The sequence below is a fragment of the Esox lucius genome, chromosome 14, assembly GCF_011004845.1.
Source record: "Esox lucius isolate fEsoLuc1 chromosome 14, fEsoLuc1.pri, whole genome shotgun sequence".
Classification (NCBI taxonomy): domain Eukaryota; kingdom Metazoa; phylum Chordata; class Actinopteri; order Esociformes; family Esocidae; genus Esox; species Esox lucius.
This window is the reverse complement of record NC_047582.1, coordinates 30,207,241-30,270,814: the sequence shown is the minus strand read 5'-3', so window position 1 is coordinate 30,270,814 and position 63,574 is coordinate 30,207,241. Positions and strand designations below refer to the sequence as shown.

Below are 63,574 nucleotides of genomic sequence, written 5' to 3'. Positions count from 1 at the left end.
TTGTAGCCCATCCGCCTCAAGGTTGTGCGTTTTGTGGCTTCACAAATGCTTTGCTGCATACCTCGGTTGTAACAAGTGGTTATTTCAGTCAAAGTTGCTCTTCTATCAGCTTGAATCAGTCGGCCCATTCTCCTTTGACCTCTAGCATGACCTTTTCGCCCACAGGATTGCCGCATACTGGATGTTTTTCACTTTTCACACCATTCTTTGTAAACCCTAGAAATGGTTGTGCGTGAAAATCCCAGTAACTGAGCAGATTGTGAAATACTCAGACCGGCCCGTCTGGCACCAACAACCATGCCACACTTAAAATTGCTTAAATCACCTTTCTTTCCCATTCTGACATTCAGTTTGGAATTCAGGAGATTGTCTTGTCCAGAACCACACCCCTAAATACATTGAAGCAACTGCCATGTGATTGGTTGATTAGATAATTGCATTAATGAGAAATTGAACAGGTGTTCCTAATAATACTTTAGGTGAGTGTATAGTCTTCTGAGGTTTGTCTTGTGTATCATATACATACAATTATTGCAAATTTGAACTTGAAGTTGAAATCATAGATTATTTGAATTAAGTGTAAAACTGCATTTGTACCATGGTTTTAATGTGATTTGTCCTACAAATGCTACAAAGTAATGGTACACAACTACATTTTTACAGTTTTACAACCAATTTAAATTTACTCTTTTAGAGTGATTAGTGGCAAAACATGTTATCATCAGACCCAGGAACAATAGCATTGATGATAACATGACGTTCGCCAGCGACACCAACGAGGCCTTGGAGTCTCTGGAAGACGTCGCCGAAGAGGAGGGCCGGATGGAACCGGACGCCGAATCTGCCATCGGCACAGAGGACACGCCAGTAGTCTATAACGCTGCTGACCTGGAGGTCTTCTGATCCGAAGTGGTCGCCTGGCGTTTGGACTTGTGCGTGTCCCAGTGAGGATGTCATGTCTATACGCTTAGGGGTGTTGTTTTGTAATATGGGTGAACTATCCCTTTAATTGTGGTTATTGTTGGCTGTTTTCCAGACCAAATATACTAATTAGGCCGGTGGTCTATTGCTAAAAGCATACAGTATATGCCTAATCAAATAATTGACTGAGTTCGAACTTTAAAATGAAGATACGCACACTATGAATACCCAGAGGCAAATTAATCTGAGCCTATTTTCAAAGTTGTTAATTAATCCTTAATACATTGTAATGCAATTTGTTATTGTCAAAATCATACGTTTTTTGATGCACTATGATGGGGAAAAAATTTCAAATTATGATATGTTATTGTAGTATAACTCCGTTTTTACAGGGGCACTCTAAATTGGTACAATGATGACTATTACATTCGTAGCAGAGTGGCGCAGCGGAAGCGTGCTGGGCCCATAACCCAGAGGTCGATGGATCGAAACCATCCTCTGCTAGGCATTTTACGGTCTAAGGGTGAATTGTGGAAATTTAGTGAAATCTCAGAAATCAGATAAGAACAGCTGTGATCGTGTGTCTATTCTCTCCTGTATGCAAAAAGTGTTTGTAACATGGTCTTTTTCGAAGGATAAAAAATTGTGACGTAGATAAACCGCGTTGCCAACGCACGGTTACGTAATCACGTAACCAATTGGAGGTTTTTACTAGACCAACCAAGTTTCATATCTTCCAGAGACTATCTCTATTTACTTCTGGGTAACGTTGGAGAAATGGCGGGTGTTAGCAGAGATACAATGGATCATGATTTGGAAGATGGCGAGATTTCTGGATCAGACTCGGATTCGGAAATGGGAGCCACAGTTCATAATAAATCCCCGGTAAATAAATACAATATACACTAATAAAAATCTGAAATATGTATTTTGGCCACTGGTAGTAAGAAGGGAAGCTTGCTTAAGCTAGTTCGCTACTGTAGTGTCTGTAGCTAACTAGCTAGCAATGTTCATTATTCGTAGTCTATGATTCGGTAATGTAGCTAGCTAACTACCTACCGAAAGAAGATTTGAAAGATCTTGTTACACCTACAGTATGGGAGCACCTCGTCCTATGGAGACGTGATAACAGTTACTGTAGATGGTCAACATTAGTTTTCTAGCTTGCTTGCGTTGACACCAATACACACGGACAAGCAAATACATGGCTCATCTGCGTCATTTCGGCTAGTAATAGGAGCCTGCTACTTTGCTATGAAAGGCCATTTTGTGTAATTTGCATGTTTTTCACCCACTTTCTTTTACTTCCTTCGAGTTTAGTTGAAGATTCGAAAGTTATTCCTGACATTGACCTGACACTTTTCACCACCTAGATGACTGCAGCTCCTGCGTTCAGTGGCCAGTCGTTCCAGAGCAGGGCCCTTCCACAGACAGTCCTTTCAGCCACTAGTTACCGCAGCACAGTGAGAACGGCGGACTCAAGCGACAGCGAACCGGACTCGGACGAGGACGCGGCTATGTGGCGGCGGAAGCGGCAGAAGTGCACCAATGTTCCCCAACCTGCGCCAGTCCCCACTTCCCGCTTCGGAGCCCCCCAGGCTAACACTGCCGTGCCAGGCGGCCGCAAAGTCAACAACATCTGGGGCTCTGTGGTTCAAGAGCAGACCCAAGAAGCGGTGGAAGCCGAGCTGGATTTCCTTGGCGTGGATGGGGCCATTAGCATGGCCAGCAGGCAGGTAGAGACGTACAACTATGTCCTGGCCCGCAAGCTCATGGAGAAGGAGAAGGAGGAGCAGGAACCTGGCGAGGTAGCCATGTTGGACACTCAGCTGGACGAGTATATGAAGCACAGCGGCAGGGCCGATGAAGAAAACGGCGGGAACAATTTTAAGCGGAAGCGGCCAGTGAAGGACCGACTGGGCCCCCGGGCCGAGATGGACATCAAGGGCCGCTATGAGATCACGGAGGACGACCCGGATGACAGGGTGATTGAGGAGATAGCCCACAGGTGAGCGGGTTGGTCGGCGTGCCTCTGCTTATTCATATTAGTCCATATGACACGTGTGGGTTGCTGGACGCGGCTGAGTAAAATGTCACGTCTCTTTCTTTCCACAGGGTCGACGATATCACACAGTCATACAATAACCTCATGCTAACCTGCCGATCCCTTTTCTCCCCTCAAGGCTGCAAGAGCCCAAAAAGGAATTGATAGAGCGAGTTGTGAAAGTCATTGGGAAGAAAAAAGCAATAGAGTTGCTTCAAGAGACCGCCACACTTGAGGAGACTGGTGGTGTGTACACTATGGTATGTTGCCTGTCTCTTCCTGTTTCTGTTGATGGGAGATGGGGGGTGAAGTTAGTTCTGTCCACGCTTGTTCACATGAAGTCATGTCCCAGTTCTCATCCCAATGAATCATCGCATTTTCAGGACATTTCAGGCATTTGTGCCTTGGGATTTTTAGACCAGCGTAAGGCAGGTCAACGAACATGAATTGTGATGTAATGGTGTTCATGTGGGACGTTTACCTCGCATTGCAGGATGGTAGCAGGCGACGGACTCCTGGAGGGGTGTATCTCAATCTGCTGAAGAACACTCCCAGTATCACAAGTGCTCACCTTAAGGTATGGCACTTATTGAGCCATGTAAAATATTTTTCTGTCCAACATGCCATATGCACACACTTCATTCATAATATGACCATGTCATTCTGTAAATGCTTAGTTTTTTTATTTTTAAACAGGAAATATTCTACGATGAAACCCAGAAGGATTACAAGAGCAAGAAGTCGGCGCAGAAGAGGAGGCGGCATGTAGTGGCCAAGAAGATGAAGCAGGCCATCAACACGCTGAACCTGCAGGAGCACGACGACGTCTCCAGGGAGACGTTCGCCAGCGACACCAACGAGGCCTTGGAGTCTCTGGAAGACGTCGCCGAAGAGGAGGGCCGGATGGAACCGGACGCCGAATCTGCCATCGGCACCGAGGACACGCCAGTAGTCTATAACGCTGCTGACCTGGAGGTCTTCTGATCCGAAGTGGTCGCCTGGCGTTTGGACTTGTGCATGTCCCAGTGAGGATGTCATGCTAGGCTGTGACATCACTGTGACAGGCGGACACTAAGCATAAAGAGTGACGCGAGGTAGTGCTGCTATTCCCTTCATGTTAGTCTAACAGTGGATCTGTCCTCTTCATCTGTCAGTGTTAGACGAAGGTTTGCAACGGGACCTGCTAGCCGTAGCGACATGCTTTAGGAACAGCTAGTGATTTTACCAACCACTGGACCTGACTACTGCTATTTTCAACAACTACGAATCCATTTTACCATAAAAGAATACCAACCTCTATATTTGCGTCCTCGAAAGCATACAATTTTGGTTTGCTTTACTTCTTCTCTGCTTGTCCCCAATATAGATGTTAGGGGAGAATGACATGGTTGAAAATATGGTATTCAAGGCTAGAAATGTCAAACCAATCCAAAGGTGTAACATATTTAGTATGCCAGCAGAGGTATTTCAAATCGGTATGCCAGCTTCTTGCCATCTGCTGTATATGTTTTATAGGGTGTTCTGTTTGTGCACAAGTTGGATTGAACAGGATCTCTTGAGTGTTTATCAACCTCATATGAGCTTCCTTAGACTTAAGTAAGAATAAATAAACTTTAAATAGATTTTTCTTTAAAAACTTGTTCTCCTACCTTTTTTATTTATGTTTGATCACATGCCAATGAGGTTGTGAGATGCATGTGTTTTCTCAGAAATGTTGATTTGCGTTGTTACAAAGCACTAAATTGTTGTAGTTTAATTACCTTTTTCCTGTTTCTGACATTCAGGAAAAACATGCTTCTGTGTTTTGACACATTCCTTTGTGAGAATATGTGCAGTTGCACGATATTGAACTTTCATTGTCCACCTTTTACTGGAATACAGTATAATGATTTAAGCAGTTCAATTGGGGTTTGTTTAATTTACTTTCATTTCAAATGGCCAGCAGGCATGCACACATCAATCATGTATGAAATTAAAACAATTGAATCCTTGTGCAGGAAATAAAACCATTACCTTTATTATCCCATTAAATGGCTTTCACTGAAAATAGCAACACCGGAGTCTGTTCAAATAATTATAAAATAACTTGGAGGGTGCATCCTTAAAGGTAAGATTGGTTAAGACCATGCCGTTCTTATCCATGATGGATAACCAAGAGATGTCCGAATGGTGCTCAAACAAGTCAAAGACCCTCAGAGTTACGTTAATGAATTATCAGGCATCTCCCGCCTGAAGTCAAAGTGCGTGGGTCTACTCAAAACGAGACTGCACAAACATGGCTTACAAGAGTGGTCGGGAAGGATTTAGCTTCTCTCAAAAAATAATACAAATACACACCTACGGTTTGCCAGAAAAACTGGGTGAAGAACAGCTAATGGAACAATGTGCGCTGGACAGAAGTGTTAAAGGTGGAGTTAGCCAGCCACAGTTTTGTAGCCTAATAACAAAACCATGTCTTGGAACAGAAAAAGCCCACGCCGACCGTGAAGCCTGACAGCGGGGAATTATGAGTTAGGACTGACTCAGCGCCTGGCCAGCCTGGCCACAAATCCCACTTTAAACCGAAGAATGCCTCAGTAGAGCGTTAGGTAATCAGACAAAGACTTGAGTACGGAAAATGGTACTTGCAGGACAACACAAAACAAATTCTTAAATGAACGGTTTGAAAATTAGAAATGGTTAGCTGTGAAATGGTCAAAGCCCAGATATCAGTAGCGTCATTAGGCCTGGGCGTCTGCGGTTATAGTCCCGGATCTCAAATTGACCAAAAATAATTATAAAAAATAGCCCCTGATCTATTCATCTATAATTCCGATCATGCATTATGTAGACGTGTAGGCCGCTAGCGTGTACATCGAAAAGTTCCACGTGTACATTCAAAACCCTGTACTTTGTGTCCCAGGCGGGGCGGGCGGTGCCCCGATTGTATTGTGATCCTAGCGACGCCTCTGCCAGATATTAATACTAAAGCGCTGTGGGTTGTTTGTAACTGGTACATGCAAGACAATTGAAGCAGTAGAGAAGTTGTCAAAAACAAGAGAACGGTCAGCCTAAAGTTATTCTGCCAAAGGTGGCAAATTCAACTTTGTTTCACTACAAGGAAATTCCACATGTGGATTTTTGTTAGACTATCTCAGTGTTATGTTTTAAGGAAAAATCCAGATGGTCTATGTGTTAGGCTGATGTGTCATCTTCTGCTGCCACAGAAATGAGGCACAAACATGATGTGTGTAGTTTTCATACTAATGTGATTTTGTGGATGCAAAAAAAAGTTCAGTGCAATCACATAAATGCTCCTCACCCATTCAAGAGACTTCATCAAAGACTTTAATGGGACATGACACTGCTTCTGACTGAAATACAGCTTGTTCATACAGGCAATTGTCAAACCCCTTCATCTGCCTTTTGAATTAGAGAATAAGCCCTTTGCTGTAGTGCACAGAGTATATGCTACAGCAGGCTCTCCTTGTTGTCATGGCAACATAAGTATTAAGTCATTTTCTCTTTCAAATCAAAATACAAAATACTTTATTTTTAGGCTGCGTAAAGTAAAATAAACTTGGCTGCACAAAAAGCTTTTCTTCACTAGCGCATGATGCAATGTTGACTTGCACTCAAACAAAGCAGGTTAAGAATAGAAATAACTACATCTGAGTCATAGAATGAGGACAGATAGGAGGGTCAGATGTAGTCACGTTATGTGGGTTGATGTTGGGATTTTAGCCACAGGATTTAATGGTGCAATGGTATTCAGAAGATCTGTTATTTATAGAAATCATCTTCAATGTGTTTCTTACAGATTTTCCTGCACATGAATATGCAATAACAACAATACAAGAAATCCATAAATTCAATTAAAAAAATTAACACTCCCTGGAAAGTTGTTTTAGATATTTGAACACATATATGAGCTAAATTCAATTTCCTTGTGCTGAAAATATTAGTACACCCCTACTTTTGCCACCACATAAAATGGTTCAATGGTGCACAAAAACATGTGCAAATTATTAGAAAATCATTAGAGAGTAACTTTGGAGGGTCAATCCCAATATAAAGATTAGAAACTTGGTCTACTTTGAACTTAACCATATGGGTGTGTGGTAGCACATCATTCCAAGGTCAAAAGACACAAGCAAAGCTACAACAGAATGGCTCAGAAAGAGGAAATGAAGTGTTATGGAATGGCTGACTCAAAGCCCAGATCTCAATCCTCTTGATATGCTGCGGGGAAACTTGAAGCAGCCCATGCATGCAAGACAGCCCTCAAACCTGACACAGCTGAATTGGTACCGCAAAGAAGAGTGTGTAAAACGTCCTCCCAGTCAGTGCAATAGACTGATGTGCAGTTGTAAGAAACAGCTAAGAAATGTTAGCAAAAAAAGGAGGCAATACCAACTACTGAAGGTAGGAGTGTACTAACATTTTCCGCTCTATGAAATGTCTGTTGATTTTCGATGTATGAATCAATGAATGAAGATTGTGTAAACTTTCAGAGTAATTTGTTAAATTAGGTTACCTTTATACCTTTATAGTCTTGAAGTGTTTAAGATTACATATCCATTTGTCCAGATGTGTATTAGAATAAAGAAAACGTTCCAGGGGGTGTCTATTTATTTTTTCACATGACTGTAATTCCATAGATTACCTCACGATACATATAAAACACAAGTAAAACATGAAATGGATTGGTCTAAGGTCATATATTGAGTGTGTACTAAAGTCTCCTTCCTCTGAAGGAGCTGGGAAATCCTCGGGTCCCATCAGGTCCATAGGGGAACCGAATGACCCCAGGGGGCAGGGAATCCCCCGTCAGGACCCTCTTTATCCCTAGGCCACCCTGCCAACCACCGCTGCTGTCTTCCAGGAAGGAGGCTTGCACCGCTGGGAATTTACGCCTATGGACCCAGGGGCTTCTGGCATTGGACAAGTTCTCGCGGTTGCGCCGACTGACTTCCGGGCTGGTGTCAGGACTCCCGTCATTGGTCAGTAGCGGGAAGACCCGTGGCGGCGGGGGCAGCACCCGTAGGACCCTAGGACTTGAGCGAGGGCTGTCCCAGGGGCTCCTGCACACCTGGCCTGAGGAGAACCGAGGCATGTGCAGTGGAGAGGCCACCTCGGACTCACCGGATGAGCTCAACGCTGAAGAGTCGTCCGCTTGCATCTGGAGCTGGTCAATGAGGCGGCTGACGACGGACACGCCTCTCCCAGCACCCTTCACTCCACAGCCGCCCGCCGGCCCTGCTTTCGTCTTTGACGTCCTCCCAATCTGGACAACTCTCACAGAGTTTTCACACCGGGACAGTTGGTTTAATGCTCTGCCGGCGCCTTCCAAGTCCTCGTACTCCACCAGAACACTTTCCTGGGAGCTCAACTCAGGGTACCTGGAGGCGAACCACTGAACTTCGGACGGAAGCTCCTTCCCAGGACGGAACACCCTTACCGTGCAGATGCTTCCAAAGGGCTCCAGGAGGGTGATGGCCATTTCCATAGTGCTCCTTCGGGGTGTTGGGACGTCTTCCTCACCACCGTTGCCACTCGGGGCCAGCTCACCGAAAGCGTTCCACACTAGCAGCGTTCTGCTGGGCACCTGAACCAGAAGGGACTCTGGTACTGGGTCTTTCCGACGGACCTTGTTGCCCTCCTTGTTAACTTCTAGTTTGGTGGAGTGGCTTAGAGCGAAGGCTGTGACTCGCCAGTCTTTGGTCAGATGCTTCATCTAAACAGATCATGAATCCAAATGAGTTACTGTTTTTTTTTTTCTCAACACTGTTCAAAACTCTATGTAAATGTTTTAGCAAATACAACACACACAGTTCTTACTTGAAAGGAAGATTGGAATTGGCCTCTGTCAAGGCCTTGATATAAAACATGTAACACACATTTGATTTGCATTAAGACCTAAAGGGAGGGAGAGAAAATTACCATACCTTTTTAAAAGATGTCAGGAGCTTTATGTTCACATAGCCCATCTTGTTTCTTCTGACATGTTTCAAAAGGAAGGCATCTTTTGCTAAATTGTCGTCAGAAAGGTAATGTTCAATTTGGGAGACCATCTTCTGTGTAAGATCAGCGTCTGGGGGTGACCAATCATCCAACTCCAAGTCTTCATCATTTTCATTGTAAGAAGGTCGGCAGATAAATCTAAGAATCATTAAAAGATACATGTTCTAGTCAATCTATCAGACTGTACCTATGATACCAGCATTTAAAGTGATCTTTGGGTATGTAATAAAGCCACGAGTCTGTTTAATTTCTATACAAATGCTTAATAGATAACTAATCGAATCGAATACGATCGTTTGTCATATATTGTTCCTAGTCAGTTGGTAACCTAAACCTTATATCTTTAATTAAAATCCTAGACTTTTCCTATAATTTAAGTAATTAAGTGACCAGACATTCCATGTATTTTGTAAACTGTTAGGAAAATGAAAACATAAAGTCATTGAGAATATCTCTCACCTGTCTTCACTTACAGGGCTGTCCATTTCTAGTCCCTTGCCCTGGTGAAAATCATACGATCTTCTTGCTTTCGTAAAGCTTCTCTGACGAGTTACGTCGAATTTGCCCATCAGAAAGATTTACAAACACATCCAACCTCCTTGCAGACACAGGTGGGTTTGTCCTCTCTGCGACCAAAACTCGCGAATTTATATTGATCCGCACTTACAAACTGCAGACGGCAGGGCTCTCATCACGAAGCATCTCTTGAGTTTGTGTGGGCTTAAAATAGCCTGCACTTTTCATTTGTCTGACAAGAGCCATTCAAAATAACTCCGACAGGATATCACCAAAAAAGGACATTCCTCTCGTAATTGACATTATAGTAACAATTCAAACCTATTCAGAGGACGCGCTGGATAAAAACGAACGGTTCCCTGTAACAACAAAGCAGAGAAATATTACAGCGTGTATCTCAAGTGCATGATTATTTGGTTTTAAATGACAATAAAAGATAGTGACTAAATTAATGAAAGTGAATAATAATGCTACAGTGGATATAAAAAGTCTACACACCAGGTAAAATGCCAGGTTTTTGTGATGTAAAAGAATGAGACAAAGATAAATCATGTCAGAACTTTTCCACTTTTAATGTGACCTATAATGGGAACAATTCAATTGAAAAACAAGGGGAAAATGAAAAATAAAAACCTTACAATAACCTATTGTACATAGGTAGGGATTTTATTGTTTTTCATCCAGAATTTCTACTCATAAATAACTCAAAAATATGTCAATGAGACACTTTTTTATAAAATATGAAGAGCATTATTATAGCAAGAGTCACATCACTAAGCCAAAGCCATTATTATAATTAATTGTCTTTTTATAATCCTGTTTCTAAATAATATATTTTAATTTCCTACTTAAATCAATTTTCACTGTCTTAATTTAAATCAACCTGTCAGCTAGCTCTTTGAGGTCTTTGTATGTTTTCAAGCGGCTGAAAAATAACAGTACAGTCTAAGGTCCACAAGGGGGACTCTCTTCATCTTCCTTTACCCATCTCACTTCCTTTCTCTTTCGCTCTGTCTGTCACTCTTCTTTCTCTCTCTCTCTGTCTCTCTACCACTGTATATCTCTCACGTTGTCTCTATCTCCTGCTGTCCATGTGTATTTGAATTGAAAGAAGTTTATCGTGACTGCAGTATGCACAAGCTTTGGGATGTGACAAGAAAACCAATATACCACACTTTGAAAATAAACTGTCTGTGGGACTAATGCAGGTCAAATCAACTTATTTTTATCACATGCTACGCAAACGACAGGTCTAGATGGTAAAATATCTACTTTTCTAACAAAGGTAGACATCTAAGATAAACAGAATGAACAATAAAAATAAAAGATTGAAAAGTAATTTCTCAAGAAATACTCCACACAATGAAGAGCGCATAGCAGTGAGGAATGACAATAGCTTGGATATACAGAGAGTACCACTACAGCAGGGCTATCCATCTCTTATCCTACGAGGATCGGAGATGGCTAGTTTATTGTGCTACCTCATCAGTAATTGCACCCAGGTCTAAATAAGTCCTTGGTAAAAGGGTTGCAATTAAAAAATGGCGTGGAACTGGCTTCAAGGGCCACAATTGAATAGCCTTGCACTGCAGCACGCTGGAAGAGAGTGCTTTCCTCAGTGGAAACCCTATGCTGCCATCGCCCTCTGCAGGATCCACTAATCACTACAAGTCCCAACACATCCAAGAGAGTTCAAGATTGTGGCAAGCCTTCCTCCTAGACATCCGCACCAAGTCATTCTGCTCTACTGCACGTTGCTATTCCCCACCTATGTGGCTTGTTGAATATATTTTAGCCTGCTTAAGCCTACTGGCAGCTGCAGTTGTCATAGTGTTGTGTTTGTACCCAACAATGTGCAAAAATCAACCCAAAGGCTTTCAATTACAAAAATGTTGTCACAAATTTCAAAAAACTTGATTTTGCTTTATCATTAATGGTGCATTGTGTGTAGATTGATGGCATAAAAAATATATATAAATTAAGAATATTAGTTATTTTCTGGTGTTTTAACACGTATACTTAACAAATGTGTTTATAGATAAAGATGAGTTGAAAGCAGTTATTTTAAAGGGGGGAATACAATGTTTTTGCCCACCAGCAACAAAAGCCACATATTCAAATCAGTTTGAATTAATGTTTAAATCTGATTTGAATATGTGGCTTTTGTTGCTGGTGGGCAAAAACATTGTATTCCCCCCTTTAAAAGGAAGAAACAATTTGTACAGAACGTGTTCATGTAGGACACTATTAACATGGTAATATTAATTTTATCTTTGGGGAAAACGTAATGTTTCTTACAAAATGTCAGTTTCGGTGGCTGGGTTCTGTTTACGTCAAAGTGTACAAAGATGGAATGCAGCTGATCTGAACATTCTGTTCTATGGTATTGCACCTTATATAGGCAGAAGCCTGTTGTTTTCTGAAGAGGACAAGGACAAAGTAGATTTACAGGCTCGAGTGTCTATTTCCTAACAGTTAGTTCACAGTAAATTATAGTACAGGCAAGAGGACTATAATGGTGGAGTTAGTAGAGCACACTGGCTTATCTGTAGATCACCAACTCTACACTGCAGGCCGACGGAACAGAGGTCTATGTCCTGCAGCCAGCAAGGACTTTTTTTGTCTGACATGCTTAGTTGGCAAGTTGGGAGCTTTGATACTGTCAAAGCAATGGTCAGATTTTAGGAAGTTGCAAGGTTAATAGTGGTTTTCCAGTAGTTGCATATGTAACATGCACTTAAAAATGTTACCCAATAATCTTAGGTTTTTAGCTTACCAACATTTGCAGATACAAATAGCAAAAAATATATGAATATTTATATATATAAATATAGAAGTTTATATAGTTTGTGAGAAATAGTTTGAATTATGTCATTGAACATAGAATCTGTTTATGAGGAATGTTTTGGTGTACACCTAAACATGCTTCTGTTTCCAAAATAATTGAGGGAGTTGAGTTTTTTTATAACTGGTCTTGGTTGACAAAATGGTTCTTGGGTAATTGAGGGGGGAATTGTTCCGGACAACTTTAGCCTGGGGCAATATAAAACAACATGTCTTACTAAACTTTTCTTTGTGGGCATCAGATTTTCTTGACACAAATACTTGACAATTATTTGTTTTTCGAATGGTTTTGGGTTAGCTACTGATTCAAAATGTTTTTTTGAATCAGTAGCTAACCAAATCTCTTTCTAATCCTACCCTCAAGTGTCTGTAGATCATCCCATGTTTGATCATGTTATTGCTTCTTTTGGAAATATATCTATCTTTTACAGTGGTGTCTCACAAGGGACTTGAACCTCAACGTTGGCTGGATTTTCACCTGCAGAAACGTACTTTCACCAACTTTAGACCACTGGGCAAAGACTATGGCAAAGAAAAAGTATCACTGTGCACGCCTGTTTAGGGTACCCGATAAATGCAGCATGAACCCACAGGTGAGTAGCCATCTCCTTACCATTTTGCTTTTGCAGGTCCAATGGGGGCTTGTATTGACACATGAAGAGCACAAATGACAAGAGACCTTGTCATCATCGAGGATTTTTACAGGGATGGTCAATGAGATATTCTCCATTTTGAACAAAACTGGTCTCTCTGACGCCCTTCTGTTTTAAGCCTTAACAGAACATTGGTGATAAGGCAGATGACATTACAAATAATTCCTACAGCATTTTTAAATATGTAATTTAATCATCACAACGTTCTTGATATGTAGGACGCAAGCAATGCTTTAATCACTGCACATTCTCTGTTGAAACTTAAGGCCTAAAACACTCCACACTCATTTCACGAACTGAAGAAAACCCACTCTCTTCAGTGTTTTAATTAGGATAGATATTTAAATATATGAATCAACTAACAACTTACTGTTTCTTTCTACGTCTTAATAATTCTGATGATTTTTTTTCACCAATCAGATAAGCTTCTTAAAGCTCTGATGTAGACCCCTACGTAACTGATCAAAAGAACAGTAAGGTGGTCAAAGATGGTTGAGCAATCTGAGCTTCTGCCTATGGTGTACAACTCCGGTCCTCGAGTACCCCCAACAGTCCACATTTTCATTGTAGCCCCGGGAAAAGCACAGCTGATTCAACTTGTCAACTAATTATCAGGCTCTCATTGAGTTGAATTGGGTGCGCTTGTCCACAACAGAAATGTGTTCTGTTGGGGGTACTCAAGGACTGGAGTTGGGAACTACTGGTGTACACTTACTGCTGCAGCATGAGTTGATTCTGGCTGTAACGGTCCCAGCCGCATGGGACTGTTCCACTTCGTGTTTTCTGTGTGTTCTTGGTTAGTCATGTCCTTTTTTGGTCTTTCGTGTTCCCAGTGCAGTTTCCTTTCCCCTGTGTTTAGTACTCACCTGTTTCTGTTCTCCTTGTTAGTCTGTGTATTTAGTTCAGGCATTTTCTCCTTGTCGGTCATTATTGTTGTGTTCTCCCATCCTGTGGTTCAGTGTATAGCCTTTCGTATCTGTAGTGTTTTTTCTTTTGTCTTCATTAAAGCTCCTTCTTTGACCCTGCATTTGCTTCTGTCCCACTGCTCTTTCAGCCACAACTCTCTCATCTATCTTTTCCCACTGTCTTCATCAATAAAGGTGTAAATGACTGAAAATATAAAAAACAGAACAGTTGCTTGAAAAAATATCCGACATTGTCTACCTGTGTCACCTGTATGTCCAGGTACTGTATATCCATAAGAACACTCATTAAAACGTTTAACAGTGTTGGTTGTTAAAGATGATTTCCTAGTAAGTAAATAGTAAGCCCTAACTATTCATGAATAACAGATCAAATAAAGAAAGACAAGAATTGACATTTTGAATTGAGAAACAATCTAGTATTGACAAAGGCACATTACTGATCCTCAGTAAACTTCTGGTAAGAATTGTGTTTCAGCCAAATATACACTCACCAAAAGGATTATTAGTTGATGGAGATTTGTGGGATGCACATCCAGGGCACGAAGCTCCCGTTCCACCACATCCCAAAGATGATCTATTGGGTTGAGATCTGGTGACTGTGAACTCATTGTCATGTTCAAAAAACCAATATGAAATGATTCGAGCTTTGTGACATGGTGCATTATCCTGCTGGAAGTAGCCATCAGAGGATGGGTACATGGTGGTCATAAAGGGGTGGACATGGTCAGAAACAATGCTCAGGTAGGCTGTGGCATTTAAACGATTCCCAATTGGCACTAAGGGGCCTAAAGTGTGCCAAGAAAACATTCCCCACACCATTACACCCCCAGCCTACACAGTGGTAACAAGGCATGATGGATCCATGTTCTCATTCTGTTTACGCCAAATTCTGACTCTACCATCTGAATGTCTCAAAAGAAATCGAGACTCATCAGACCAGGCAACATTCTTCCAGTCTTCAACTGTCCAATTTTGAGCTTGTGCAAATTGTAGCCTCTTTTTCCTATTTGTATTGGAGATGAGTGGTACCCGGTGAGGTCTTCTGCTGTTGTAGCCCATCCGCCTCAAGGTTGTGCGTGTTGTAGCTTCACGAATGCTTTGCTGCATACCTCGGTTGTAACGAGTGGTTATTTCAGTCAAAGTTGCTCTTCTATCAGCTTGAATCAGTCGGCCCATTCTCCTCTGACCTCAACTGCCATGTGATTGGTTGATTAGATAATTGCATTAATGAGAAATTGAACAGGTGTTCCTAATAATCCTTTAGGTGAGTGTAGAATAACAAATGAACATCAAGGCTGTCTACAGATGTGCTGATTGAGAAAGGAAGACTTAGATCTGGTAAGAAGACTTGTACGATAAGAACACTAATGTCTAGACTCTAGTGCATGTTCTGATATTATTGATGGTGCCCTATTTCGGAGAAATTCAAATAACAACGGCTATAAGCACTCTGTAATATCATAGATTGAGAACAACATGTCTAATATAAAATTGAGGTTGTTTATGAATGGACACCTACCATACCATCTTCTTCCGCTTATCCGGGGCCGAGTCGCGGGGGCAGCAGTCTAAGCAGGGATGCCCAGACTTCCCTCTCCCCAGACAATTCCTCCAGCTCTTCCGGGGGGACACAGAGGCGTTCCCAGGCCAGCCGGGAGACATAGTCCCTCCAGCGTGTCCTAGGTCTTCCCCGGGGTCTCCTCCCGGTGGGACGGGACCGGAACACCTTCCCAGGAAGGCGTTCCGGAGGCATCCGAAACAGATGCCCAAGCCACCTCAGCTGACCCCTCTCGATGTGGAGGAGCAGCGGCTCTACTCTGAGCTCCTCCCGGGTGACCGAGCTTCTCACCCTATCTCTAAGGGATCGCCCAGCCACCCTGCGGAGAAAGCTCATTTCGGCCGCCTGTATCCGGGATCTTGTCCTTTCGGCCATGACCCAAAGCTGAATGGACACCTCTCTGACACAAACAGGGTAGCCATCTTGGACCTTCATTGTTTTCTGTTCCCACAGAAATTGACTATTGTCTGGGTCTCTTCTACGTGTCCACTAACACAAGTCCTGCAAGTCCCTGTTTTATCACACCTGGATTAATGCCCGACTATGAAGTCGCTGCTAAGACAAATACAGTATGCAGAGAAAATGCACTGAAACAGAGCAGCACACATGACCCTGATATTCTAAACCAAATGTTAGTGGCATAAACTGATTGAATGTTAATGTCATACATGGAGGGAATGTTAATGGCATATATATAGTTAATTTTAATTGCATGCATGTCAACTTCTTCTGACTAAGGATGTATCGAGAGCAAATTAATCACTTACTGTTTTGTTTTTGTAAGTAGTATTAGTAGAAGTATTGTGTTACAAAGGTACCAAACTGTCTGTTTTCTGTTTGTTAACACATACCTTGACCAGCCATCGATACCACCCAAGACCTTACAAGACACGCCCCCATACATCTCGCTGACACTTTGTGGAACTCTCTGCAATCCCAGGTATCTCACACAGGTAGCTTACCTAAAAACAGTACATAGTGACATGACAGGGAAAACACAAGTGTGTAGGGCCTGTAACCGAAAGGTATATAGTTTTCAACATTGATCCAACAAGTCAGTCTGTCAATGTGCCAATGAGCAATGAAGAGTAGATGCTTTCTTCTGGCAAGATGTCCAAACAGTTTGTTAGCATGGAGGTGACGTCTAATTGTATATTTGGAGAGTTGGTGACATTGAGGAGTAATGAACTTCTGCAATTCTTCAACTGTGATTAATGTTTGAAGCCAAGAAGAAAAGCTATTGCTTCAGTTGTGGCAAATGGGAATGTTAAATTACCAAGCGCTCTGTTTCCCTTGACATTAAGTTGCTTGATCCTGGATGGGTACATTACATTTACAAGTTTATTGATTTAACTTTAAGTTGTTCTTGCATTACACTTCATTCAGCATAGAGTTTAAATAATGAAATTGAATAAACTAACAGATAATTACAATAGTTTTGTTGTTAGAATTTTTGTTACATTTTACTCACTTAGCGGACACGTTTATTCCAGGTTTTTTTCATATCAGTAATAACATGTGTGGAATAACATTCAGCAAGTTTATGTGTAACCACAAATACTGTAACAACTGATTCAGCAAAAATCGCATTACCATAGCTACCAAGTAATGTAAACCAATGTAACTATGTTGCTACTACAGTTATCAATGAGTGAGTCAGCCTTCAAAGTAATGTGTTACCACACCATGTTATTTCTTTGAAAATGACCTTCTGGCAAGAGGCCCTGTAATAGCCTGGTAGCAGGTGTGATACTTTTATGTATGTCTTCACAGTTTAAAACAGTAAGCTTACCAAATATGTTAATTTACATTTTGGTGAATAATTGTTCCTAAGAGGCAAGCTGAAACTTATACATTTGCTGTTTGTTTCATGTCATGACTGTATTTTAACATTTTATTGAAAAAATATTTTAAAAGTATCCAATGAAACGTATAGTAAACAAGTGAAATTAAAATATGGACCCCTTTATTTTGTAAATATACCGAGATTGGTCGCACGTTTATTTTGGCGCAACCCGCACGACAGTCAGCATTCCATTTATTTTAAATTGTGTCTCGAATGCTAAAGTTGAAAGGACATGTTTCGTTGCGGTATCCAATTGGTTGGTTGTGGTCACGCTGCTTTTAGATATTCATGAGCAGCCATGTTAGTCAAACCCTCTTTCATTCGGTTGAGACAAAGTAAGATACTTGCATGAGCTTTGCGGCTTTCTTATACTTTTAACCCTATTCCACCTCCTACCTGATTTATTTTTGCCTAACGTGAGCTTTCTTTGGGTTTAGTTGCTTCTTTTGTAAATTAATGTTTTTTATAACTGGAAATTGTTTTCTTGGGTTAGCTGAAGCATTGTAGATAGCCTACCTGCATTTCCCTTCTTTGCCAAATTTAATCAGTCGTGGTTACTATAATTCCACATCATTATTACAGCATTTTTATAATAATTCAGTGGTTTTCAACGTAACTTTAATTTCCCTTCTCTCTATTTGAATCAGCATTTTTTGCTAATAATGGCAACCGCAACTTCAACCCCGGCCGGTCAAAGAATAAGCACCCGCGCTACCGCCAGTAGCACTCCATTAAGCCCCACGAGGATTTCGAGGTTGCAAGAAAAGGAAGATCTCTGCAATTTGAACGACCGTCTAGCCATTTACATCGACAAAGTCAGAAGCCTAGAATCAGAAAACAGCGTTCTTCACCTTCAAATATCCGAGAAGGAAGAAGTAAGGAGCCGGGAGATTACTGGTTTGAAATCACTGTATGAAACTGAGCTCGCGGACGCCAGGAGATCTCTCGATGACACCGCCAAGGAACGCGCGAGGCTACAGATTGAATTGGGAAAGATCAAATCCGACCATGAGCAATTGCTGCAAAAGTAAGTATATTATTTTATTTTTGAGAGAACTTGCCGAATTTAAATGTTTTTTCATTTTAAAGGGAAACACCGTAACCCGTTTTGACACTTACAACATTAATTGCAATTTTTTATATTGTAAAAACCAAACAATAGTAATTGTCGGCAAAGTTACAAATGTTGCAATGCTTTAAATTAATCAATTTATGACTACATTGTTACTCTCGGGTATACCATTAGTAAACAAGTAGCTTAGCTTAAACTGAAGCCCAATTTGATAACTGAGTCTAATAGACAACTAGTATTTGTCAAACTTTTGTCCGGATACGTAGACATTTATATAAACATCATGTATAGTATTTGGTACTTTTACGTTTTTACAGTATAGTGATGGCGCCATAGTAGAAAGTTCAAATTATTATGTTTATGTTCCAGAACGAAGACATGCATTGGCTAAAATGTACAAACGGTATATTTTTGTTTTCGCATTTGTTAACAACTCAAGTCATTTAGAAGTGGAAGCATGGGTGTTGCTCGGACCTTTCCAAGTGCCACACCTTATTGATAGGATGGGGGAGGGCGGGACATACCTTAGTCCCCAACCGTTGACTGCATTTTTTAACAGCGTCATTTCCTCAATGTGAGCAATTGTGACCACTCAAAACATAACTTGTTGGTTTTGAAAGTCATCAGATGTGTTTGTAATTTGTATTTCTGATGGCAGTGAACATCCAACTGAATGCATGTAGTGAGGCTTTTAATGGCTTACTAAAGGTAACGATAAGCCTGTAATCACGATTTTAACATGTATGTTATGCATTCTATGAGTTTTTGGCTTGGCAACCTACCCCTCTGTTCTATTCCCTCTCCCTACTTCCTGCTTATAAAGTTGTAAGCGGTTAAAAATGCCAGGAATTCCGTGGTAACTCCCAGAATTATGTTCTGGAGCAGTGTGAACCAGCGTGAGTATTCTGAAGTAGTCTTTTCTGCTGCAACATTTCTTAATCAGCAGTGGAATAAATAAGCCATTGACTATGATAACGTTTAGGAGTTCACTACAGGTTCTCCAACCACACTGTGGCTGGAGGACCACCCCCTTGACTTAGCATCTAAATTATGGAAGTTGGGAGTAGGAGAGGTAAAAGTCACATGAGAGGTTTTGTGAGGGAATGCTTTTCACTGCCTATAACTTGTTTTGGTATTGAGTTAAGGGCTAGCAAGCTAGATTGTGTGTACATGTGAGTTGCGTTTGTATTGGTTTAACCGTTTCCAGATGTTTGAAGTTTCTAAGGAACTTAGTAAACCAGTTTGACTATTATTAAAGTACAATATATCGATGAATAGGGACAACCACTATTATTTCCACTGAAGTACTGGTTCTCAGCCCAGTTCTTACTTTTCCATAAACCGATTCCTTACAAGTCCTTCCACTTTTCTTCACTCCACTATTCAAATTGAATTCTCTGTCCAGTTGTTATCTTATTTGCATACTCTACAGCCAGATTACACGCCAACTTCTTTTCTAGGCACCATCACGCTGGGGTCAATTTGAAAGAATCAGACCAGATGGATTATTTGAATATTCATATGTAGTCCACCTATACTTGTCACAATTGTCAGAGGGCTCATTTACGTTATTGTGACATTTCTGAGACATCTCGAAGTAAACACAAGATTATTATTTTGTGTAAATTAGCATACATCGATAGCTTGAAACGCCATCCCATTTTCGGTCGATACTTGACAAGATAAATGGAATGAATCTTTCAGGATGTTGATTGCTCAAGCTCATTGAAAAAAATATGACTGCTGTGTTCTCGCTCTTTCTTTTAAGAGAGCATTCAAGGGTCCCTAATGTGATTTATACTGTGGACCATGTTGTGGTTTAGATTACCCCTAAACTAACGTCTTGCATGCATCACAGCAGTGTCTCCCAACCTTTTTCAGTTCCTGTACCGCCTAAATGTTTTTGCACTGCTTTCAGTACCCCTGAAGTACCCCCTCATGTTAATTTCACTAGTAAGCCTATGGTGTAATGTGTTTTCAAGTACCCCCTGTGGAGAGGCCAAGTACCCCCAGGGGTCCTAGTACCCCTGGTTGGGAACCACTGCATCACGGCACACCCGGATTTATTTCCTGTAGTCTGTAGGAAAATGTTTTTGACGCGACTAGCTAATTTAAGGCAGGACTTATGTTTGACATCACCAAAACGTGGAATTATTTTGCCTACCACACAGTGTGTCCTAACACCCCATAGGCACATTATGGATCAGGCCGGGCCGTAGAGTTGGTCAAACGATGTTTGCGCAGACGTTCGTCAATTGCCGTATACCAGACTGTTCCATAACGATGCGTCCCTGAGGTCCTGCGTCATGGACGCTTGGTTACGTCTGTGAATGCTGAGCTTTGGTCCTAAACAGTGCCTGGTTGAGCTAAGTTTACATATTGTAGTGTTCCACCCCTCCTGCCTGCTTCTGCCGGGGGGGTTGAGGGGTCCCCCTGTGACTTTGGTAATACGAGAGTGACACGAAATATGAGTCGCTTCAGTATGTCGAGCTCTAGCATCTTTTGCGGAAAACAAACACTTGTGTTTGTTGGTGGAAACCTGCATGTTGAGGTGGAAGGGACTCCGTTTGGACTTTGGTTGTTGAACTGCTTTAATTCGTTGCTGTTATGGTGGCCATATCACTGGGTCGTAGTCTGGAGATGAATGTCAGGGCTTTCAGAAGGCCAAACGTACTCAGTGACAGAATCACTTCATGCACTGGTAAAAAAATGTGCTCATTCTGCTTTAAAGATGGAATGAACCAAACTCAACAAATGCATAAAGTCCTGTTTTATGTGTTTACTCAGAACATGTTTGATGGAAGGCTCCACTCGTGTGAAACTGAAATAAGATCATTGCACAGCTATTCACAATTGCAATCTACTTTCAAGATGTCCTCTTAAAGGGGTACTCCGCGTTAAACCGCACATTACTAAGATTTCATAACCCAAATATTTGAGACATTGTGTTGCGGTAATGTCTGCGTTTCTTCCTGACACGTTACCTAGCAACATGAGAAAAGTGCTCTGGAACTAGTTTTGAGAATCTGGTGTACCGCAAGACCGAAAATGCATTCCTCTCTCTGACCAGAGGCTTCTCTTGCAGTTTATTCATACCTTAGTGGCTAGGTAGTTAGAGGCATCATTTGTCACTATCAGCATGTGAACTAGTTTCCCGGTATACCTGTTTAACAAAACTGTCCCTTCTCTAACTTTCTTTGGTGTTGTTTTTTGTTTTTGTAAAGATGAGCTGCTAAGAGCCATATGCTTCTACAACCTAAGCTAATTGGTTTAGTACGTGTCTCCCTCTTGGCCGCAGACGGTGACATGGGTGCAGTCCCTTAATTGAAATGGGAAATGTTGGATGCCATTTTGATTGACTGAAGCAGCGAGCCCGGACGTTACACCTGTTGGAAGATTACATGGGGTAACAGACAAGGCCGCCTTCATTTGCCACCGTGTCTACTGAAGCATGTGTCCCAGTCATTCCTGACTGTGTCTAACCAACACGCCACGCTCACAGCACATGGGCAAAGTGTGTCAAGTTAATGTCTGAAAATGGTCAGGTGTAATCAATTGTATTTTTCCCCCCTCCTTTTCTTTTTTTATCTAACCCTGACCGTGGACTTGGCCCTTGACTCTTTCAGCCATCAAATAACACTTTGGGAAAATCTCTTCAAATGTATGAGTTACTCCTACACGGAATGGTGGGTTTGTAGACGTCTGTCCTGCGTATGTTAGTGTGGAATGGTACGGTGACAGGTTTATTCAGCCCTGTCAATACATGCACCAGTTCTGCAACCGGGAAATGGTGCCATGTGCGTAAACTTGTTTGGGTGCAGCGCGAGTCGTCTCTGTGAGATCAGAGCGACGACTGCCCAATATAATATATTCTATCCAAGAGTTTGGTGTAACTTCAACAGCGGCAGGCTTATTGCCGGGCCCATCTGGTGATTGGAGGGCAGGACCTCTTCAGATAGAAAATGGCTTCTCGTTCCACGGGGCAGCTGCATGTTGTCGCAGTTGTTTAGTCCCCCTTTACTCAGCCAGCTGTTCAGACCGTTTCCTAGAGAAAGTGGCCTTTTGTCTGGCCCCACCGATTTGCTTACATTTGAAATGGCTGCCTTTGCCGAACTTGGTGTTTTCCAACATGTTGTGTTTCTCTGGTCGTGTGAATGGAACTGTTTCAAGAATATCAGGATCTGACTTTAGGAGAACACCCTGTGATGGAATTGACAGCAACAGCCAAGGCTGTGAAACGTAACCCCGTAAAACTGGGACTGAAGACTGCTGTAGGGCCAATGTTTCATCTTCTATTCTCAGGCAGTTTTCCTTGCAACACTGTGAGAAATGCTCTGCATTCCCTCTGCATTCCAGACATCTTGTGCTCATACCTAGGAACTGTTTCCACCCTACCCATACCTCTTGCCCCCAAGCTAAGGGGCTGGAAGTAAGTGACCAGTATTCTACGTGAAGGAGTCTCAATTGTTTTTACTTGATGCTTTTTGCCTGCTGCCTGTTTGTGCTTTCCTAACCAATTAGGCGCCACTCTGCGTCTTAACAATGAGTCACTTATGTACTGCTTGCTCGTGCAGGAAGGTTTTGCACCGATCAAGTAGTGTGCGGACAGCCGCGTGAGGGCGAACAAGCTGAAGCTGAAGCTGAAGCTGAAGCTGAAGCTGAAGCTGAAGCTGAAGCTGAAGCTGAAGCTGAAGCTGAAGCTGAAGCTGAAGCTGAAGCTGAAGCTGAAGCTGAAGCTGAAGCTGAAGCTGAAGCTGAAGCTGAAGCTGACGCTAAAGACAGAATATCCACACTTAATGTGGATGTCACGATGTGCCTTTTGGTCCAAGGTCACACTGGCCCTAGCCCAGATCACCACAGTGAGTGAGTGAGTGTGCACACACACACAGGTTTAACGTTTTAAGCGTTTTCATGGATACATGCTGAGCCTTCCCTTTTAATCTTTAGCTTCCCAAAAACACCTCTTGCATCTGCAAAGCTCTTCGAGTGCGAGCACACACAGACTTGTTTATTTAAAGCATGGGACCACTAGTATTTCTAAAAAAAAAAAAAAACAACACTTCCCCTTCACTCTTGAACCCACCAGTCCAGAAGCGGTGTTATCCATTTCACAAACATTTCCTGAGTGTTTGAGTTATCATGTAATCCTAGTCATTACAGTGTGAACCACGTCATCTGTAGCCTTTATTATAAAGGGAGGCTAGCTGAGCCTCAACAAAAACCCCAATCGAAGACCATCATATCCTGTTTGTGCACACTTTGGACCCCGTCAAGCTGCTCTCAGGTTTTGAACCTGATCTCTCACGCGTTATACTTTACATGGGTTTGCGGGATGATGGCCGTCCTTAAACGAAAAGGGCGATGAACCGACTGGTCTTATCAATAAGGGCTTGATTGGCATGAGTAGATGGTTACCATTATTGCTAAAGACAAACATGCTAGCTGTAATTACAATCCTTATGTTATCTATGAAGCCATTTTAGGGGAGCTTCCAATATGTTCAAGCATTTCATTCACAAGTCTATGAAGTTCTGTGTTTTTTATTTTACCATTCAAAGTGTTCCCCAAAAGAAACGAGTCAACCAAAACAGGGAATACAAAATATTGTAAATAAATGACTGGAACTCTGTTTCTTTTGTAGACATTCACCAGGAGTCCCCTGAACAGACAAAATAATAGCCCGCAACAATACAGGATGGGGAGTGAAATCAAAGTTGGAATATAACCACACAGGAATAAAGTAGAAAGATCCTCTGAAGGTGCTGCTCTCCTGGTCCTCAGTCCTGGGGAGATGTGCATACTTTGCTGGAAGTACGATTGGGCCAGATGATGGACTACATGGCTAAATGGGCAACCAGCACAAAATACATTTCTTGCTAATTATTCTTTTCTTGTATTTGACCTTTGCCTCATGCTGTTATGACCTGTTCTCATTTAATGATTAGTTCACCCACTGACCAAATCAGTTCAGTTTGACTTGGTGTTTCATTACTAGTAAACCACCCAAATAAATGGGATTTGCCACTCCGTGCTATTCCAGTTGTTGACCGCATGCTTCAAACTCAGCCCCATGGAATTAATAATATGTCATTTCCTGACAAGATTCTTGTACGTGCTAGAACAGACTTTGAGGTATGTTTGGTGGGTGTGTTTTGAAGCCTGGAATGAGTATATTCAGATCCACTTACCTGGGGTGGGATATGGCCAGCCATGACAATGGCATTCACAGCCAGCCATGACAATGGCATTCACACCATTTCATTGGATACTGCAGTAAAAAAAAAATCCATTGGGGGCGGGGTTGTGACCATAGCTCAGCTCTGATAGCATTGGCGTCCTGGTGGGTTCATTGATTTAATCAGTAGTGACTTACACGCTACAGACACTCAATGGGCCACGCCTCCCTCCCACAGCTGTCATTCGATCAGCGCGCGGTCCTCCTTGTCTAACCCCCCTCACCCAGGAAGTGCTACATTACACAAGTTTTGCCATGTGTGTTGAGCCAATAAAGCCCCTTATGGCTCCCAACCACCACTCCGGTTGAAACACCACACAGGCGCGCACACACACACACACACACACACACACACACACACACACACACACACACACACCCCGTTATGGTGCTGTGGCTGGGTCATACTCAACGCTGCTCTGTCCCTTCCTCACCCGACTGTAGCTATGCCAGGAAGGAGTCGGAGGCTGCCGGCACCCACGCCCGCCTCCGGGACATGGAGACCCAGCTGAACTCCAAGGAGGCCTTGTTGGCCACCACGCTGACGGAGAAGAGGGCCCTGGAGGCCAGCCTGGCCGACCTGCAGGGAGCCATCCAGGAGGTACGCCAGCTGTTTCCATCAGGAAGTTGAGCCATTTTACGATGCTCCGCTGTGGTGGCGGCCGTATGGGTCAAGGAAGCCTGAGTTAATCTTTCAAACGTTGTCTTTTACCATGTCAGATGTGAGGTGAATTTGATAGAGATATCTACCTCTCTATCTATATATATATTTTTTTCTGACACTGTTGTTACCTAGCATATCAAATCGCCATATCTAAATGCAATGCGCTTTTATTTATTTTTGTATAAATACACTCGCTGTTGGTAATTAAATATGCTGCTTGGCTGAAATGTACTGTTTGCTAAGACATGACTGCTACACTGCTCTGCTTCACTGGGAAGTGGCTTCTAGGTGCAGACCATTTTAGCTTGACACAGATATGAAAATAACTTCCCCCAATTTTAACCTAGCGGGGTATATGGGATGTTGAAGCATTAAATGAATACATGAAGTTATGCTATGCAATAACACAAACAGAGACACATTGATGTAAACTGCAATTAACGTTTTTGTTTTTCTGAAGTAAATATTTATAAAATCACCAGAGAATCGCCACTTTTTATTTTATTTGACTTTTTACTTAATATGTGAAAAGCAATACCTTTCTAGTTGGAAATCTTTAGTCAATTTACTGCTTCAACTATTCCTTACTGTGCAAAACACTTCCAAAGCCATTAAAATCCTCCAGTAGATTTGGAGCCACTCACCTGTTAAGCCGCATGTTGTTCCCCTGTAGCTGGAGGCTGGCCTGAACTCTGCCAAGAAGCAGCTGGGGGAGGAGACCCTCCTCCGCGTTGACCTGGAGAACCGCTGCCAGAGTCTGTCTGAGGAGCTGGAGTTCCGCAAGAACATGTTTGAGGCGGTGAGGGAATATTCAATACATTTCTTATTTCTCCCTGTGTACAGGAGTCTTTTGGTGGGTTTGACTGTTTGATTGTTTCAGGCTTGAGCTGTGGGACAGTTCCTGATGATGATGACTGCTCAAGGTCACATGGTAGTGGGTGTAAAAATGTGGTTGTATTTCCCCATACAATGACGACATCAAGCTCACCACTACTTTAGTTGATTTGTCAGTTCTTAGGATTTCATGGAACAGGGCTTCTGAATGTATAAAAACTGCTTTCATTTGGGAATTATTAAAACCGTTACGTGTGAAGGACTGCCGGAGGATGAGCACAGCCGGTAGTTAGTAAGCTGCATTTCTTCAGTCATAAGGAAGGCACTGTGTGTTGGTGCCTTTACAACAGGCTGTTGGTAGATGGCAACAGGGGCAGGAAGCGATGGTGACTGACGTGTTGTGGTAAATCAAGCTACCACCTACGGTTCCATTTGTCTCGACAGGCCTGTGTGGTCCTGAGGGTGTTTATTGTACCCTCCCCTCAGGACACTTCTGTCGGGTGGGTGGCACTTCTGATTGGTCCTTTTGGCTGGCCAGTATACTCACTGACCTGAAACTTGTAATTGCAGTTTGCCCAATCCCCTCCCCCCCCCATCACAGTGGTCTGGCTGTGACATTGGATTAATGTGGTCTAGGGAAGTTGTGCACGCGCTACCGTTCACCCCTGGGCTGCGTCAGTAGCCAATGTTGATGTTTAATGCCTGCATCATGCATGGAGTTGACCCCTAACCCCCCCCAACTCTGCCCCACCTGTGTCGCAGGAGATCAAGGAAACCAGGCGGAGGCACGAGACACGGCTGGTGGAGGTGGATTCGGGCCGGGCCGTGGAGTACGAGTTCAAACTGGCCCAGGCGCTGTCCGAGATGCGAGCGCAGCACGACGAGCAGGTGCAACTGTACAAGGACGAGATGGAGAACACCTACAAGGCCAAGGTGAGGCGGACACTGTGGGCCAGCACCACCCTTCTTACACCATAATGCTTTGGTGACACCGACACCTAAAGATGACTCGACAATAAGATTAACCTCCACCCAGCGGGTCCCACCACAGCCGTGCTGGGCTGACCCACCTGAACATTACATAAACATCTGTGTTTCCGGAGATACTGGCTGTTCCCACACCAAGACACCGAATATCACTACGAAGATTTGTTTTTGGAAATGACCCGTCACTGGTGTTTTTTCTCAGGAAGCCGTGGTGTACATTCAGTTCCTCTTTGAGGCGCTACATTTCCGTGAATTTGAAGTGCAAGTTCTCTAACCCTAGAAACGCTTGTTTTGTCCGGCTGTGTCAACCCTGTGCAGTTCGAGAACGTGCGCATGTCGTCGGAGATGAACAGCTCGTCCGCCAGCATGGCCCGCGAAGAACTTCGGGAGTCCTCGCTGCGCATGGAGAGCCTAGCAGCCCAGCTGGCCAGCATGCAGAAAGAGGTGAGTTGTCATGTATACAATGCACTGTAGAGGCGGTAACATAACACAGGGCATGATGGTGACAATGCTATACTTACTGGATATACCTGGTATACTGTGTTCTGACCGTGGTCACCATGGTGGCTAGTTGATGACTGGAGTTTAGGTTTTGGTCTGGACATTCAGACTACAGCCGGAGAATTGAGCAAGACCGCTTGCAGAAAGAAGTGTGAGGGACGTGTTTGAGATACTAGGGTGACTCAAATGTTACACACGCCGTTCTGGTGATGGGGGGAGTTGAGTGGTGTCTTTAGGCATCGTCTGAGGTGAGAGAAGATGCCGATGCCTAGAAACCACTGCACCACACACGGAAGTCTGTTGGTGATTGTTGTGGATGAGGTCGGTTTATTGAAATCTGATGGTCAAGCTTTTAACCGGGTGAACTAGGGGCTGATTGGTCATGATGGACAGACTGCAGAAATGCTATGTGACCATATCTGCTTTTATTTAAAGGGTGGATTTTGCCTCATGCAACCTGGAAAACCAGGTGCTGAAATTAGTTTAACTAAAACGATCAATTACACCCTTTCTGAGTTTTTAAATTTTTTTACTTTACTAAATTCAACACCTGGACTGCCAGGTCAGTGAAGTCCGTGTCCGTCACGCCCTGGGTTCAGTGCTGCCTACCTTTGTACCAGAACACCCTTTTTAGCGTGAAACCTGGCTCGTGTTCAGTAGTGACAACCTTTTATGGACGTTCCGCCAGAATATCAGTGACTGTGAGTGTGCTCCTGAACACCATGTTGACCTGTGTGTGACCCCGCGTCCCTCCCCAACAGACCCGGGGATGGCAGGACCGCATCCAGGAGCTGGAGTCCGCCCTGGCCCAGGAGAGGGACAACAGCCGCAGGCTGCTGGGGGAGAAGGAGCGGGAGATCGCCGAGATCCGGGCCAAGATGCAGCTGCAGTTGGACGAGTACGAGCAGCTGCTGGACGTCAAGCTGGCCCTGGACATGGAGATCAACGCCTACCGCAAGCTGCTGGAGGGCGAGGAGCAGAGGTGAGGGGGTCACACCTAGATGTCCCATTCAGGAAGCGTCTGAAGGGGGTTTGTTATTAAACTTACAAAAAAAAAGAAAGAAACCAGTTCACAGTGAAGGAGAGTTCTGTGTGTGTTGGGACGGCAGCGCCTCACCAGGCAATGTGGCTGTGAGGTGTTGCTCTTCTGTCCATTAGGCTTTGATTGGTCCGGCTGTCCGCGTTTCCGACCTGTGATGGTGGTTGTTGAGTCTCTCCCCCCCCCCCCCTCTCTCTCTCACCCTCTTGTCAGACTGAAGCTGTCCCCCAGCCCGTCGTCCCGCGTCACCGTGTCCCGCGCCCAGTCCAGCTCCCGCAGCGTTCAGACCGCCCGGGGCAAGAGGAAGCGCGTGGACGTGGAGGAGCAGGAGGCCAGCAGCTCCGTGTCCATCGCCCACTCCGCCTCGGCCACCGGCTCCGTGTGCATCGACGAGCTGGACACCGACGGGAAGTTCGTCCGCCTGTTCAACGCGTCCCAGGAGGTGAGGGGGTGGCAGTGCGTTTGAACGCGCTTCTCGTGTCGCTCTTCAGAAGGGCGTGACTCGTATTAGAAGGTACAGCGTCCCTCATTATAGAGGCGGTGCCGTGGAAACCTTCGTTCGGGTGTGGTGGGGCCGTTTGACTGTCTTGAGGCTGTGTGTGGTAAGACATGGCGCGGCGCTCGCATCCTTTTGAGCCGCTGGGGCCACTTTTATATGCCTTAGCACAGACTCCGCCCAGATGGCCGTGGCATGCATCTTAACCCCAGCAAGTCGAGACCTCTGTCACTGAAGATTTTGCCAAAGTTGCCCCAATAACAAGAGTCTTTCAAAGTCACTGATCTCTCGTAGCATTGGTGGGCAAAAACCAATGGGACACACAGCGCCATGCTGTTCATTTCACATCATTTTTCTGTGTTACTTTTATTGGGCTGCCATCTGTAGTTAACCCTTGTTTCGCCTGTGTCCTCTCTTCCCCAGGACCAGGCCATGGTTGGCTATGAGCTCACCAGGACCATTGGAGACGTCTCTGCTACCTATAAGTTCACCCCCAAATACGTCTTGAAGGCAGGGCAGAAAGTCACGGTAAGAGCATCTCCGTTACTCACCCGAGCACCCCCCACCCGTTACTCACCCGAGCACCCCCCACCCGTTACTCACCCGAGCACCCCCCACCCGTTACTCACCCGAGCACCCCCCACCCGTTACTCACCCGAGCATTAGTTACACCTCGCCTTCTCACAAGCCCGCTGTCCTTGCTTTCTGTCTCTCTCAGGTGTGGGCATCCAATGCAGGTGTGGCCTCCAGCCCCCCGACCGACCTGGTGTGGAAGGGTCAGGCTTCCTGGGGTACCGGGGAGGATGTCCAGGTCCTGCTGTTCAACCCTCAGGGAGAGGTACTTCATTCATCCACCACATGTCGTGTGCTCGTGACAAATCTTATATAGGGATTAGCAACACGTATCATTAAGTATGTTACCGTCACAGGCTATCGCCGGTCGTCTCTTTGGTTTATTTTACCCAGCAGATGGCGACCTCTTCCACGTACCTTTGTGCCATGAACCGCATTACAGTGTGCTCCTCTGAGCCAGGCCTTGGCCTCTACCAGCTGAACCAAAAGCCTTGTATGGTTGTCATGGGGCGTAAAGCGCATGCGTTAAACTGGGCCGGACGGCAGCACATTTTGCGACGGGAACGTGTTTCTCATTAGACAGGGTTCAAATGTTTTAAGACTTCCATTTGCTGCCTAATGAATCAGGATGTTGGAACCTTTTGAACCTTTACTCACGGTTGATATGAATGTTTGGAAGTGGTCCCTAAATGTCAGGAGTGTTTCAAGTGCAGACTGTGGTGCTATAGCCTAACTAGTCGATTTTAACTTGTTATACAACCAGAGGCAGAGGTGAATTTCAGGCTTGTTTCTGAGAGAATGCTGCAAGACACCGATTACGATGTGCGTGGTTCTGCCCCCTGTCGCGGCATGCTCCCCCTCGCTGGCTCGCTTGTTCAATTGTGTGTTCGATATCTCGGTCTGTTGCGTGGAATATCCCAGTCTGCTCATGGACGAGAGGCCCTGCGTTAATGAAGCATCCGGTCACTGCCAGCCAGTACGTTGGGACGTGCCGCGTTTTCAGTGCGACGCACAGTTTTTGATAACCGATGCATGATGCTGACCCGGTCTGCCTGGTGGCTGATGCCCCTCCATTGCCCACCCCCCACTGCCTCGCTGGCTCGTGACGACTTGTCTGTTCTGGTCTAAGAAAAAAACCGGAAGACGGCAATGGAGTCCCTATATGGACGGGCAAGACTCTGGGAAAGGAGATTCTTGTGCTCTACTGCCGTTACTGGAGCACTGCTTCAACCTGTGGAAGGGACCTGGCAGGACATTAAAGCCTGTTAGCGCTTCTAAAGGCACTAGATGGAACCTAGCAGAATACATAGTGGTGATGGGACCATGCTACCATTGTACTTTATCTTTAAAAATGTATTTAAAGAAATGCAGGTAATACATTAGGAAAATATGTCTAATAAGGATCTTTTTTTATTTCTCCCCCTTCTCTGTAATGAATACCTCCTTGGTTTCTGTCGGTTTCCAGGAGGTTGCCAGAAGAAGCACCTCGTACAAGACAGACATGGGGGAGGAGGATGACGATGAGGGAGTGGAGGTTATTGAGGAAGATCTCTTCCACCAGCAGGTAAATGCCCTGGAAGTGACGTGACGCTGCGTGGACGACGTACCTCTTTCCATTAATGAAATATCCCGTTTGAATAGAATTGAGTGGCTGGAGGGATGGATGGTTTTAGACTTAAGTGTGATCGCGCCTTAACGGAATAATTGTGTTACTTTTCAGGGAGACCCACGTGTTGCCAAGAGGGGTTGCTCCATCATGTGATCACACTTAGCCCCCCTGCCACACACACCTTGACCCCTCTTAACCTCAACAAGTCTCAGCTGCCAACCGAACCACAACAGAACTATTTTTGTATCTTTTTAGTTTATTGTAAGAACTCTGTGAATTTCTTCTTTTTTATGCTCGTTTTAGCTTGGAACACTTCTCTCAAGATTCTCTCTTGACTTACTGTCACACTCTTAAAACGGACCATCACTACATGCGATTTTATTTTTCCTGAACAAATTTTTTTTTTTTTTTGTCTGGGTTGTGTTTTTGTAAAGTTACTTTGAACAGCTCTGTGCAGGAGGCAGCTTGCAGAATTAATCTGTACCTTGAGGTGCTGTGACTATTCTTCTTACATCAGATTTTCAATAAGCATAACATTTTATAAGCATCTTTTATAGAAAGTAATTTTAATTTTTTGTAGTGTTTCCTCTGTGACGTGTGTTAGTTAGACAGCCAGGTTGTCGAATCAATCAGAATGTAGTTGTGTATGTGAAATTCGAAAGAATAAAGCTTTGCAATTTGTAAGAAGCACACTTTTTTGGATGACCCCTTTTGGTCTTATATTGTAGTTTATTGGCAAAGGTTGTCTGAAAGTAGTACACTATGACCCAAAGCTTATTTAAAAGTTATACACTAGGACCCAAAGGTTGTCTGAAAGTGCAGAAATGAGCAGAATGTGCTGCCTTGCCACTAGTATTTTGTCCAGACTATTTCATCCAAGTCCCTTTACAAGATAAACTATTTTCTGGAGTCGAGTTCAGCATTTTCATACTACTTTATCCCCTCAGCTTTGATGCCGAAATGTGTAACTTGAACCTGCTTTACAGGTTTTAATGTCATACATTCATCCCAGAGTCCCTCTTTAGATAAACCACTACTTCATGGAAAATCTCCTGGTACAGGTGTAATGTTTAACAGTTCGGCATTCAGTTGTTTAGGATTATCTGATAAACACTCAGCCAGCAAGTAATTGGCAAAGGTAACTGGTGTTATTTATACATGAGTCTGATCATGACTGCTCTTAACAAAATGTCAATAATAACAGAAATAATTCAATTTATCATTGAACTTGAGCATCTCTGTAATACTCCTATGTTAACTTATGAAGCTGACTGCAAAGTTGCTTTGTTTTTATAATGTAGTAGACATACCTTTTTGGGAAAGAATTCCTTGCCAAATTTTTTGAAGTCATTTTGTGATCATTATTTAACGTGGTCATATGCATACGTTTTGTTTTATCTCGTGGTTGGATTTAATCATGGTGTCATATGCATGCGTTTTGACTTACTGTCACATTTTAATGATAAAATAAACTATTGATTTTGTTCTATTTCCAGTGTCATTTTGTTAACTCTTGTGTGCAGAGCTGTGGTAACTCCCAACTTCATGCACACATGTGGCTCCCTGCTGGAGACCAGGATTAAATTCTTGTTTCCAGCTTTCAGCTCTCTCCTCACCCATGACCCCTACTGTCAATACAAGCCTTGCAATACAAGGAATGAGGGGTATCGTCCACTATTTTATGTACATTGTAATCCTGATGCACCTATGAAGTTCTAATATCTAATAAATCCATATTTCCAAAGCAGCTCAGGATTGCTAATTGATGTTTGTTTTTTTACTCACAGTGATTCTGATCCCACTCTGAGATGTGTTGTGAATAAGAGGTTGGATTGTTATTCAGAGATGGTACAGAGGGAGAGACCTCATCCTTAGATACATTTTTTTTCCTGATTAGGGCAGAGCTAGTCTCGGCCTGCACCTCTTGCCCCAGTGTTTTGTCCTTCTATAATCATAAACCTGACAAATCATACAGTGTGAGGTTTAAATAATTAATTTGCATTTTATTGCATGAGAAGTATTTGATACATCAGAAAAGCAGAACTTAATATTTGGTACAGAACCCTTCGTTGCAATTACAGAGATCATACATTTCCGGTTGTTCTTGACCAGGTTTACACACACACTGCAGCAGGGATTTTGGCCGCCTCCTCCATACAGACCTTCTCCAGATACTTCAGGTTTCAGGGCTGTTGCTGGGCAATACTGACTTTTAGCTCCCTCTAAAGATTTTGTATTGGGTTCAGGTCTGGAGACTGGCTAGGCCACTCCAGGACCTTGAGATGCTTCTTACGGAGCCACTTCTTAGTTGCCCTGGCTGTGTGTTTCGGGTCGTTGTCATGCTGGAAGACCCAGCCACGACCCATCGTCAATGCTCTTACTGAGTGACGGAGGTTGTTGGCCAAGATCTCGCGATACATGGCCCCATCCATCCTCCCCTCAATACGGTGCAGTCGTTCCTGTCCCCTTTGCAGAAAGGCATCCCCAAAGAATTATGTTTCCACCTCCATGCTTCACAGGGATGGTGTTCTTGGGGTTGTACTCATCCTTCTTCCTCCAAACATGGCGAGTGGAGTTTAGACCCAAAAGCTCTATTTTTGTCTCATCAGACCACATGACCTTCTCCCATTCCTCCTCTGGATCATCCAGATGGTCATTGGTAAACTTCAGACGGGCCTGGACATGCGCTGGCTTGAGCAGTGGGACCGTGCGTGCGTTGCAGGATTTAATCCATGACGGCATAGTATGTTACTAATGGTTTTCTTTGAGACGGTGTTCCCAGTTCTCTTCAGGTCATTGACCAGGTCCTGCCGTGTAGTTCTGGGCTGATCCCTCACGAGGTGAGATCTTGCATGGAGCCCCAGACCGTCATCTTGAATTGACCGTCATCCATTTTCTAATAATTGTGCCAACAGTTACCTTCTCACCAAGCTGCTTGCTTATTGTCTTGTAGCCCATCCCAGCCTTATGCAGGTCTACAATTTTATCCCTGATGTCCTTACACAGCTCTCTAGTCTTGGCCATTGTGGAGCAGTTGGAGGCTGAGTGTGTGGACAGGTGTCTTTTATACAGGTAACGAGTTCAAACAGGTGCAGTTAATACAGGTAATGAGTGGCGAACAGGAGGGCTTCTTAAAGAAAAACTAACCGGTCTGTGAGAGACAGAATTCTTACTAGTTGGTAGGAGATCAAATACTTATGTCATTATTTAAAAAAATCATACAATGAGATTTTCTGGATTTTTGTTTTAGATCCCATCTCTCACAGGTGAAGTGTACCTATGATAGAAATGACAGACTTCTACATGCTTTGTAAGTAGGAAAACCTGCAAAATCGGCAGTGTATGAAATACTTGTTCTCCCCACTGTATTTCATTACACCAAGAAGCTCAACATGGTAAATCCAACCTATTAAATAAATATGCAGAGTTCAAGGTAGACTGCAAATTTTGAAAGGAGCGAGATGCAATACCTTGCTCCCAGACATTACATGGGGTTTTCGAGTGGTGAAATTGTTTGAGACTATACATGAAGTTTGGTAAAACCTTGACCAAAATGCTAGAACTGGCTCTGCTCAGGTAGCATATCAACAAGACACAAACCATGGGAAAATTGTTCTGTGATATTAAAACTATTGAAAACATCTGTGTCAAGTGACCAAAACAGCAGAAACGTTCTTCAACATCCTGTTGCTGATGTTGACTAATTGTGCAGTTTCCTTAATGCATCTATATCATATGTGAATTTGCCTACCTTCAATTGCTCAATGTACCATATATTCAGTCTGGTTATTAGGTAGGTTAATTGATGTCTGGAATAAGTTTTCAAGACAGAATATTTGTAAGTGGTTTTGAGCCTTTATAATCATAAACTTGAATAGTGTCGGATTGGGAGTACAACAAACATTTCCAGGAAATAACTTATCACGGCAGAACACAATGCAGTGATTATGAAGTCCTTTAAACGAAATGAAAAAGCACCATTGACACAATTCCAAATATTTCAGCTGGCAAGTACATTCACACAAATCAAAAAACTTGGAAAAACATGGCTGTGGAATTAGAATGGCACGGGATCTCTAGCGCAAACACAAGAGCACCAGAAGTGATGGACCAACACTGAAAATATATTTGCATAATCACCATCAACCATGGTCAACCAGTTCTCAAACAAAACCAGATTTTTCACAGAAAACAATGAAGAAAATATATATTGATTTAAAATGTCCCTTTTTTATGTGTTAAGGTCAATGGCAAAATGTATTTGAAGCCTTTATTTAATGCACTTGTTCCTTAAGGGGGACTGGCCTTGCAAAGAAACACTAAGCTTTAAGTTGATTGGTGTTCAGCAGGGCGCACAGTAGCAAAGTGTTTGAAAAAAGAAAAAAAATAGTGCTTGATACAATGAGATACTCTACACATACTATACACATACTATACACACAATGAGGTATGACTACATACTATACAATTTCTGTGTTTAAACATGTTTTAAGAACAGGACTGTTTTCAGCATGTCTCAGGAATCAGGAATTACAGCAAACAGTGACATTTGCAAACCTTTCCTTGTGACCAGCTATGCCGTCCATCCCATTCCTAATGCCATTGTCACCTGTCCGTTCCTGTGTACATTTTGTTGTCATTTTTTTTTTGCTGTGTCTAGAGTCCAAAATTAGCGCTTCTTCGCCCAAGTCTAAGAGAAAGTTTTTGTGTAAGTCTCATTCCGGGTAAATGAGTGTTAAAACCATTGACAGGAGCTAGAAAGTGGCAAGGCTGAGCAAAAACAGTTTCAGTGGCTGGTCCATGCCCAAAAATGACATCATGTTTGGAGGCAATTCCACACTCTTCAAGTGTGGGCACTTGAGGACCCAATTTCAGTGCCTGTAGAACCATCACAATTTTTGTCAGTTTTTCCCCTGTATGGCTTTTGAAGAGGCGGCAGCTCAGACATTAGTCTCTTTAGATGGTCGTTTTTCTCGAGGCGGTCTTCTTAAAGAGGGCGGGGCCGATGGTTCACCATTTGACTTGGGAAGGAGAAGCACCACCCTCTGATTTGTCTGCCGCCATTCGTTGTACAATCGACAGTGATACCTGAGCGACACCTGAGAGAGATCAAATCAGGTTAAAGTACAACTATAAATGCAAACCTTGTTTTACATTTATATTACCAAGTAAGTATGACCATAAACATATTCTTAGTCATACTCTTATGTGACCAGGTACATATGACTAAAAACACATTCCCATTCACAGCAACACCCTGGGAGAAAGGAAGGTTTCCTGTTTTGATCAGGGACAGAACTTAAACTTACCTAATAACCTGAGGTTGCTGTTGCATTATGGGTTATGTTTAGACTTGGGGAGGGTAAACTGACCCTTAACCTGTGCCTGAGTGAAATGGAGATGGTGACATAGTACAGTAGCTATGCTCTCAGCTGCCTTTTCATTCCCTGATTGGAGGATTAACCATGACGACCAAGACACATTGGCAATCCCGCAACTATGTTCATACTTAGTCAACAGTTCACCGGCCAAATAGCTTTCATGGGTTCACTTATGAGATATTTGTGAACAAAGGCAACAATTTCCACTATTTGGGTTTCGAGTCACTTTTGAGTCACACACAAACATACACAATAGAACAAGAAAGGCCTAAATCTGTCTCTGTTCACTGCGTGACTAACCGGAAGCCCCACCCTAGACTCACCAGGGTCCAGAAGAGGTAGATAGTGAAGAGGGCCACAGTGAGGGCAATGAGACCCACAGCCTCCAGGCGGCTGGAGAAGTGCAGGTGATCCACTGCACCGCGCAGGCACAACCAGCCCGAGATGGTAGCCAGAGGCGTGATGAGCAGGAAGCACACCATGTCGCCGAAAAGGGTCCGCTTCTCCTGGCGCAGGCCAGGGTTACGAACCCACTACCAAGACAGGAGCAGAGGAGACGAGAGAAAACAGTCAGTATCTTTTTTTTTTTTTGCCTGACAACTTAACTGTCACAAATCTGTAAGGACAGGCTACCCGAGTAAAACAAGGAGATAAGATTGTTGGTCCCAGCTACGCCCTCGGAGCTGCACGTCCTCTGGCACAATGACATCACATATGTTCTTTCTAAAAGTAACTTGCATTTATTCACATTTTTTCTAGTTCCCACATTATACTCCCTAGGTATGTCCTAGGTGATAGATGACCAGTGCCTTGAATTAAAAATCTAGCTTTATTTATACATAGCACATTTTATACACAGATGCTATGCGCTTCACTTAAAGTGAATCAATAAACTCAAGTAATAAAAACTTTATTTGTGTTGCGCTTTTCTAGTACAATCACACATACTACTTTTCACACAATAAAAATTATATTATTAAAATAATAATTAAAAAGAAACCAGGCAAGCCTAGTTCAACAGGCCCACAACAGAAAATGTTGCAACCTTGAGATTTGAACCCGGGCCACCCACATGAGAGACTGTGTCATTAACCACTACACCACCAAACTATATGTGTGCTGAGTGTCAGTATAGCTTCTTTCTCTATCCTGAACAAATCCTCTTTTGCCACTGGTCATTTTAATAGTTAATTGGCCATTTGTGAATGACATTGATACAGTTAAACTGACTAAGGATTCTTACTAAGTTTATCTCCATCACAAATAGCGGCTATGTATTGGGTTTGCCACCGGCTGTTTTAAAAAGGTATTAGTCAGTAATAAGCTTTACCGGTATCTACTAACTTACTGGAATAGTCATAAGAATTGAGCAACTGCTAGAGAGTCTGCCAAAGCTATTTCATTTCATGGCATAATATATTTTGTTCTTTCATGGAAAAACGACATACATTTTCTTTCATTTGTGAATGACATTTATACAATAACTATCAATAAAGGCGACGATAACGAACCTTTTCATCAACCTTTTCAGAAATAATAAATGTCATTGCTCTCAATAGATTCAAACGTAGGTCTTCCACATGAGAGGCACGTTTTAATCACTACGCCACGGCATTACACGTTTTAGCAGTCGCTAGACTGGACCTCCGCTTATGTGGTCCGGCAAAATTTTTTTTAACATATATATTATTTAAGGAAGTGAACAAAATATAAAATCACAATGATAAAATATTAGTGAAAGCCATCTTATGAACATTTATTTTTAGTTAAGAATGCACTGATGTAGCACCTCTGACATTCCGTGGTAGGCTGTTCCAGAATCTAGGGGCCCGTATAGCAAAGGCTTGGCTCCCTTTTAGTTTTCAGTCTATAATCTGGGACAGCCAGAAGTCCTTTTTCAGCTGATCTGCGAGGGCTAACAGTGCCCTATGGTTTTAACAAGTCAGTAATGTTATCAGGTGTCAGACCATGTAGTGCCTTTAAAGTGATAAGTAGCATTCTAAAATGTACTCAGAAATTAACCAATGTAGAGTTTAGCAGTAACCAATGTAGAGCTGCCATCACTTGGGTTATATGTAAAAAAAACAATTTTTTCTGATTATTATGCATCAATTGGAAAGATTTGCTATCATTTCCAATTGCCTTGTTATAGATATTTAGTTGCTCTCTCAGAATATTATTATAGAGAAGATAGCAACTTTCACATGTTCTAGAGACACTTAACCAACAGGCCAACATTGCCTGCTAAATTTGCTCACTACTATATTGTTTTATGATCCAGCTAACAGGAACTAGAGCTGAAGATTGTTGTTATCATGCTAGCTGAAAATTGCTAACTGAGTTTAATAGCAATATGTTAGGAAAGCATAACTGGATTACAATGGAACACGATGCCAACCGGATCTGCAGGGACTGGGATAGCTGGGCTCAAGCCAAACAAATTACTGCTCGGGGCAGCTATGTTGCTTGCTTGATGGCTTTCTGAACTAGATAATTGATTCCTCATGATCTGCATATTGCCTCTACTACAAATACACATTAACATCGCATACAGAACTAGCTTGAACTGCTAACTAAACAACACAATAAATGCTTTCAGTATAGGCCTATAAAGCCTACTGTTTAAATGCAACAGGGCATTTTTTTGCGCTCATTTGAGCTACCCTGGCAAAGTGGAGCCAAAAACACTGGATCGAAACACCAAATCTCACCCACTCGCCACTCCAGGTGGACCTTAGACAATTTAATTCCCACTTTTTCCTGAACGTACCGAAAGTCCGGGCAAACAAACCGTCAGACGTGGCCTCACTGGTCAATAAGAACATTGTAATTGGCTGAGTCTACACACCAATTATCTCCCACAACATATTCCCTAACGTTCTGCTTGTGCATCCCAGTGCCAGTTTTTTTTTTGATAAGCTGATTTCAAATGATGACAAATATTTTACTTAGAGAAGTCCCCCACATGAAATGATAAAGATTACTCCCACTAAGGTCGACTTAGAACGGTTGCTGGTCCAGGCCGATATCAGGTGTGTGCAACAAACCTGGGGATGACGTTAGGGCTTCGGTGAAACTCAACTCCGAAAGACTTTCAACTGTAACACTGCTATTGTAACACACGGCCACCAGTGTTACATGGAAGACACTCCAGACAGCAACACCACAGTTACACTGAATATACTCCCCACAGCAACACCAGTGTAACAATGAAGACACACCTAACAGCAATACCAGAGTTACAGTAAAGATACTCCTCACAGCTACACTGGTGTCACACGGAACATTCACCCCAGAGCAACATGGAAGACTGGTTTACCAGTGGTGAGATTGCTGAGGTCGTAGGGCACATGACAGGAACTGTGGGAGGAAGTGAAGTGTGAGATGTGTCATGGAATGTTAACCAGAACCCTGAGCCCCCTCAGCCCCCATTAACCCCTTCCTTCCCATTCCATCTGTGCAAGTAAAAAACAGTTACACACACATAAAAACACACACACACACGCACGCTACACAAAACATGAGCATGCGCACACAAGCACACACAAGCACACACAAATATATACAAAAGGCAGCAGCTGCCCAACGAAATCCTTTGACACGCAGTTCCCGAACGAGGGCTGCCCCGACGTCCCAGTTTAGCGCTTGGCGCGTACAAACAGATGCGCCGCGGCAGGGGGGGACACTTTGCGCGTATAACGGCTGGCTCACATTCTTTAAGGTTTGACGTGGACACGCCCCAAAACGCAGTGGTCCACCAACCTTGGTATTCAGCTAGGCAAATACACTTGCCAATACGTGTGTGCGCGCGCATGTGTACACGCACGCGTGTGTTCGGAAGCGGTGTGGGTGTATCGATGTGTGCTTGTGTCAGCTTCTGTTTCCCTGGTCTGTACCTCCATCAGCGGCCGGGCCTTCCTCTGCACAGTGAACTGGTAGTGGCAGAGCTCACAGAAGCTGGTGCCGGAGGCCGAGAGCCAGTGCTCCAAGCAGCTCCGGTGGATGGTGCCCAGGGAACCGGCGCACTCGCACGGGGACAGAAGCTCCTCCTGACCGCCTCCGTCATGACATATCCGACACATGGGCCTCTCGTTCGGGGGGCTTGGGAAACGGAGAGAATGGCAGGGGTGAGATGAGGTGTTCTGTGTTTTTGAACGTCAAGGCACGCAGGGGGTTTCATTGGCTGGTGTGGTATTCTGTTTGCCTTTCGATCTTGGGGCCTTTTATGGGAACAGTGCCAGTTTAGGAAGGAGATTGCAATTCCCTCAGGGGATTTTCTAAAATATCATCCGTACGTTTCAGTGGCTGTCAGAACAACAAAACCTGGTAGCAGAGTTTAACGTTGTCAGCATAGTTGGTTTGTCATACATATTTAGAATACCCTCATCAAAACAGACCAACATATGTCCCTTTGATCCCTTACTGGATTTGAAGAACCTGTATTAGAACAACATTTGAAAATGTAATTTTATTACTTTTATTTCATACATGGACCATGATCTATGATTCCATGATACACCAATCTCCTTCATAGGGTCCAGTCCTCTAATCTGAATGAGGATTATGTCGGGTTGTGGATTGCCTTTATTTCACCAGTGAACTAAGCCGATGCCTTTAAAGGAATGAATAATCCCTTCACTCACTCCCCCTCAACATAAACACCACTAAATACAGCAACAGAATTAATCAGAATAGAATTAATCAGAGTTCGGCTTGAGCAAAACAATTTTGAGGTCATCGTTAGGTTAAAGTGCAACTGAAGCCATCATAATCCAAATTGTTTTCATATTAAAAAACAACATGATGACAATGTCACTGGTTACAAAAACAGACACTAAAGATATACAGCGATAATATGTTGGCTGATTAGTTTCCATAAGTCATTTATGAGATACAACCTGGTCCCAAATCTGTTTTTGTTGTCCTGTTAAAGTCTGGTTAATACTTACAATGCAACCTGTCTTTAGGGTTATGGTTATGTTAGGGTTAAGTACAGTGGATATAAAAAGTCTACACACCCCTGGTTCTTGTGATGTAAAAGAATGAGACAAAGATATATCAGGTCAGAACTTTTTCCACCTTTAATGTGACCCATAACGTGAACAATTCAATTGAAAAACAAACTGAAATCTTTGAAGGGGAAGAATACATTTTTTTAAACCTCACTGTATGTTCTTGACTGTCGAGTTGGAAAGACTGCACAAGCAGGTCTGGTACCAGACAAGACTACTCCCATTTCCTTCCTATTAGTATCCATTAAATATTATTGATGTTGTAACAACATGGTTAATTATTTCGTAATATGTATTCAATACTAGGTGATAAATTGAATCTCAATTTTACAATGTACTGTATGTACATGTACACTATGCTAGCTAGCACAAAATGACATTATTTGACTGTATGCCACTCAATGATAGCTAGCTCTGTGCCACTATGTTAGCTTGCTCTGTGCCGCTATGTTAGCTTGCTCTGTGGCCCTATGTAGGCTTGCTCTGTGCCTCACTATGCTAGCTGCCGTTATGCCACTCTATGCTAGCTAGCTCAATGCCTCTCCAAGCTAGCTAGCTCTATGCCACAGGACGATTTTAACACGGGCCTTGGTGTGGCTAACATTTGTGACCCAGTCTGCATGACTGCTGCTGTGGCAGCTGTTGCCGCTAAAACCCTCTTTTGTCCCCTGTAGGCTTTGTGTGTGTCAGTGTGTGCGTGTGTGTGTGTGTGTGAGAGAAAGTATGTTTGCATGCTAGGGATGATCAGCCCATGGACAAAGTCTTTTAACACACAACATTGATTGTCTGTGTGTGTGTGTTTGTGTGCGTTTGTGTTTGCTTATTAAAGTCCTATATTTAGCAGCGAACAGGAACAGCACATGTTATGTTACAAATGAGCAAATATTTGACCCAGATGGCCAGTTAATGTGATTGGCATGTAAGGTATGTAGCTGTCTGATTCTTTTACTATTCAGACATTCAACCGCCTTATTTGGTTGTATTTGACTATGAAACATATATAATAGCAACCTTCAAAAACACACATTCACCCATAACTCCATTCCATCCAGGCCCATACCTCTGTTTGGCATACTCTGCCACGATGGGTGACAGCAGCTGCCCATCCTTGGCAGAAACTTGCATGTAGTACTGTGTCTCCCCATTGGCTGGGCTGCTTTGATCCACCGTTGCTTTTCCTGGGAGGTCAGACTCCTTCGGGCGGTCCAGACTACCCATTGGATCAAAGTCACTGTCACTCAAGCAGCACTCCGTTTGGGAGGAGTCAGATGGAACCGGCAGCACCTTCAGAAATGGGGTACAGCGGCTGGTCGTCATGGCAGCAGACGGTAATCTCTCATTGGTGTCTGGTTTGGTTACTGAGCATTGTCTGTCTGGAGAAGAGACAGGGACAAGGACAGTGATGTTTACATAGGTTTCATACATAATGAAGTGCCTAGCTGAGCACAATGACATTACTTTTGGCGTACTGTAACTGTGATATCCTGAAGGTCAGGACTCAATACTTTGAATGGGTCTATTTGCTGATGTTAAATGCTCTAGGCTCCCTCCACACTCAGTTGTAGTGTGGCTGCAATGACAAAGATATGAACACAAACGGAATCGTTTCAGCGTAGCATCACACACGGCAGGAACGCACTCCTTCCACTTCTCATTTGTTTTCATTATATTAAAGGTCTCTTCTTTCGTCCTCCAACTTGATGAAGCTTTACTGACTTGAGATTTCTATCCTTCCCTGTGATGGCAATGCAGTCATACTATAATGCAACTATGTTGTAAATATGCTGCGTATATGTTGTTACCATGTTGTTACCATACTGTCAATCTACCGTTAAGATTCTGTTACTACACTGTTGCTATATAGTTACTATACAGTTAATATACTGTTAATATGCTGTTCCCTGCTATGCTTTGCCCGTTTTCTGCTGGTCTACCAACCTAACATTCTACACCCGCTGGGCTTTGTGTCCGTGGGGTTCGAGGGGTTCGATGGTGCCTTCCTTGCTCACTGCCTGAAGTTCATTCTAACGGTCACGACTGAGCATCGTTACAGCGCATATTATGCTGCCAAAGCCTCGTGATTTCTTGTAATGGTCTGGACAAATGGCAAGCTCTCTTGAACCTTAAGCAGTTTTTTGGCTGCCCCTGTGGGAGAACACTTTTGGTTTCCAGGTGGAAGCTTCGTCGATACCATTTACAATCAAAAAGGTTCTTTAAAAAAAAATTCTCCCACAGGGATGGTCTGAGAAACATTTTGGAAGCATAAATGTTTGAAAATGCATGCACTTAATGCTGCACATGGCTCTGGATAAGTGTCTGCTAAATGACTTACATTGAAGGGGAACCATTTTTTGAGAGTGCAGTCTGTACAACCGACTGTCACCCAAAGTGACACCAATACCTCAAATAACAAAAAACTAAACTAAAAGTCTGATGTCTGGTTTTGACAGAATTTAACAGTTTGAAGTGGCAACCAACAACCTCAGATAAAAACAATAGGAAGGAGAATACTGGTAGAGACTAAACCTTCATAGATTCCAGGCATCACACCATGCGTACCAGCTTCCAAGTTGTGAACTTGTGTTGATATTTGCTGATATTTACTGAAAAACTGAAGAAAACAGAGAGCGGTCACATTCCAACTGTCACAGACTAAACGCAGATGTCTAGTCGTGCTGGGATTATCTGTGTCACAGTTTAGCTATGCCAGACTTCTCTGAACGAATATTGGAAAAGAGAGAAGACAGAGGGTGCCTGTGACGACACAACTAAATAAAGCTGTCAACACCAAGCTAATACACAGCAACGCCTCGGAGGTCTTTCATGGGGTGTTTCGGGTAAACATTCTGTCAATGCAGCAGACACACACACAAACACACACACAAACACACACACACACACTCTCTCTCTCTGTCGCGCACACACACACAAACACACACACACACACACACACAGTTTCAGGGCAATGAGATTGTGGTTGGTTTAGCAATGATTAAATATACAACAGTAGATTAGCATATTTGCATACCAGCATACAATGTACCACAGTAAACATGTTAATATGAAAGAAAAGCAATATGTCAACATTTATAACAAATACTTTAATAGTAACCATTTGTAGGTAACTAAGAAATGCAGTGCAAGACAATGAAATGCGTCCATGTGACAGCATCACTGTCCACCACCATTAAAGGAGACATATAGGCCCACTGTATCACATAAGGGTTGCAACTGTTAACCAGCCACAAACTTCTAACAGTGGCTTCTTTGTGTCCTTATCAAGACAATACAGCCTTTCTGCTGGTTTTCTCTGAGAGAATCTCCTTATTAAGGTTTTTGGTGAAGACGTAATATTACCAGCCCCATTAACACATCCACAGAGGATGTCTTTTTCAAAGGATGATCTTTTGCCCTGAACAAACGCACAATAGCTCTGGCTCTCCCTGTCACAGTAGAAGCAGATGTGAATGAGACTAAGTAGGACAGTCCGAGCTGTCAGTACAGTATGTTCAGCCGTGCCAATAAACTCCTCCTAACTAGGCTGTGACACCCCAGGACAAGGACTGTCAGTGTTGCTTCCCAATGCCTCATGGATTACACAATTCACCCCCTTTGTAAGCGGGTGTAAAAATATCAACAACGGAGAAGCTTTTCAAATCCAGTCCTGGGTTCAAATTCTATTTAAAAATCTTAAAACATACTTTGAGCATGGGCCTTAACCTGCAACAAATCCCAGGTGGGCGGGACTTGTACTTCCCGAGACATTTCCATTGGCTCCACTGTGGCAGGCGAGCGCGATGAAAACATAGACGTCGTCGTTTAGATACTACAGGAACCCAGTCCGGCGCAGACAGAGGCAGTGAATGAGGAAGAGGAGGGTGAAGACCAGAGGCCTTTCACCCGATTTAGAGCAACATCGTAAATGGATACAGAGGAAGCAGCAGATTCTCCCTGGCACTCTGTGGGCGGAGTGCTGCGTATTTCTTCATCTGTTGAGAAAAATGTCAAACCACTTCCTGTAACTTCATTCATGTGCCATAGTGTTTGCAGACAACCCATGGAAACACGGGCCTCCTGCGGACCCCCATGCTATAACAGTGGAGACCGTGAGTGGGTGTGGGGAGATGCAGCGGTTGTGAGACGTACTGTAAATCCAACTACTGTAAGTTGCAAACACGCAGCTTGGGTTGCATATGCAGACAGAAAAGCATGTGTATACACACACACACACAATGAATGGTAACGTGACTCAAACCTCACAACACCCTTTTGGGTGGCCTTTTCCCAGGCCACTTTGGGGGTAGAGGGGCTTTGAAGAGTTGAGGGTTGGCGCTGGGAGACCTCACCTGTTTTTACTGGTCTGCATGAGAGAGGCCATCCATGCCAGGGCAGACTACAGCCGCTCTTTCTACTGCCATAAAACGAGTATGTTTCACCCCCGTGGCGCAGCAGCAGAATCTGTCTGTCTTGTGATAACCTATGATCTTCAGACACGTCACAAGGTTAACTAGTCGAGGAAAGTGGCATAGCTACGGCCACAGTGAGAAGTTGTAGTTTTCACCAGATATATATATATATATTGTTTTGTTTAAACCCACATCCTTATCTATAGGAAATTATTGGAATTCCTCAATATGGTTGTTGTTTAATCTTGTAAATCTACAGCGCCCTCCATAAGTAATGGGACAGTAAGGTTTTTTGCTGTACACTCATTTATAAGACGAATATGAGGCTTTTCTTCTGCAACACTTATGTTCAACCAGCTAAGAATAGCAGCACAGTCAGAGTTTTGTCCCCCCATTTACTGAAGGTGCCAATAATTCTGCTTTGTATCAGAGAATTCTACCGGAGAATGTCAGTCCATCCATCCATGAGCGTAAAGCTGCACTACTGTAGGTAGGATTTTATCAGTAAAAAAACATATGTTGTGTCCCCTAAAACATGTTATGTAAGTTAATGTTGATGAGTTGTTTATTAACACAGACAGCTCAGTGCCAGTGGAATGTCAATTTAACATTTTAGGAGCGTGCCCCAACGTTCCAGACATCCGTTCCAGCCAATTGCCTTGTGCAAGGTGGTCCTTCCTTCTTGGCTTATTTTGTGAAAGCGCATATTACCTGGAAGATATACACGCACCTAAAGGATTATTAGGAACACCATACTAATACTGGGTTTGACCCCCTTTCGCCTTCAGAACTGCCTTCAGAACTGCCTTCAGAACTGCCTTAATTCTACGTGGCATTGATTCAACAAGGTGCTGAAAGCATTCTTTAGAAATGTTGGCCCATATTGATAGGATAGCATCTTGCAGTTGATGGAGATTTGTGGGATGCTCCCGTTCCACCAAATCCCAAAGATGCTCTATTGCATTATGCATTATCCTGCTGGAAGTAGCCATCAGAGGATGGGTACATGGTGGTCATAAAGGGATGGACATGGTCAGAAACAATGCTCAGGTAGGCCGTGGCATTTAAACGATGCCCAATTTTCAATTAAGGGGCCTAAAGTGTGCCAAGAAAACATCCCCCACACCATTACACCACCACCACCAGCCTGCACAGTGGTAACAAGGCATGATGGATCCATGTTCTCATTCTGTTTACGCCAAATTCTGACTCTACCATCTGAATGTCTCAACAGAAATCGAGACTCATCAGACCAGGCAACATTCTTCCAGTCTTCAACTGTCCAATTTTGGTGAGCTTGTGCAAATTGTAGCCTCTTTTTCCTTTTTGTAGTGGAGATGAGTGGTACCCGGTGGGGTCTTCTGCTGTTGTAGCCCATCCGCCTCAAGGTTGTGCGTGTTGTGGCTTCACAAATGCTTTGCTGCATACCTCGGTTGTAACGAGTGGTTATTTCAGTCAAAGTTGCTCTTCTATCAGCTTGAATCAGTCGGCCCATTCTCCTCTGACCTCTAGCATCAACAAGGCATTTTCGCCCACAGGACTGCCGCATACTGGATGTTTTTCCTCTTTTCACACCATTCTTTGTAAACACTAGAAATGGTTGTGCGTGAAAATCCCAGTAACTGAGCAGAATGTGAAATACTCAGACCGGCCCCTCTGGCAACAACAACCATGCCACGCTCAAAATTGCTTAAATCACTTTTCTTTCCCATTCTGACATTCAGTTTGGAGTTCAGGAGATTGTTTTGACCAGGACCACACCCCTAAATGCATTGAAGCAACTGCCATGTGATTGGTTGATTAGTTAATTGCATTAATGAGAAATTGAACAGGTGTTCCTAATAATCCTTTAGGTGAGTGTATATAGCCATAGTACGCCATAGGGAGCAACGTTTGCTTACTGTAAGAAACTACAATGGCAGCTAGAGACCAGGATGACAAACTGCCAATTCCTCCCTTGTCTACAACAACATATACTACAAGCTGCAAAGAAGCAAAAGACGACTAGCACTCTATAGCTAGAAACCAGAAACACTAACGTTTGGATAAGAATAACGTCAAACTCTTGAGTTAATTGTTTTTGAAACAGATAATTCTATTTTTCATATTATTATTTGGGCATTGAGGCAGAACAACTTTCTGGACGGTGAGTAACTGCAAAATTCTGTAATTGATTACCTACCTAGTGTAGCTTTAAGCTGAAGTGTAGCTGGGTCATGTAGCAGGACAATGACCCCAAACAAACAAGCAAATCTACATAAGGTTGAAGAACAAGAAACGTTACGTTTCACCCAAGTCCAGACCTAAACCCCACTGAGATGTTGTGGCCCCACCCCACCCTTTCACACTCAGGACCTGAAACAAGCTGTTTGTGACTGAAAAACCCACAAATGGCACTGAGTTAAAGCAGTTCTGCATGGACGAGGTGGACAAAATTCCTCCCCAGAGCAGTGTGAGACTGTAGTCTTTGCTGGTATATGTGGCATAACTCATTATTTTGTCAAAGAGGTGTGATTACTTTTTTGCATGAGGGTATTGAGTGTTGGATAACTTTAATATTTAAATTACATAAGTATCAATCTTGTTTGTTCTTTGTTCACTCAGGTTCCCTTTCATCGAATATCAGGTTTTGGTTTAACATCTGATAGCTGTCAGCATAACAAAAAAATCAGACGGGCAAATACTTTTTCATGGGGCAGTTTGGCATGTACAAGGGGAGTGTATATACTCTAATTACATGGCTTTAGTATTTACTACACAGAAAATTGATGATATCAATCATTGTTCAGGAAAACTACACATAGCAGATACGGTGTAAATATGTTTGTCAGTCTTGATGCAGTTAGGTCTAGAAATATTTGGACACTGATTCAGTTTTCAAAATGTTGGCTCTGTACGCCACCACAACTGATCTGAAATGAAACAACACAGATACAATTGAAGTGCAGACTTTCAGCTTTAATTCAAGGGGTTGAACAAAAATATAATATGAAATGTTTAAGAATTGCAACCATTTTCATTGGGGCTCAAATGAAATTGGACAAATTGCGATCATCCACCACTGTTGTCTTCCGTGGACGTCCAGGCTTTTTTGTGTTGCAGAGCTCACCAGTGCATACTTTTTCTCTCAGAATGTACCAAACTGTTGATTTGGCAACTCCTAATGTTCCTGCTATCTCTCTGATGGATTTCTCTCTTTTTTTGCAGCCTAAGGATGGCCTGTTTCACTTGCATTGAGAGCTCCTTTGACTGCATGTTGTGGGTTCACAGCAACAGCTTGCAAATGCAAATGCCACACCTGGAATCCACTCCAGACCGTTTACCTGATTCATTGGTGAAGAAACAACGAAGGAATACCCCACAACTGTACATGAAACAGCTTTTGAGTCAACTCTCCAATTACTTTTGGTCCCTTGAAAAAGAGGGGGCTATATATTAAAGAGCTATAATTACTAAACACTTCCTCCAATTTCGATGTGAGACCCTCAAATTAAAACTGAGAGACTGCACGTTAAACCCATATTCATTATTTAACTGTAACTTGAATATATTTTGGTGAACAGCCAAAATAACAAAACGTGTGTCATTGTCCAGTTATTTCCAGGCCTAACTCCATATCAATAAAACAAGAAAAAAAACGATTTGAACATTTCCTGAGTCATGCTTTTGGGAAAGTCCTTTACAGTCCCTTTAGAAAAAGTGTCTTCAAAGTCCCGTCTTAACCTGTGTATCAGAATAGAGTTAGACAGGTCCAGTGACCTTTAAGGCCATGTGATATGGTAAACAAGTGTGAACTCCTGGAGATATTTTTAAGATCGGAAATCCTAAACTCTTAGTGTAACCCTTTTCGCAAGCTGTGAATGATGACCCATGTTGACTTAATGTAGGCTCTATGTTTTGAAATAGTGAACATAACTAATCAGGGAGCTGCCAAGCAACCGTTGTGTATAACACCGTTTAAAAGCAACCAGCATCATGTAGCTGACTTGAAAAATATTAGACCACGCAGCCAGGCTTAGTGAGACAACAGGTTTGAATGTGACCGGACCAAGTCTTTAAAAACAAGTACAGGAAAGTGAGCAAGGACTAGTCACGCAACGAAAATGACTGCCATGTTTAGATAAGCCTGGGCATTGTAGATAACTGAGGTGGAGATTCCTCCGAACTTCTATCGCTTTCGTCCTCCACCCTTTCACACTCACACCAACTGCGGACAATCCTTCCTATTCCCAGCTGATTAGCCAAACAATGCCAGCGTAGAACCCCCTACAGCAGGCCAGTTCCACTCCATGTTCTCATTGTAACCCTCTAGTCAGAGACTTATTCAGACTTAAGACACCAGGTGGGTCCAATTATTGATGTCGTAGAACAGAAAACCTCGTAGGGTAAGATTTGTCATGTAGATTACAGAGTAATGGCAGCTAAATTCGCCGTGTTCATTTTCAGTTTTATCCTGTACGTCGCAAGTCACAGAGTAAGCCGCTCATATTACGTGTCAGCCTGTGGATAGCCATAACCAAAACAAGTGGAAAACAGTAATAATAACAAAGCTGTTATAAATTATAAAAGTCAAAATAATATTTTTTTTTTTTTAAACTCTACAATTTTAAGTAGATATTTACTGTGTGTTTCTCTGTTGGTATCTCCCATTGGATTACTTGTCAGTGTGCGTTACAGTGTGTCATATCGAGTGGTTGGAGGGTGTAAATGAGGTTTGGACTGGCTCCAGTGGCCCAGAGTGGCATTCCAACATATTGTGACCCTGAGCCATCAACTGACAAGCTGCCCAGGGATGCCGCGCCTGTCCTGCATTCATGTCACAGCTGTGACTCCATGTATGACAGTTGACAGCCACTTCTGATTTCTCCTCTCATTAGCATTTTGCTGATGAGATGGGCTCCAGCCAAGCCTGGTTAAAACCAACTTAATGCTATGGTCATCATAGTTTAACTTACAGGCTGAAGGTTGGAAAATATATGAACATGTAATCATATAATTTAAACGTTCAATTTTAAGTGTGTAGGATTTTATTTCAAGTAGGTTGAGACACTATTTTTGTGAAGGTGCTAAGCCAGACAGGTCCTTCAGTTGAAAGATGGTTGCCTGAATTGAAATGTAGTCGCAGACAGCTAAAAGCCAATTACTGGTACAGTTGAATGTTACTTCACAGAAATATTGATTATAGTACTAGGGGTTAGTAGTTCAAAATAACATACAGGTTCCCTACCGAGTAAACTGTCTGTGGGCAAGATAAGACATCAATGATTGCATTCTAAGCTAGCTAGCGCAAACCCCAAACCTACAGTAACAATATTGTGATTAATCCCTCAGCTACACAGGAGAATGGTTTTAGAAATATTCTTTTAATACATTTACTAGATGTAATTCCTAAAATGTTTAACAGTATTTAAATAACTTTTTAAACAGAGCTAGCTACAGGTATAACAGCGCTGTTCAACACATTTTGTGGTCTCAACAAGTGAACTTGTCAACATTCGTCGTTTAGAATATAAGAAATATGACCAGATTACATCCAACTTTATTGTCATTGAACAGTACAAGTACAGTACAATGAAATGCAGTTAATATATTACCAGAAGGGCAAATAGAAGAGGGCAGAAAATTTACAAGTATTAATTTACAAGTAGGAATGTATAATAATTTGCCCTATTTCCTGTCAAAGCAAAAAAAAAATTTTTTTACAAAAGCATTTAAGCCTTGAAATATTATAACGCTAATATTGTTAGACCTAAGACAACGTGGTTCAGTTTAGGCCCAGATGCAAAGTAGTTACTAACAATTAAGACTCTGATAGCAAGACAAACTGATAGCATTCCATGCTAGCTTATAGTCCTAGAGAGGGTCTATAGGACTGCATTCCATGCTAGCTAACCATGCTGCTTGGCTTCAGATCTCTGGCTCTTTCCCCCCTCACATTCCCTGTGCCCTAGCACTGTGGGAAAGGAACCAAGGAGAGCTAAAAATAGAAACTCCTCTCTTTTTGACAGGTCTCAGTCCCATCCCGGATGCAGTCACAGACAGCAAGATGAAGGGGGCCAGCTTGGTGGGAACCAGCATTGCAAGACTTCACCTCTGGGTTCTCATGGTGCTAATGTGGTCTTAATCTCCTGTAAACTTACATGACAGCAAAGAGAGATCTCCCCAACAATACTCATGGAGACTTGAACAAAAAAACATTCTAAATGTCCTCATTAATATGGAAAAAGTTTGTATTATTATTTTTAATTTGGTTTGGTAGGTAAATCTTTGAAACACAAACTGAGTCATTTTATAGACCTAAATATGTATAAGGCTTGATTTTAAAAAGACATCTATTTGTTAATTTTACTCAGCCGAGGCAAACCCATCACAAAAGCATAGACTATCACATTTGGCAAGTGCCAAAACACTCAAGAACCCCTACAGCATGTTTGTGGTAAACAGCATTAGGTCTTCCACTTTTACTCAGACAGACTGCCTGCCGGCAAATTCATATTTGCTATGCCACTGCGACACACATGGTTAACATTTCAGCTTGCCGTTAACCCACTTGTGTCAAGAACATCCAACTCCAAATGCCTGATAGTCTCTCTTTGGCCTTCTCTGTTCAACTTCCACCGGCTCCAGGCACGCACAATAATCTACACTGTCCCAACACTACAACAGCCCCTGGGCACTCTACGACGCTACACTAGCCTGAGGTTCTGACAGAACGCGTCATACTTTAAAGAAATACAGTGTTTGGTTCATGGTTGACCTAAGGCAATTGTAAAGTGAATGGATATGAAATCCGGATCTGTGCCCACCCAGCCTGCCAGTGTGGTATAAGATGAAATGAGCTTCATCCTGCCATAATCATGGCATGAGGCCTTCAAGGCACAAATAAAAGGATCTCCACCCTTTTTCAGAATGCATGTTTAGCTCCGGTTGCTCAATCAAAATCCAAAATAAATTAATTCAGTATATCCTCAGGTTAGGGGGGAAATCAATTTGGTATAATGTCCCTTCTCTGTCGGTTAAGTGTGAATATCACTTCCCAACAGTGTGAAATACAGAACTAACCTAAAGTGTGGCTTGAAGTCTCACCTTTTGTAGCCGAATACAAAACATGGACAGCTTATATCTTATCACAAAATCAGCAGAAGTACTGTCCAGGAACAGTCACTTTACAACCCAGGCGGAATGAATAGTATCTGTGTTTGGGCCCTGCCGTGGCTGACACACAATCTTTGAGTTGACATACATACCATTGGCATTAAAGCTTGTCTGTGGGGGCTTTCTAGCTGCCAGTGATGTCACTCAGTGCTTTGTGCAATTAATAGAGCTAGTCAAACTGTCCAGTGCAGACAAAGGGGAGGACATCAAGACAGGACATGGATGTAGCCCATGGGGGGCGTGTCTTTAGCTCGGAGAGGTTTACTTCCTGTCAATTAGAAAAATATTACCGTCACCATGGAATAATTACTTAAAGTAATAACTAATCAAACAACGCATCATGGTCGGTTTAATGTGGAAAATGGCAGAGGATTTCTTTGGGGCAGGGAGCCAACTGTCTAGCAGTACGTTAATGTACTTGACAATGAAGAAGTTGATCTGGTCTGGGATCAAAACAACAAAAACAACATGTCAAATTTTGTTATCTTCTCTGGCCATTGCTGAGCAACAGGCTCTTGGGGAAAATAAGGATTTGGAATGATTAGTTAAATCCGACAGAAATCTAGGGATACTACTTAACCAAAACCCTATCGGCAAAAAAACAACAACAATATTGGCCTTGTACAAAACAAGTTTTACTGACCAAACACACTATGATAATATTGTATTGGCACACATATGATTCTTATTCACAATTATATATGTTGTACACCATCATCTTACCAAAGCAAACTTCGGGAGTGACTCCTCTGCACAGATGTCTCTTCAGACAGGAACTTTCCCATTTCATCATGGCCGATAGATAATTAGAACAATGCCAACTACAGCAGTGGATTTTTTTTTTTTTAGCTTGAAGGGGAATGATCAATTGATATTTATACAGTAAAAAAAATGTAGGACACTCACACTCTTCCTCAGGCTGAGGGTGTTCTGAGAGCTGCACTGATGTCAATGCCGCTGCCATTTGATCAATTCAGGAAGTAAACTAAACGTAATTTCGATCAACTTCCTGAATTGATTGGAATTGACCTTAACTCTCCCTGCCTCAATATCCACCATGTAATATATGTTATATACATTTCATCCATGTTGATATTCTACAAATAACAAACATGGGAGATGAATATAAAATGCACCTGGATATAGATGCAATGATATTATACACTCTTGAAGCTTATACAATTATGTTCTCATTTACAAGTCTTTTTGTTGTTGCTTGCATTGTTGTTGTCTAGGATGCTGGGACAGAGACAGTTACTATTGTACCTATCATAGTCACAACTATATTCATTCACCATGGGTTTCCTAACAGGTATGGTCCAACCTTCACTATTATTTCAGTTTTAATCAAAATGAATTTCTCCTTGAAAAACAAAAACATATTACATCATTAGTTAGAGACTTTCTATATGCGGACAACACCCTAGCAACCATTTGCAGGATGAGATTAAGCCTAGTCCGGGACAAAAAAAAACATGCTCAATGGAGATTTCCCATTAATCTGTGTCCGCGAAACCAGCCTTACATGATTGGTCCCACAGCTACTGGGGAACCCCTACAACCATAAAAAGTGCCTGTGTGTGTCGGGATATATCTGTAAAAAACCAGCAATATGATGCATAAAGAATTATTCAACCCCACATAATATTTGGTGAAGCTATCTTTCTCTGCAATAAGAGCTTGAAGTTTTTTGGTTTGCACACTGTATGGGAGTAATTTTGGCCCATATGTCTTGGCAGATTTGCTCTAGGTTGTTCAGATTTGTTGGATGATGCTTGTGGACCTCAATTTTATATAAAAATAATTGAGGTCCACAAGCATATATAAAAAATATATTACGCCAGATTTGTGAAGAGCTCTTGATTTGATTGATCTGTTCACCTTTACTCCACTGTATCTCCTTCAAAGTGATTGTTGGCTTCTCTGTGACTTAACCCCACAAGTCTCCTATTTGATTGACCGCTGAGTTTTGAGGGACAGTCTTTTCTTGGCAGTGCCTGGGTGGTGTGATGCAGCTTTTACATTCTGGTTATTGATTAAACTGTGCTCACTGGCACATCCAAACACTTGCATGCTATTTTCCTTTATCTATGCCTTAAGTTCCATACATACTGCGGCACGAACACCACTCATCCGTTGCATTAGCATCACACCAACACCCCAAAAAAGAAGGCTGTCAGGTTTTGGAACCTTCTGGGAGGAGCCAGCAGGGTCAGCCCCGCCCAATTACAGCTGCCTCCCATTATATCCTTGTCAAGGGAGGTATGCAAGAGTTCCCAAGGAGCAGCTCAGGGCCGAAGCCAAAACCGAAGTTACCAGAACAAACTGGGAGAGAAATACAAGGAGTTGGAGAGAAACAGGAGGTGCAGGAACCAACGGAGACGAAGGGTGGAGGAGCTGCCAAACACACGACCCCCCCGAGCCCATTCATCCCAAACACACTTCACAGCTTCCCCAACAAAGTGGTTGGTCTTTTGGTTTTCATCACCCCCTCACTCCCTCCCCTCTCTTCTACTATATATGTTAATAAAACGGCCACAAAGGCCTTAACCATTGTGCGGTGTCCATTCCGTGTCTCTACCATTTACAATATACTGGATATATACGGTGTGTGTGTATGGTACTGTGGCAATGTTATGATCGGCAGAATAATAAACAAAGCAATGCTAATAGAGGCCTTTTTGTAAACCAAAACAAAGGACCAAATCAAAGCATCAACTTGTGGCATACCTTTTCTGTAAAACGTAATGATCTTAATTAAGTGATCTTTTGGAATGGATCAGCCATCAAACTTCATATTGTCTGATGCACTATAATAATATATATTACACTAAAATAACCTAATAATGCCTAAGAGATATGGTATAAAGCCAGCACACCTGCGTCAAGGGTTCTTAAGCATGATCCAATGCGGAGTACCTGGATACATACAACCATATACATGGTGTATATTGGCAATATACCACAAAACTCTGAGGTGCTTTATTGCTTTTATAAAACAGTTAAAAACACAACTCGACCAGTAACAAGCAACACAACGTAGTATCGTGGTTAACAGTCGCATACACCAAGGGGTTCAACCAATCAGCATTCAGGGTTCGAACCACGCGGTTTACCACTGATTTTTACGAAAACAAAATCGATAATGGACATATATTCGCTGTATACTACTGTAACAACTCCAGTGAAGTACGTGCACTCAAGTCAGTCTATATGCATCCGTTGCGTGGCTGTCCAATTGAAGTTGCCTTGATGAACAGAAAAGCAACAGCTGAGTGCAGTGACAACTGTATGAGAAATGCACTGACTAATCAACGTTATGGACCAAATGTGCCCTCCGTGGCATGACAAGATTTTTCGGGATTATCCCAGGCGAATCCCCGCGAGAGAACCAACACGAAGACTCAAGCAGGAAATACAATTTTGAAACAATAGTTTGCATTCCATGTGAGAAATTAAAGTAGCCTCACAGACATCGGACCATTTACAAATTGCTCATGCTTCATTGTGACATTCTTTATAAAAGACATGTAATATAGAAGCAAGTGGTTAGCCTACCCGTCTCCAACTCGTTATCTAGTCAAATATTGTACAGTTGTAACAATGCAACATTTGATCAACGTATTTTAAACCCAAAGTGTTTATTTTGACAGCAGTGGGTGTGGGTGTATTAAACTAGACCCAAAACGAAAGATTAATTTGGTTAAACTTACGCGCAATACCTTACTTTTTTGTTACTAATATTTAATACAGACTTACCTTAATTACGAGATCCAAATTCTTAAAAAGGGGATGTTGCACACAGCGACGCAGTGTGACCAAATAAACCGTTAAGTCTAATGTCAGTGATCTCTACGTCAACTTCCCCGGTCAGCTGGTGAGTCCAGCCGTCTAGCCAGTCAGACATACAATGTAACAGTCCTCCCGAACCAATCATATTATTACAATAACAAAACTTGCCACCAATGGGAGGGTCCTCGACGCGATGTGTGACGCTAGAACGAGGATCTTACGTATCGTGGCGCATCCTGGTGGTCTTCTCAGACATTTTCACTTTCAAAACAGCTGTTTTACTCATGGCATTTATTCAGTATGGAGGTTGGATGTTTAGGTTTGTTTTTCTTTCCATTTATTGACAAAACATTATCATCATAAACACCATTTTAACTCCAGAAAATAAAATACCTATTTCACCCAAATATAACAGTAGGCTACATATAAAAGAAAAAGACTCAAGTGGAACACATTTTTACAATAAAGTAAGCTTTATTAGGGCCAGATAATTCATTGATCCTCTTGATCAAATTCAGCCAACCGCTTTTCCAGGAGCTTGGTGTTTACTCTGTGCATCATTAGAAACTGTTTATTCAAATGGAAGACTGGGATATCGTTTTTGTACCTATCCCACCATATTTTGTTCTCTGGCAATGTGATATCTACTTGATGGAAAATATACTGTAAAGAAAGAGACAAAAGAGGAGCCATCCATTAGTCCAGTATACCTTTTCAATCCAGTAGATATTTTAAACAGATTGTTTTCTGGAAAACGATCTCACCCTGTGCTTGTAAGGTTCAAGGACTTCTTTTGCTTCATCACACAAAGGACATGGGTCCTGAAAAAATTTATACTATTTGGTTACTCATTTATAGAGTGATGATTTACATCTATAACGGCCTTCCAATAAGTCACAGTGGTGCACGCCGGCGAACTTGACTTGGGCGTGATAAAGGCATCGGAGATGTAGTGCATATTCCAGTTACAATGTCCAGACGTTTCCTTGTAGTTATTGCTCAATTTATTATTGACAAATGCAATATTTCTTGCTGTTAAACCTCGACTATAGTTACAACTTATGTAGCCAAACCACACCGATTACTGCTACAATACCTGCAGAAGCCATACCCACGGCAATAAAACTGTATGCCTCACACGGCATGAACACCTGTCTGTAATTCCCATCCTTGTATAAATATAGTCCCATATAAGGTAATGCCAAAATTATAATTTTTCTCAAAGTTCAATTACAAAACGGAAGGCCCATAAAGAAATGTTTTCCAACAATCCATTATTCAGCTCTGTCCCAGTCTGTAATTAGCGTCATTAGCATCCAAATGTATTAATGGAAACGTTTCGTACGGCTAACGCAAAGCTGCATTGCAAGCAGAAAACTACTCCAAAACACTCCAAACTTCATTCAGCATCTATTTTTACACTGTACACTGACAAAACAGCTGGGGGAACTGGCTGAATTCAAACCTGCACTAGCTATTAAATATTTCCTATAGCGCCCATACACAGCTTCTGTCCTTCGGTAGTGATGTCATCGAGGTGAACGTGAACATTTACCTCAACAAGCTATGTGAAGATGGTTTTCTTCACCTAGCCTTCCAAATTTGCTGATAGTTTACACTTATTTTTACTATATTTTTGCTTTATATAGTTCTTAATTCGTAGTACATAGATGTCGTGTGCCATGTCACAAGAAATTCATTGTGCAGGATGACACGGTGTTAATCGGTGCATTTGATAAATAAACTTTGAACATCTGGATTTCCTTTGTGAGTAACCTTCTGCCTGCTCAATGGATCTTGAGTAAATTAAATTCTACCCGCTCTGCAATTGGGACAATACCCCTGCCTCTTCCAAGTTGTGGTACAATCAATGGAGCAACTTCGCCTCTGAGACATACAATGTTTGCGAGAAACATTTTAATACAGAGGATCGTGATCCTCTTGATCAAATTCAGCCAACCGTTTTTCCAGGAGCTTGGTGTTTTCTCTGTGCATCATTAGAAACTGTTTATTCAAATGGAAGACTGGGATATAGTTTTTGTACCTGTCCCACCATATTTTGTAGATATATTGACTATCTAGACTCTCCAAAAAAGTTTCATTGCAGCAGAAAAACATCAAGACCATGGGGAAAAGAAAGGCAAAGGTAAACTTCCTAGAAAGGAAGAGATCCTGAGATTGACAACTTACAGTGCCTTCAATAAGTATTCAGACATTTGTGTGACTTAATTGATAATTGATTGCCATCAATCTACACTCAATATCCCATAAGGACATATCGAAATCAAATTCTTAGAAATGTATGCCAATTTATTAAAAACTTAAGTATCTCATGTACACATGCATTTATTCACTATTTTGTAGAAGTGCATTTGGCAGCCATCACTGATTTGAGTCTTTGGTAGCCCTTTGCCAGCTTTGCACATGTGGACTTGGGCAGGTGCTCCCATTCCTCCCTGTCTATCCTCTCTGGCTCTGTCAGATTGGATGGGGAGTGTTAGTGAACTGGTCTTAAGGGGCCGATGTTTAATCTCGGCCCCCACCCAGTCTGAGGTCCTGTGCTCTCTGGATCGGGTTTTCATCAAGGATCTGTCTGTCCTCTACTCTGTTCATCTTACCCTCAAGCCTGATCAGCCTCCCAATCTCTGCTGCTGAGGAACATTGCCATAACATGACGCTCCCGTTACCACGCTTCACTTTGGGCATCAGCCAGGTGATGACCCTGGTTTTCATGAGACATATTGCTTGGTGTTTTAGATTTTGGTCTAATCAGCCATCATCTACATAATCTTTTCTCCTAATGGTTCCCTAATGCTACCAGAGCTGCATGTCTTCGGCCATTTACTCAGTGGTGGTTTCCATCCAGCCTCTCTACCATGGAGGTCTGATTGACAGAGAGTTTCAGAGATGGTTGTCCTTCTGGCAGGTTCTCCCATCTCTGCAAAGAAACTGATTCTGAGTGGCCATTGGGTTCTTGGTTATTTCCCTGACAAAGGCCCTCCTTGCCTGGTTACTTAATTTGAATGTACTTCTTCCATTTCACAATGGTGCCCACTGTGCTCCTGTAACTTTCAATGCTTTGCATTTTCTTGCATAACCTTCCCCAGACATGTGCATCAACATGAATATATCTGGAAGGTCTACAACTTCTTGGTTTGGTTTTTGATCTTACACACACTGAAGTGTGGGACCTTATACAGGTCAGTGCCTTTCTAAATCATGTCCAATCAATTGAATTGGCCATAGGTGACCTCCAGTCAAGCTCTTGGGACATCAAGGATGATTTAAGGACACAGGCTGCATCTGAGCTCAATTTGGAGTCATGGCAAAGGGTCTGAATACTTATTAAATGAGATATTTCAGTTTTTTTTTATTTTTAATAAACTGGCACAACTTTTTGATTTTATTTTCCACTTTGTCATTGTGGGGCAAAATAATTCAATCAAGTAAAAATAAAGTCATTAGGTATTAAAATTAACACTATAAAATGTGATGAAAGTGAAAGGGGTTTGAATACTTTCCACAGGCACTGTAATCATATAGACATCATTAAGGAAAATAAATATTACTATAAATATGACTTGATGAAATTAAATAACACTTAATATCACCTTAGTAAAAAGCGTTAAAGTAGGGAGCTCCTTTTGGGAGGAAAATCTTCTTAGCAAATGAACAGGAGTCTTTGTTGATAGGAGAGTTCTTGGCAACAACCAACACATTTTCTGTCTGCAAAGTAAATACTGCATCAGAAAATAATATAATGGTGTAGAGATTGACCACAATACTTCATTAGACTATACATTCTCTTGTATCATCCCCTTTCCTGCAGTTTCTATCATGTCAATTTCACACTACAATACAGTAAGATAATAAGATTTTCTGGCCGGACTTTCAGTACTGCCATAATAATGGAAAGGACACATATTTTTGAACAACAAATTGTATATTAAGGGTCATTGTGTTTTGGTTGTGGTAACTTTTCATCCACTGTCCAAATTATGGATGCATAAAGCTATACAGGTGCAAGTGTAAAATACGACATTCATTGTGGTTCAAATATCTCTTTGGAAAAATAATGTTAGCCTACAACGTATTAAGAACCATATGACTTTGTCAATCTCGTAGGCCTATATTATGCTTTAATTGCATACAGACATTTCCGTATAGGCTACATGAAGGTAACGCCGTGACGTCATATACGTACATTCGTGTCAGTTATTAAGTTATATTGGCTTATGCAAATTTGGCTGGACTCAACATATTACAAAAATCCATGGTAATTAGATGGTTTCCAACATAATGCTTGGATGTACATATATTTCTAGCATAAAACTTGAGTCTTGCGGTGTTTTAAATAAGCCTCGGTGGCACCTCTATGTTCATGTTGCTTGTAGTGTACATTGGCCATAGAGTATCGTACTGAAAGTTAAAGGCCTGTCTTTCATCTTGTATAAAAGAGTAGAATTTACAGTGAAATTACTCACCTTTACGAGAACAATCCGGGCTAAAGAAAATACACAAGAAACTGGTATCACGTTCATTACAAACGGAAAAATTGACGTAAACCTATGCGAACCCTATTGGTTGCCTTTAACTGTACTTCCTGTTTAAGAGAGTAAGGCTATTGGACAACTGTTCACGAAATACTATTAAACGTACATGCGGCCAAAATGACTGTGTTTAATAGTGACAGGTCTATTTCAATCTCTCTGTGAGAAGATCGTTGCGAAAATTTAACAATGAAGTTACCAATTGTTGTTTAGTAGGCCATATATACATATTATATATATATATATATATATATATATATATATATATATATATATATAAAGCTTTAATCGATATTTTGTCATCAGCTAAGCCCCACTCTTCAAAAATCATAATGACAATACATACTGTATGCTGAAAACTAAGCTACATTAACTGTATTACACACACAAGCTGTGCACTTGAGTAATGGCTGTTTTAAAAAAACAAAAAAACATTTTGTTTTCTTTGAAATTGTAATTTTCCAACAACAACATGTGTTGCTAGTATGTTTTGGCCTAAAAACAAATACTTTTCAGACCTGTTGATTCCAGGTAGTGGAAATGATTTATTCTTCAATACAGCAGAAAATTGCCATAAAACCGTTCCACCCATAGACTGTAAATATAAGGTTCCACCTCGGTATAACATTTCATGTTTTTCCACCTCCATCCTCCCCTATGAAGGTAAGCTATTAGGTATAGGCAAATCGTTTTATGAGCGCATAGTCTTCATTTGATAATGACCAAACGTTTCCTGTAGTTTTTGACATAATATACTGTCTCAGTTGGTGGTAATGTTTGATTGTGTCTCCTGTATGCCTGTTCACACTTTAGGAAAATAATAAACAAATTCGGAATTTGTATGAGAAATCTTCCCTGTCTGATTTATTAATCCCTTGTTTTTGGTGACTGCAAATGTGTTGTCTTTCCAGTGCTCAATGCTGGGGTGCTGATTGAAGGGGCTGAAGGAGACGTGGATCCTACATTCCAGCAGCCAAAACAATTCATTGCAAATCAGTCCCGGGAAATACAGTATAGCTCTGTCTTAAACTATACTGCCATCTACAGGATTTTATTACCAACAGCATTTTGCGACTCAATATCATAAATCCAGTACTATGAATGTGACGTGTTTGTTTTTAGGTTTTGTGGCAGGCTTTTGTCATAAGAAGGTCTGTGCCGAGTGTTTTCCAAATTATCAAGATGAAGGGAGAAGGACATTAGGTAACTGGCTGGTGAGGTACAGAATTGTTTGCCTAAATACATTTGCAGACGCGACTGATTGCTTTCATATTTTATTGAATACTTTTATTATTGTTATTATTAAATATTATTATGTTTTGAAATTAATTTGTTATCTAAGTGAAAATTGAAACAGGTATTTCAAATGTTTTACAAAGTGTTTCAAAGTATTCCTCAAAGAATAATTTGACAAACAAAAGCCCTCAAGAAAGCTACCCTCAAAGCTACCCTCATAACTTTGTCAATTAAATGGTCAGGTTTCAGTTGGTTAGTGCTCATAATGTTGTTTGTGCAGGCTGAAAGGATTGTAACAATTTAATCCTTTGTAACTTAACAAGTTACTTGTTATGTGACTGATTAAAATGAATGACAGAACTTGTTACATTGTAATTACTTATTAATTACACCATAATGATTACTACTTAAAATTAAGTTTTACCAAACCTGATTGTTTTGATGCCAACTTTTGCCTCAATTTGGCCTGATTAGGGTTTGCAAGCATCTTTTGGCAAAATAAGAAGTAATTCAATAGCTTGGCTATAGGTTTTCCAGAAGGACCCCATGTTATGGAGTATAATTTGTTTGGGACAATTTGCCCCAAACTGCACTATTTCACATTCTGATTAAGCAGTCTAATCCCTTGAACGTTCTTGCAGGCTGTTACATATGTTTCACTGGCTCAGTCTGCGTGTCTGACAGCAAGGTGCTGTGGATTACCAAGTGTTCAAGTCGCGGG

The 63,574-nt window shown here is 42.2% G+C and overlaps 5 protein-coding genes across 10 annotated transcripts; 2 read left to right on the top strand and 3 right to left on the bottom strand.

Annotated features, from left to right (window-relative positions):
- The first annotated feature begins 1,647 nt into the window (after positions 1-1,647).
- phax (phosphorylated adaptor for RNA export) lies at positions 1,648-4,601 on the top strand. Its single transcript, XM_010889633.5, has 5 exons — positions 1,648-1,806; positions 2,295-2,929; positions 3,105-3,225; positions 3,459-3,542; positions 3,662-4,601. Exons 1-5 carry the CDS (start codon positions 1,699-1,701, stop codon positions 3,947-3,949), a joined length of 1,236 nt encoding a protein of 411 aa, XP_010887935.2. The 5' UTR covers positions 1,648-1,698; the 3' UTR covers positions 3,950-4,601.
- Positions 4,602-6,274: 1,673 nt separating this feature from the next.
- On the bottom strand, positions 6,275-9,675 carry LOC105021751 (la-related protein 6-like). 2 transcript variants are annotated; one of them, XM_010889635.5, is made up of 3 exons: positions 9,428-9,675; positions 8,893-9,106; positions 6,275-8,681 (listed from the first exon to the last, which is right to left on the bottom strand). In XM_010889635.5, exons 1-3 carry the CDS (start codon positions 9,535-9,537, stop codon positions 7,680-7,682), a joined length of 1,326 nt encoding a protein of 441 aa, XP_010887937.2. In that variant the 5' UTR covers positions 9,538-9,675; the 3' UTR covers positions 6,275-7,679. The 2 variants fall into 2 exon arrangements, with proteins under 2 accessions (XP_010887937.2, XP_010887938.2); XM_010889636.5 differs by having other exon boundaries at positions 9,442-9,675.
- A 7,876-nt stretch (positions 9,676-17,551) lies between these two features.
- Positions 17,552-32,810, top strand: lmnb1 (lamin B1). Of its 2 annotated transcripts, none has more exons than XM_010889638.4 (12): positions 17,552-17,646; positions 17,959-18,338; positions 25,063-25,219; positions 25,956-26,081; positions 26,879-27,049; positions 27,422-27,547; positions 28,366-28,586; positions 28,857-29,085; positions 29,563-29,667; positions 29,858-29,977; positions 31,178-31,276; positions 31,433-32,810. In XM_010889638.4, exons 2-12 carry the CDS (start codon positions 17,974-17,976, stop codon positions 31,472-31,474), a joined length of 1,761 nt encoding a protein of 586 aa, XP_010887940.2. In that variant the 5' UTR covers positions 17,552-17,646; positions 17,959-17,973; the 3' UTR covers positions 31,475-32,810. The 2 variants fall into 2 exon arrangements, with proteins under 2 accessions (XP_010887940.2, XP_019909238.2); XM_020053679.3 differs by lacking the exon at positions 17,552-17,646 and adding an exon at positions 17,709-17,727.
- Positions 32,811-35,154: 2,344 nt separating this feature from the next.
- Positions 35,155-57,190, bottom strand: marchf3 (E3 ubiquitin-protein ligase MARCHF3). 4 transcript variants are annotated; one of them, XM_020053720.2, is made up of 7 exons: positions 57,035-57,190; positions 45,416-45,703; positions 44,274-44,325; positions 42,775-43,087; positions 40,599-40,803; positions 37,026-37,235; positions 35,155-36,420 (listed from the first exon to the last, which is right to left on the bottom strand). In XM_020053720.2, the coding sequence occupies exons 2-7, from the start codon at positions 45,422-45,424 to the stop codon at positions 36,262-36,264; spliced, it is 948 nt and encodes a 315-aa protein (XP_019909279.1). In that variant the 5' UTR covers positions 45,425-45,703; positions 57,035-57,190; the 3' UTR covers positions 35,155-36,261. The 4 variants fall into 4 exon arrangements, with proteins under 4 accessions (XP_019909279.1, XP_019909278.2, XP_010887946.1 ...); XM_020053719.2 differs by lacking the exon at positions 44,274-44,325; XM_010889644.3 differs by lacking the exon at positions 45,416-45,703.
- Positions 57,191-57,527: 337 nt separating this feature from the next.
- c14h5orf63 (linkage group 14 C5orf63 homolog) lies at positions 57,528-61,597 on the bottom strand. The gene is given in 4 exon segments (NM_001303785.1): positions 57,528-57,730; positions 57,832-57,888; positions 60,679-60,793; positions 61,552-61,597. Coding segments are annotated over 3 exon segments (336 nt in total). The 5' UTR covers positions 60,787-60,793; positions 61,552-61,597; the 3' UTR covers positions 57,528-57,559.
- Between the last annotated feature and the right edge of the window lie 1,977 nt (positions 61,598-63,574).

What these genes read in the sequence shown, in the direction of transcription:
- LOC105021751 (XM_010889635.5), bottom strand. Translation starts at nt 9,537, where the DNA reads ATGGGCAAATTCGACGTAACTCGTCAGAGAAGCTTTACGAAAGCAAGA. An exon ending in AGCCCTGTAAGTGAAGACAG is followed by an intron (nt 9,107 to 9,427) that starts GTGAGAGATATT and finishes AATGATTCTTAG; the next exon opens with ATTTATCTGCCGACCTTCTT. An exon ending in TCCTGACATCTTTTAAAAAG is followed by an intron (nt 8,682 to 8,892) that starts GTATGGTAATTT and finishes TGATCTGTTTAG; the next exon opens with ATGAAGCATCTGACCAAAGA.
- lmnb1 (XM_010889638.4), top strand. Translation starts at nt 17,974, where the DNA reads ATGGCAACCGCAACTTCAACCCCGGCCGGTCAAAGAATAAGCACCCGC. An exon ending in TGCAGGGAGCCATCCAGGAG is followed by an intron (nt 25,220 to 25,955) that starts GTACGCCAGCTG and finishes GTTCCCCTGTAG; the next exon opens with CTGGAGGCTGGCCTGAACTC. An exon ending in AGGCAGGGCAGAAAGTCACG is followed by an intron (nt 29,668 to 29,857) that starts GTAAGAGCATCT and finishes TGTCTCTCTCAG; the next exon opens with GTGTGGGCATCCAATGCAGG.
- marchf3 (XM_020053719.2), bottom strand. Translation starts at nt 45,521, where the DNA reads ATGTTTTCATCGCGCTCGCCTGCCACAGTGGAGCCAATGGAAATGTCT. An exon ending in GGTTAAGGCCCATGCTCAAA is followed by an intron (nt 43,088 to 45,415) that starts GTATGTTTTAAG and finishes TCTCTTCTCCAG; the next exon opens with ACAGACAATGCTCAGTAACC. An exon ending in TCTACCTCTTCTGGACCCTG is followed by an intron (nt 36,421 to 37,025) that starts GTGAGTCTAGGG and finishes GATCTCTCTCAG; the next exon opens with GTGTCGCTCAGGTATCACTG.
- phax (XM_010889633.5), top strand. Translation starts at nt 1,699, where the DNA reads ATGGCGGGTGTTAGCAGAGATACAATGGATCATGATTTGGAAGATGGC. An exon ending in CTGGTGGTGTGTACACTATG is followed by an intron (nt 3,226 to 3,458) that starts GTATGTTGCCTG and finishes CTCGCATTGCAG; the next exon opens with GATGGTAGCAGGCGACGGAC. An exon ending in TCACAAGTGCTCACCTTAAG is followed by an intron (nt 3,543 to 3,661) that starts GTATGGCACTTA and finishes ATTTTTAAACAG; the next exon opens with GAAATATTCTACGATGAAAC.